Genomic DNA, 66,670 nt, shown 5'->3' with positions numbered 1-66,670 from the left:
AGAGAAAAATATTGATGTGAGAGAGACACATTGATTGGTTGCCTCCTGCACAACCCTAACCAGGGCCGGGAATCAAACCTGCAATGGAGGTACGGGCCCTTGACTGAGAATTGAACCCATGACTCTCCGGTTGGCAGGCCTAAGCTCTAACCGCTGAGCCAAACCTGCCAGGGCCCCATTCCACTTTTGAAGAGATTAATAGTTAGAAAGTTCTTTCTGACCAAAGAAAACTCTGACACCCTGTTATTTCTTGGGCCTAGTTCACCCTCTGAAGCTACATGCAATCCAGACAGTCCTTACACACTTGCAGACAGCCATCATGCTCCCCCTCTGCCCTCAGGCCTTCTCTCTGCCACTGACCCTGTTCTTTCGGCTTTGGAAGTCTGAGTTCCTTAACCGTTCTCCACCCTGGTCCCCTCAGAAACACACCTCTTTGGTCAACACCCAGAATGTAGCCTGACTTATGAATTATGATCCCCCCCGAGCCACTCCAGAAACTGGAGGACAGGTTCCACAGGGTGAGGGAGGAGAGGGAGAAGAGAAAGTAGTTTCTTTTTCTCCAGTGTAACTAAGGAATGGATTGCTCCAGGAAATGACATTATTAATGATGGTTGGGGCCCCAGGCTAGTCCTGAACCAGATGTATCATTGTCAGCTGCATTCTGGGTTAAGTGGCCTTTCTGGACCCATTTAACACCTTTTTTCTGGGAAAAATATGTTTGGGTTTCAAACAACCAGGTTATATATAAACCCTTTAGATAACCAGCTTACAAATTGAGCACTGCTTCCACAGAAGTATTTAGGTAACACCGAGTGGGAGAGTGAAGGGATAAGAACAGAGTGGGCACGCTGAGAAAAGTTTCCAAGAAGTTCTTGTAGCAAAGATGGGGAAAGTGGGAAGGCACACGGACTCTAGAGCCAGACAAACCTGGGTTCAGTTCCCAGGCCTGCCGCTACTGGCGCGAGGCCTGCTGGCTTTACCTAACTTCCCCTCAGATTCCTCTCTAGTAAACGGAGACAATCATTTTTACTCACAGAGTTGGAGGGGGCATTAAGGAGATTGTTTGTATTGCCTTCAGCACAATTAAGTGTTGATGATGGTAAGTATCATCCTGTTTCCCTCAACGTGAGGTGACAGGATCCATGACCGCTGAAGAGCTCTCCTCTGCCTTCCCGCAGAGGCATTCCAAAGGATGGGGGTGGAAAGGGGACTCTGAGTGTTCCCAAAGACAAGTGCTCAGCACACATTGTTTCTGTAGAGGTGTGTGTCTGTGTGGGTCCTGTGTGGCTCTGGTGACTGTGTTAATGTGACAATATATGCAAACATTCTGCCTGTCAGTGTGATTCAGGAGATTCCCCTCCCTCCCACAGGCTTCATTTCTCAGCTTTTTGCGGTCCAGGCCTTATCGCCTCGCTGTCTGCCCTCTGGCCTCTTCCCTTTGTTTACCAACTTGGCTGGCTTTCTCCTCTGGGAACAAAAGAGGTGTTCAGTTCTGGGCAGTGCCTGGCTCCAGCTACCCCACCCCCACTCCCTTTTCCTTTCCAGGAGTGGTGCCCCTCCCCCTCCTGTCTCAAGCAGACCTCTTGGTTCTGTGATGCCCCTTCCCACAGTTCCAGGGAGAAAGGAGACTGAGATCCTTGGTTGGCACCCCTTTTTTCTCACCCTCCAGCTCCCATTCCTGTCCCCAGTGAGGCCCCTGAAGCTTCACTTGTCTAGGCTGGAGGCAGCTCCTCTCCCCATTGTCTGGCTGGGATTTGGAAGCTCTGGTTTCCATAGCAACCCCTGGGCATTTAATTAAGGGAGGAGGCCTTCATCTCTTCTGGTCAGGCAGTTCCAAATCTCTACCGAAAAGGATACCCTGAGGGGGTGAGGGAAAAGCACTGTCCTCTAACGTAGCACAATTCTGGCTTCTCCACAGAGCCTATTAGAGTTTGCCCAGCCCTCTTCCACCTGCCACCCCTACCCCCACCTCACACCAGAACAGGTTGGGAAGACCTCTCTAATCAACTAGGGCAAATCCAGGCTCCCAGGATAGCAGCCGTTTTGAGGGGCAGGCAATTGCTATAAGCCACCCTAATATACATGGTTGCCTTGTTCACTGGACTGTCTACCAGGTTGGAGACAGGGTGGGAGATCATTCAACACTGGCCCTACTAATCCAATTGCTTTACCATGGAATGAGGTTAGGGGCTCTTTGAAACCCCTGAAATTAAATATAAAAAGTTGTATACAGCCCTGGCTGATTTTGCTCAGTGGTTACAGCATCAGCCCGAGTACCAAAGGGTCTCGGGTTCGATTATCAGTCAAGGGCATATACCTGGGTTGCAGGTTCAATCATGACCCTCAGTTGGGTCATTTGGGAGGCAAACAATCCATGTCTCTCTCACATTGATGTTTTTTTCTCTCTCCCTCCCTCCCTTCCACTCTATCTAAAAAAATATCAATGGAGTCCAGCCGGTGTGGCTCAGTGGCTGAGCATCAAGCGTTGAGCATCGACCCATGAACCGAAAGGTCACTGGTTCGATTCCTGGTCAGGCACATGCCCAGGTTGTGGGCCTGATCCCCAGTGGGGAGAGTGCAGGAGGTGGCCAATCTATGTTCTCTCTCATCGATGTCTCTATCTTTCCCTCCCTCTCGTTTCCTCTCTGTGTAAAATCAATAAAGGAAAAAAATCAGTGGACAAATAAACTCGAGTAAGGATTAATTTTTAAAAATTAAAAAAAATTTTTTTCCTTTATTGATTTTAGAGAGAGAGGAAGGGAGAGGGAGAGAGAGATAGAAACATCTATGAGAGAGAACATTGATTGGCTGCCTCCTGTATGCCCCCCACTGGGGATTTGGCCCACAACCTGGGCATGTGCTCTGACCAGGTATTGAACCAGCGACCTCTTGGTGCTCAACCACTGAGCCACACCGGCTGGGCAAAAAAAATATTTTTAATGTATATAAATTCATTCTAAGTTTTTCCTGGGTACTGGGTACATAGCTTTTATCAGATCCACAAAAAGGATCTATGATCTCACCCTGGCTGGTTTGGCTCAGCAGTTAGAGCATCGGCCTGTGGTCCAGAGAGACCCGGGTTCGGTTCCCGCTAAGGGCATGTACCTCGGTTGCAGTTTGTCCCCGGCCCTGGTTGGTCATGCGGGTGGCAGCCACTTGATGTGTCCTTTCACGTCGATGTTTCTCTCTCTCTCTTCCTCTCTGTCCCTCCCACTCTGTCTGAACAAAAAATGGAAAAATGTCCTCAGGTGAGGATTAAAAAAAAAAGGATCTATGACCTCAAAAAGGTCCCTAGCTCTGCCATTTACCAGCTGTGAGACCTCAGGCAAATTCCTTAGTCTCTGTGCCTCTGAGTCCTCACTTATAAATTGAGGATAATACTTCACAAGATTGCTGGTATCTTAGTAAGGGGTTGTTGTTATTATTTCTATGAGAGAAGGCTAAATGGAGGACCCCACAACTTATCCATTCCTCACCCACACCCCTAAGGCCACAGGCCTGCCTCTCAGAGGGAGGCATTCACTTCCTCCCCCATCTCATTCCCTCCTTGCTGCACCCCAGGCTGCTGGAAAGTGCTCCAGACTCTGATCGGAAGCTGGCACCTTCCAAGAGCCCCGTCACGGGGTGGAATTTCCAAGCTCCGGTCACTGAGTTATCCCAGTTCCTGAAATTCCTGCCTCGGATTTCTCAGCTGTTGCCATGACCACTTTTCCCCGTTTCTGGTGAAGTTAGTTTGTGTGTGTGCGTGTTTCCTTTTCACTGTATTTTTAGACTTTGGAAAAAATAAACACAGTTCACACACTAGCACCTTCCTGATCTTTCAGTTTTTCACGGCATGGGGGTGGGGCCATCTCTTTCTCCTGACCTGCCCCCCACATCCTTACTTCTGTTGAAAATTCCCGGACTTACCCCGCCCATCTCTCATCCCACTGCCTCTCCCACCCCCTCAGCACTGATAAATGAAGATTGTAACACAATTCTGAACTATATGTGTCTCTGGGTCTTTTATCCTTTCTATATTTTTATCTTGTTTCTCTCCTGGAAACATCCCCCACTGTGGCATTTTTTTCCTCCTTTTAGAAGAGGCAACTCTATTTTCTGTTCTTGGCTTGTCCCACTGTGATAGCACCCCATTGCAAGGGGGAGCTGGGGAGCCCGACGACCCCCACCTACTATGTTCAGGCTTCCTCATCAATAAGATGGTATTTAGCTAACAGAGCTGTGAGAAGCGAGAGTGAAATCGTGCAAGGAGAGCACTGAACACAGCGCCCTGCAGGTGGTGGAGGCCTCAGGACTGCAGACACTCTGGAACCGAGGTGCGTTCTCAGCCCTCTGTGCACAGCTTTGTTCCCAGCCCAGCCAGGGCCAGGGAGCTGGACTCGGTGCCCTCGGTGTCAGAAGATAGGTGATAAAGGCAGGTGGCGAAGGTGAAATGGGGGAAGGGCTGAGAATTAGATTTGTGAGGGCAAAGAAAGGGATTTGGGTTATTTAATCTGGAGAAAACCAGAAGAGGGAAGGAGAGACTAAATAAATACCAGAATTTAGGGCTCTCCGTGGCAATTCTGCTTTCTCTCCCTCAGGGAAGAGGAAGTGCTGGGGTTGGAGAGACTGAGGCTGGCCGTTGGAAGACTGACCCAGCTGTGGATGAAACCCTGGCTCAGGAAATCCAAAGTCCTTGCTGAGGAAACAGGCTCGCAGAGGCTGTGGCTTGTCTAAGGCCACAGGTCAGTAAGCGAGGGGCCCTGGGCCCATATCTCAGCCTGCTGAATGCGGAGCCAAGGTTTTCAAGAGGCAAACTATGCTGTATCTGGAGGCCAGGAGCCCCATGGGGTCAGCCGCTCCATGGGGTCAGATGGGATGGCAGCCCCAGTGGAGACTCCTGGTTTGCTTAAGATTCCCAGCCTCCAGGAAATGCCAGGAAGAGCATGAGGTAATGCAGTTAATGCCATCCCCATTTGAGACATAAGAAAGCTCAATGAGAGGTTGAATAATTTTCCCAAGGTTATGCAACTAATAATTGGTAGGGCCAAGATCAGACTGGCCGTGTGGCTCCAGTCTGTACTCTCCACCTGTGCTGCTTCTAAAAGTGTCAGGCTTTGAATTTGGTCCAGCCAACTCCTGAGCCAGAATGCTAATGTGTTCTTACCCACTCTTCCACCCTCAGAGCACCGAGCAGCGAGTGAGCTGAAGCGAGCAGAACACAGCTCACAGGAGCCACACCACCAAGGCTGTTCCCCTTACGTCTGGCTGGCTCCAGTTCTGCTCTTCCATTATTTGCTCTGTGCCTGGGTTTATACTATTGGCCTTCACCAGACTGGGAGCAAGGCCCTTCCTCAACATTTGTCCTCAGTCTATACACAGCATTGCAGGTAAACAGGTGACTGTCTGACCCCCTCTGTTCCTCTCACTGCGAGACTCTGGTTGCTTGGAGTGTCCTGAAAACCTGGAGTGTAGGTAGAGCTGGAAGGGCTCTCAGAGAACGAGTCTGACTTGAGTTCTGTAGATGAGAATGCTGGGGCCCAAAGAGAGGACGAATCTTGATTAGGGTCATTCCTTCAGCCTATTGACACAGCACCTGCTGTGCTCCAGGCACTGTTCTAGGCACTGGGTATAAGGCAGGGCACAATCCCCATGAGGGCCTGCTCCACCAAGTTCACCTTGTCAGAGTGGAGGAGGACAATCAGCAAAGAAGTAGGTAAACAAAAAGCACAACCCAGAAGAATATCATAGTGGCAAATGCCAGAGAACATGAAAGAGAATGATCAGGTGGCTACTTTACTCTAGGTGACCTCTCAGAGCAGGTGATATTTATCCTGAGATCTAAGGGATGAAAAGGCTCCAGTTGGAAAATCAAGGAGAAGGGCATTCCTGGCAGAGGGAGAGCAGTGAAAAGGCCCTGAATATAATTAGAGGACTTGTATCTAGTAAAGGTAAATGTTTTTGGAAACTTTAATTTCAGTATAAATATATGTGTGTGTACATACTATATATATGTATGTCTATGTATATATATGTGTATATGTATGTAAAGTGTGAGTGTGGCCTGGCCGCTGTGGCTCAATGGATTGAGCATTGTCCCATGGACCGAACCCACTGATTTCCAGTCAGGGCTGTCAGGGCACATGCCTGGTTTGGGGGCTCCATCCTCAGTAGGGGGCGTGCAGGAGGCAGCCAATCAGTGTTTCTCTTTCACATCCATGTTTCTATCTCTCTCTCTCTAAAAAAATAAAAAATATTAAAAAAAACAGTGTGAGCCTGGCCGGTGTGGCTGAGTGGTTGAGCGTTGACCCATGCACCAAAAGCTTGCCAGTTCGATTCCTGGTCAGGGCATATGCCCAGGTTGTGGGCCAAATCCCCAGTTGAGGGGCATGCAGGAAGCGGCCAATCAATGTTCTCTCTCATCAACATTTCTATCTCTCTCTCCGACCCCCTTCCTTTCTCTCTAAAGATCAATAAAGAAAAAAATAAATAAAACAAAGTGTGAGTGTGTATGTGTTTTGGGTTGTGATATAACGTGTATTTCTGACTATAAATTGAGGACAGAAAAGTTTGAAAGTCTTCATTGGAGGAATTCAGTTCAATATGACTGAAGCACAGTGGGAAAGAGGAAGAACATAGGAGATGAAGTCAGCCAGGGGCCAATGGCATGTCATGTTTGGCTCTATCAGCCTGGATAACCAGTTGGATTTTATTCAAATGGACCTGACTCCATAGGAAGACTTAAGCAAAGGCTGGACATAATCTACGTAGTTTCTTGTGTTTTTTTTTTTTCCCCTAAATATATTTTATTGATTTTTTAGAGATAGAGGAAGGGAGAGAGAAATAGAAACATCGATATGAGAGAGAAACATCGATCAGCTGCCTCCTGCATGCCCCCACTGGGGATCAAGCCGGCAACCCCGGCATATGACCTGACCAGGAATGAAACTGGGACCGCTCAGTCCATGAGACAATGCTCAATCCACTGAGCCACACCAGCCCGGAGTCTTTGTTTTTAATCTAGCCATTAAAGACAGAGAAACTAAATCTCCTTACAATCATTTCCCGACCATAACAGGCTTGCCTTACATTTGCTGGCAAGAAATTTAGGGGCAGGAAGGGGAGAATTATATGTATATCTTGATCTCTGCCAGATCAAGAAGGACCTCCTGGAGGGGCCCAGGAGAGTGGAAGCACGAAGATCCCCAGGGAGGCTGTAAGGAACAGTGAGCAGAAGGACCACGGAGAGTGGAGAGGAGGAGGGTGTGGGAAGACGAGGAAGTGTCTGGACTTGGGAAACTGGAGAGGGAATAGGTCTAGCTCAGTGTCCATATCATTTCCCAGCTGACTTCCATGTCCCGGAGGTCCTTTCCTCCCTTAGAATCCCCCCTAGCTTGAGGACTCCCTACCACTCACCCAGCAAGTGGCCACCTTGGTCTTGACCAAACCCTGGTGGTAAAAAGGCCGAGGCCTAGATGCTGTGGTCTCTCCAGTCTCTGTACTCCCAGGACCTGTTCCACCTGTGGCTGCTGCTAAACTCCCTTTGGCTACATTCTGCTCCTCTGTTCCCCCCACTCCCACCCCCAACTCATCCCAAACCAGACAGAACACAGGCTTCTTCAGGACCACTCTCTTTGCTACTGCCTCCCACTGTTCCCCTCCTGCCATCCTCAGCCATCTCCATACTTTCTTCCTAATTCTTAGTCTAGCTTGGGTAGCTTTTTGGGGAGCTGGGGGTCTTTTCTCCTTCTATAAACACCTTTACTCACACACATACATAGGCATTCACTGGTCCTCTTCCCAGGCCTCCATCTCTTGCTTCCATGCCATCCCATTCCCCTAGTCTAGAACATTCCCTATGTCCTGGCCCACCTCTCAGCATCCTATTCTTGTTTTGCATCACAGCTCAGTGCTACTTCCTCCAGGAAGTTTTCCTGGAAAATTCTCCTTTTTTGCTTTTGTTTCTCCTTCCAATTTCTCAGCAGACTCATGTAACAACACCCAGCTCCCAGGATGAGGAGCAGAAGAAAAGCACAAAAAAGAGAAAAGCCAGGAACCCGCCCGGCACTCAGAGCTATGCTTTGGTTCTCTCCTGTGGAACATAAACAATTTCACAGAATACCACCACTCTATGACCATGATGATGATAGATCAAGAACAAGACCTCTCTGAAGTTACATCCAAACTCAGACAAAAATGTGAACATTGTCCAAGCCACAAAAATAACCAAACATCCTCCTCTCCTAGCTAATATGAGTGGCTGCTACTTCTTTACAGTTTTCATCCTGCTTCATTCCTCTCACTTTCTAGATAAAATTTATTAAGGTGCACAGTTGCAGAACTCTCCAAATCCTAAGTCCTTGTAACACCCCACTGGATGCCCCACAGGTCTGCCATGGCATGGGTTCTCCTTGCTGAAATGAGTCTATAAACCCAATTCTGTTCAATTACAAGTATCTGCAGGTGGTTTTTGCGGGAGCACATTGACAATTGTAAGCAACACATAGGTATACTTGTATGTATTTTTTTAAACTTGTTAAAAAACAAAAGTCAACTGAGTAATTTTGAAGAATAATTGGCTTTATTAAGTGATTCATGAATCAGGCAGCACCCATCCAGCAACCAGAAGGCACTAGGAGGAGAGTTGTACAAAATAGGTTTTATAGGAAGAAGGGTTGGGGAAGGCACCTATTAACAAAAGAAAAGAGGGATCATATTTGGGCTGGAACAGCTTTTTCTCTGTGGGGGTGGGCTGGAGAGAATGGGAAGGATTTGTATCATGCAGATTGCCCCTTTTTTCTATGGGGGAGGGAATGGAGAGGGTCCCCATGCAGATTGCTTCATTAGTGTTGACCAGAGAAGTCCAGACTGGTTGATAAAGATACCATTTCTGGGATAAGTTGAGGCTTATTAGATCAGGTATTAAATCTAGGTTTGGTATCATGTGTTTTTCCACAGGAGTAACACCACTTTGGGCCTGTGGCTTTCTCTTAAACAAACTACTAATGCCTTTGTTTTGGAATTTAAGCACATTTTATACTATTTTAGCATCCGATTTCATCTCCTAATTATGTTCTCAGGCAAATTGCACCTCCCCACCCCCGCCCCACATCTGTTTCAGTTGATTGGATTGATTTCTCAGTCCTTGGGTGTGCTTAGTCTTTTCCTGTATCAATACTCTCCCCTAACCAATCTTGTGTCAGGAGAAACCACCCTCTTCTATAAGTCCAGGAGAAACCACCCTCTTCTATAAGTCTTCCACAATCACCTAACCAGATCTGACCCCTCCCTCCTCAGCATTCCTACTGCACTTGGTTTTTTTTTTTTTTTATCCTCACCCGAGGACATTTTTCCATTTTTTGTTCAGATAGAGTGGGAGGAAGAGAGAGAGAGAAACATAGATGTGAAAGGGACACATCAAATGGTTGCCACCCACACGACCCAACCAGGGCCAGGGACACACTGCAACCAAGGTACATGCCCTTAGTGGGAACCGAACCTGGGTCTCTCTGGACTGCAGACCGACACTCTAACCGCTGAGCAAAACCGGCCAGGGCTGCTCTTGGTTTTTTTTTTTATCCTCACCCGAGGATATTTTCCATTTTTTGTACAGATAGAGTGGGAGGAAGAGAGAGGAAGGAGAGAGAGAGAGAAACATCGACGTGAAGGGACACATCGAGTGGCTGCCACCCGCACGACCAACCAGGGCCGGGGACAAACTGCAACCGAAGTACGTGCCCTTAGCGGGAACCGAATCCGGGTCTCTCCGGACCGCAGGCCGACGCTCTAACCGCTGAGCCAAACTGGCCAGGGCTGCTCTTGGTTTCAATTACTCACAAGGCTCTTGCTTTGTCTTCTTTCATAGTGTAAACTCCCTGAAGACAAAGACTGCATCTTAAAAACTTGGTTAGTACTCTAGTAGCTGCTCCATCTAAAAATGCCCAGTTAAAAGTGTCAGTGTTCCCAAGTGCCAAGGGCCACAGATCCCAGAGATCATGAGAAGCGTATGGTTTAGGACCGAAGAGTGGAACACATGAGTCATATTAAAGGACAGGGAGAATGGGCCTGGCCCCTTCAGACTCCTGGGGGACACAGGTGGCAGGGTGCCTGGAAGCTCTTTGTAAGGATCACTAGAGCACAGAAAGTACTGGGCTTGTGTACCCCCTGGTAAGAGTCAGAGTGAATTTGAATTTGCTATCCACCCTGAACACCTTTGTGTGCTATGTCACTGTCCCAGATTAGGGATTTATCAGAGTAATCAGAGTCAAAAAAGATAGGGCAGCCCTGAGCTTTGAACATGTGGTTCTCTCTCTCCCTGTATTGTTTTTTTTTATAATCCCCCTCCCATTTTTAAACTGTATTCCCTGAGTTTGTTCCAGGAGGGGGCGGGGTTGAGTGAGCCCCCCTCCAAGTCCCTCAATCTGATTCAACCAGAGCAATTTTGTTTTACATCTTTGTGTGTGTGCTTTGAGAGTCTGCATAAGATTTAATTTGTAAAGGAGTTGAGTGCATGTAAACAACACCATGGAAATGCAATCAGCAAAATCCAGACTATGGAATACACCATAGAACAAACAACCTTGTTTGTTCAACAAATAAATTGCAAGAAAAAAGGAAGGGATTTGTGGAACGCATGAAATAGAAGAAACTTAAGAGCCTTATCAACCAAATTAAATGTGTGGACCTTGTTTAGATTCTGATTCAAATAAACTGATGTGCCCAGCCGGTGTGGCTCAGTGGTTGATGTACCCATGCACCAGGAGGTTGCCAGTTCGATTCCTGGTCAGGGCACATGCCCAGGTTGTGGGCCAAATCCCCAGTGAGGGGCATGCAGGAAGCGGCCAGTCGATGTTCTCTCTCATTGATGTTTCCATCTCTCTTTTCCTCTCCCTTCTTCTTTCTCTAAAATCAATAAAGAAAAACAAAACAGCCCTGGCCGGTTTGGCTCAGCGGTTAGAGCGTCGGCCTGTGGTCCGGAGAGACCCGGGTTCGGTTCCCGCTAGGGGCACGTACCTTGGTTGCAGTTTGTCCCCAGCCCTGGTTGGGTCGTGCGGGTGACAGCCACTCGATGTGTCGCTTTCATGTCGATGTTTCTCTCTCTCTCTCTCCCTCTTCCTCTATCTGAACAAAATATCGAAAAATGTCCTCGGGTGAGGATAAAAAAAAAAAAAAGAAAAACAAAACAGCCCTGGCCGGTTTGGCTAAGTGGTTAGAGTGTTAGCCTGCAGACCAGAGAGTCCCAGGTTTGGCTCCTGCTAAGGGCATGTACCTCGGTTGCAGTCTGCCTCAGTTGGGGTCCTAAGGGTAGCAACCACTCAATGTGTCTCTCACATCAATGTTTCTCTCTCTCTCCCTCTTCCTCTATCTGAACAAAATATCGAAAAATGTCCTCGGGTGAGGATAAAAAAAAAAAAAAAGAAAAACAAAACAGCCCTGGCCGGTTTGGCTAAGTGGTTAGAGTGTTAGCCTGCAGACCAGAGAGTCCCAGGTTTGGCTCCTGCTAAGGGCATGTACCTCGGTTGCAGTCTGCCTCAGTTGGGGTCCTAAGGGTAGCAACCACTCAATGTGTCTCTCACATCAATGTTTCTCTCTCTCTTCCCCCCTCTTTCCCTCTAGCTCTGTCTAAAGATAAAATGCAAAAATGTCCTCAGGTGAGGATAAACTAAAAGAGAAAAACAAAAACAAAACAAAAACCTAATAAACCGACGTATGACACAATTATGAAAATTTTTTGTGTGTGTGGTACGTGCCCCTAGTGGGAACCAAACCCAGGACTCTCTGGTCCGCAGGCCGCCTCAACCGCTGAGCCAAACTGACCAGGGCCAATTATGGAAATCTTAACACTGACTGGATATTCAATGACATTGAGTTATTTATTTTTAGTTGCGATGATGGTATTATGGTTATGTTGACAGAGTCCTTTTCTTTTAGAAATGAGTACTGAAATATTTATGGATTAAATGATATGATGTCTAAAATTTGTTTTAAAATTATCCAATTCAGAATGTGTAGTAGGGAGATGTGGATTGGAATAGAGATGCAGAAAGATTATGTTGATAATTGTTGAAGTTGGGTAATTGTTGAAGTTGGGTAATGGATACATAGGGGTTCGTTGTGTTACTCCTTCCACTTTTTATTTTATTTTCTATTAAAATTTTTTTTTATTATTAATTTCTAGAGAGAGAGGAAGGGAGAAGGAGAGAGAGACAGAAACATCGATGAGAGAGAATATCGATTGGCTGCCTCCTACATGCCCCCCACTGGGGATCGGGCCCACAACCTGGGCATGTGCCTTGACTGGGAATCAAACCTGCGACCTCCTGGTGCATGGGTCGATGCTCAACCACTGAGTCACACCAGCCAGGCTATTCTTTCTACCTATTAAACTGCTTGCACATTTCCACACACACACAAAAAGCTTTCTAAAAAAAAAAAAAAAAGTTAAAGGAGACTGTATAAAGAAGATTTAGAATTATAACCTTATTTTTCAAAGTAACAGCTTTACCAGGATATAATTCACATACCATACAATTCACCAATTTAAACTGTACAAGCCAGTGGGTTTTTTTTTTTGTTTTTTTTAGTATATTCACATAATTTTGCAACCATCACCATAATCAAATTTAGAAGATTTTCATCACCCCACAAAGAAGTCCTATAACCATTAACAGTCACTCTCCATCCCCTTCAACCACTATAGCCCTAGGCAACCCCTAATCTATTTTCTGTTTCCTTGGATTTGCCTACTCTAGACATTTCATACAAATAGAATCCCATAATATGTGACATTTGTGACTGGCTTCCTTTACTTTAGGATAAGGTTCTCAAGTATAATTTGGTTTATTTATTTTATTATTTATGTATTTATTTATGTATTTATTTATTTATTTTTGGTACATGCCCCTAGCAGGAACCCAACCCGGGCCTCTCTGGTCCACAGGCTGATGCTCCAACTGCTGAGCCAAACCGGCCAGGGCCAATTTATTCTATTATTGATTTGAGAGAGAGAGAGAGATTTGTTGTTCTACTTATTTATACATTCATTGGTTGATTCTTGCATGTGCCCTGATTGGGGATTGAATCTACAACCTGGTATATCAGGACGACACTCTAACCAACTGAACTATCTATCCAGGAAAAGTATAACCTTGTTTTAAACTCTTCTGGTCTTGATAGGAAAGAGCCATCTGGCTATAGATTTTGTTTTCTTTATTGATTTTAGGGAGAGAGGAAATGAGAGAGAGAGACAGAAACATCGATGAGAGAGAACATCAATTGGTCGCCTCCTGCATGTCTCCCACTGGGGTTTTTTCCCACATCCTGGGCATGTGCCCTGGCCAGGAGTTGAACCAGCAACCTCTTGGTGCATGGGTCGATGTTCAACTATGGAGCCACATTGGCTGGGCTATAGATTTTTAAACAAAGACACTTGAAAGAGGTTTAAACAGACTTGGAGGAGGGAGTCTAACTGTTAAAAAAAAGAAAGGCTAAAAACCCCTTCTCTAGTCCAAATGCCTTCCATTACATTTAAGAAAATGGGCCCAGAGAAGGAAGTGATTTACCCAAATATACACAGCATAAAGACAGAGCTGGGTCCAACATCTAGACCTGCTGACCTTTGGCTCCATCCTCTTTTCATGTTGTCACACTGCCTTCGGACCTAACACAAACTCGTACCATTTTTCCCACCACAACTCATAAACATGTAACTCACAGAATATGTCAGAGACACATCCTGAGAATCAGCCATGACGGGGGCTGCTCTGCCTCACAGCTCAGGTGTCAGCTGCCCTCCGCTGAAATGCAGCCACCCAGGGAAGAGCCAGTGATAGCACCAGCTCCCAGAATTTCCATCTCAGAGAAGCTTAGGAATGGCAAGCTTGTTAGAAGCCAGAAGAATCTGTTTGCATAATAGGAACAGTTTTCATTTATGTTGAATGTTTTTTGGAGTGGCTGATGGAAGGCGTGTGTGTCTAGAGGAGACTAGTAAAGAATGTGGGGGAATGGGAGCTAAAGTCTTTGAAGCTGCCATTAGAGGGAAACCATTTAAGGGTTGCCAGGATGTATGGGAACCCCACTGGTGCCAGAGAACTGAGTCTAGAGGAGACTGAGGGTGAGAAACTGGAGGAAAAGGTCAGGCTGAAGGAAAGGACTCCTGGTTGAGGCGATCTATGATCTTACAGCTGTTCCTGGAACTCTCCCAAACCATATTTATGGGCAGCTCGGAGAGGCTGTCAGGCTGCTGAAAAAGGGCAACAAGAGGACAAATTCTATAGATGGAATATTATCTGAGCCCAGGGGAAGGTAGGAAGGAGAAACTTCGGAGAGCCTGAAGAGGATGGCAGCACCTGGATATAACTCTGTTTCTACCTTGGAGGCTCCCTTAGTTGATTCCTGATTCCAGGCAGGGGGGCCTGCCGAGAAGGGTAGAGGACAATGCAGGCCTTGGTCTCAGAGCTCTCAGGCAAACATGGACTGTGGACTTGGATGCCACAGGATTTGACAGGAGACACACTGACTAGGCTACATTCTCAAAATATCGGCCATTCTTCTGCCTATGGTGGGCACTGGAAATCTTACCTTTAGAGATCTGTCCCTTTGGGTATGGGGAAGGCTTTTAAATATCCTTTAGCCCTGGTGGGTTTGGCTCAGCAGTTAGAACATCGGCCCATAGACCAAAGAAGGGTCACAAATTTGATTTCTGGTCAAGGGCACATACTAGGATTGCAGATTCCATCCCTAGCACAATCCTCATTAGAGTCATGCAGGAGTCAGTCAACTGATGTGTCTCTCTCACACTGATGTTTCTCTCTCCCTCCCTACCTCCCTCCCTTCCACTCTATCTGAAAACATCAATGGAAAAATATCCTTGGGTGAGGATTTTGTAAAAATAAAAAATCCTTTAGCCTGGCCAATGTGACTCAGTGATTGAGCATCAACCCATGCACCAAGAGGTTGCTAGTTCGATTCCTGGTCAGGGCCCATGCCCAGATTGTGGGCCCAATCCCCAGTGGGGGACATGCAGAATGTGGCAAATCGATGTTCTCTCTCATCGATGTTTCTATCTCTCTCCCTCTCCCTTCCTCTCTCTAAAATTAATAAAGAAAAAATATTTTAGCCCTGGCCAGTTTGGCTCAGCGGTTAGAGCGTCGGCCTGCGGTCCAGAGAGACCCAGGTTCAGTTCCCGTTCAGGGCGCGTACCTCGGTTGCAGTTTGTCCCTGGCCCTGGTTGGTCGTGCAGGTGGCAGCCACTCGATGTGTCCATTTCACGTCGATGTTTTTTTCTCTCTCTCTTCCTCTCTCTCCCTCCTACTCTGTCTGAACAAAATTGGAAAAATGTCCTCAGGTGAGGATAAAAATAAATAAATAAATATTTTTAAAAATCCTTTATAACAGGGAAAATATTCCTGGGTAGGTCAGCAATGATGGTGAATTAAGAGTAAACTCAGATGGCCCTAGTCGGTTTGGTTCAGTGGTTAGAGCTTCAGCCCATGGACCAGAGAGTCACAGGTTCGATTCCGGTCAAGGGCATATACTTTGGTTGCGGCCCAGGATGGAGTCGTGTGGGAGGCAACCAGTTGATGTGTCTTTCTCACATTGATATTTCTCTCTCTCTCCCTCCCATTCTATATGAAAAGCAATGAAAAAATATCTTCGGGTGAGGATTTAAAAAAAAAAAAAAGAGTAAGCTCAGATGAAACAAGACCTAGGGCAGGTGCTGGGCTTGCCAAGGTGAAGGGACCAAGGATGAACTCTGGAGTGCTTTCACTTTTGCTTACCGTCAATCTCGCTTTAATCCCTGATTCCCAGAAGTCCTTATTTGAGCTGTCTTGGCTCATGAATAAGCAGTGAGTTCTTTGAGCTGTGTCTACTATAGTCCTATCTAGTAGAGTGATGCCTTAAGTTGCAAGGGCTCTGAGGGTCAGGTTATGTAGGCAGTTATATAGCTCATCTCAACCTTAGGCTATCCTCCAGTTTTCTAATCCCCAAATCCCAGACCCAGTCTGGACTTTAATCAGGTGACACATGCAGTGTGTTGGTATCAGTAGATGTCACCTGGAACTGGACTTGTGCCTGATTCATCCAGAGAGCTGAACCCAGGCAGCAGAACAAACACCCCTAAGCAGCTCCTGCCAGGCATGGGGTGAGAGGTTATTTGGCCAAACAGACAGCGACTTTGTTTGCTTTGTTCTGTTTTTTTTTCTCCCAACCCCATTTGCCAGACTCTCTCATTCCTTTCTCTCTGGGTCAGGGGCTGTGTGGGTTTTTTCCAGATGATGCAAGAAGGTTTATTTATTTATTTTTGGTGAAGGTAATTCTTGAGGAAGAGACTCGGGAATTGAAAGGGGAAGCTAAGAGTGGGAACTGGTTTGGATAGGGATTAGAGGGAACAAAGAGGGTCAGAGATCTCTGCTCCCACCCCCACCCCAGGGGAGCCACCTGTTTATAGTTTAGGCAGGTCCTGTTCTTCTGAGACAGCTCCAGCTTGACCTCATTTTCTGCGATCACGGCTAGTTTATTGTTTTTGACACTAACTGATGGACACTCAAGACCATTAAATTTGGCTTCAAGTCCCTTCTGTCCTCCCTAATACAAATGCAAAACGTGGGAATCCCCTTTCAGAGGAAGGTGCAGCTTTAAGAGAAAGGGCAGGGAGGAAGAGGGCACTGACTCAGATCCTTCTACCATTGGCTGCTGGAGGGGATCCCTCCTCAGGGATTGGCCCTGACAGAGTCCGCCTCCTCTTGTGATTGGTTCATCCAGGTAGATATAAAGGGGCTGTGCCGGCCTCTTGTTCAGTAGGAGCGAGGCAGGGAATTCGTCTTGCTTCGCTTTCTGAGTCGCACCTGGCGCAGCCCTCTTTTCTCTGAACCGGAGTCCAAGTCCCGCGGAGGCTGCAGCCATGAAGGAAAGACGGGCTCCCCAGCCGGTCGTGGCCAGATGTAAGCTCGTTCTGGTGGGGGACGTGCAGTGTGGGAAGACAGCGATGTTACAGGTGTTAGCGAAAGACTGCTATCCGGAGGTGAGCTGCCTGCCCATCCCCTGGCCAGCTTTTCTGCTTGCCTGCCTCCCTGCCCGAGGGCAGATTCCTACCTGCCCAGGGGAGCTGTCTCTCTTTTCCCCACCTCACCTCACCCCACCCTCAGCCGCTTTCTGGCTGGAGGACCGCCCTGCCTTAGCTTCCCCCTGAGACCTGTTCCACTTCTGCCGCCCCGCTGGCTCCTCCTCACCTCTTTACCCATAGGCCCCGATCAAATCCCCTCCTACCTGCCTTCATCCTGGAGTCTGCTCTCTGGAGAGGGGACCGGGGACATTCGAGAATCTGGGGTTTCTTGACGCAATACCTGCTCGCCCCTTCACCCCAACCTCAAAGGTTCTGTGAGCATGGCTCCAGGTAGTCTCCTGTTGCCCCTTTCTGCTGTTCTGGTCCAGGGGCTTGTGAGAAGATAAAGTGCTAGAATTGGCTTGTGACTCTGAAATTGGGAGACAGACAAATTTGGGAATGAGAGGAATGTGTGTGAGTGTGTGTGTCCCTGACCATCTAAAATATGGGGGGCTTGTCCCTGGCTGAAAGTCATTCCCATTTCTTAATGTAGAGGAGTGTCTGTGCTTCTACACAGCCCTGCTTCCTGTCCCAAATGGTCCCTTCTGCCCCAGGTATCTCCTCTAGCCACTTTAGTACCTCACTAGGATGAGTGGCTTCTTGTGTAGCCAGTACTAGCCAGAGGTCAGGGGGGCCCAGGGTGTGAACCGTTCCTCTCTTTTCACAGACATATGTGCCCACCGTGTTTGAGAATTACACAGCCTGCTTGGAGACAGAGGAACAGAGAGTGGAGCTTAGTCTCTGGGACACCTCAGGTAAGACTGCTGGCCCCAAATGTCCCCTTCCTACCTCCACTGGACTGCTGCAGCTGCTGTTTTTTAAAAATTGTTTTCCTTCTTGATGGGAAGAAGGAGTATGGTGCTTGCCAGGAAACTGAAAGAAGGGGACCTGAAGATTCCTTGGTTGGGTGTAGGGGCAGGGGCCTGGTCAACTCAGTTGGCTGGTCCAGGGGTACAGAATAGAAGAACCTCAGAAGTCACTCATTCCTTCAGAGGGCTGGATGGTGAGGTGAATGAATCCCCGACTACTTCTTGGGGGCAGTCAGACAGGGCTTCTCATTTTCACTCCCTGCCACCACACACACAGCCTTTACCACCCCAGAGCAAAGCCAACTAAGGCTGGAGGCAGGGCTGCTGGAGGCAGTTGTGGCTGAGGAAGGGAAACTGTCCTGCTTTTGGGAAAATACTGCTCCTGACTCAGTTTTCTCTCCTTCATTCCATCTCCTTCATTCCATTGAGGGCCACTGCTGTCTGCCTGCCGCAGCTCAGCTCCACTCGTCATACCGCTGCGGCTCAGGGCTGAAGTGATGCATCATCTGTGCTTTGGAGGGTGGGGAGATGGTTTAATATGGGGCAGAGTCACATTGTAGATAGTGGCGGGAGGGAGAGTGTTGGCTGTGACCATTTTCCCTGCACTGGGCTGATGTAGAAGTGCCTTGTCTTTCTGGAATGTAGGAAGCAATATTTTTCCAGTCTCTCAACCCTAAACCCTCAGTGCGAGGCTATCCGTTGCATTGATTCTGACCCCTTCCCATTATCTCTTTACCCTAGTCCTTTTTAAATAGACTGGGTTCAAAGTCGTAATTGAGGACTAAAAGCCAGGAATAGGAGAAAGAAAATAAAATTCGCTCCTTTCCAAAAATGCATATGCAGGCTGAGTTTAAAGAGGAACTATATAAATCACTAGGGGTTTCCTGTTACATACAATAAATATGCTGTCCTGTTCCTCCAACAAGCTGTTGTTCCCAGGGTCCAATTTTGAGGTCTAAAAAGATTTGGGATAGGGGATGGGATGGGTAAAGAGAAAATGAGACTTCCTTTTGCTTTCCCCACCTCCCCAAAACAAAACAAAGCAAAACAAAAATTCCTCAACCTGCTATGCTTTCTCCGCTGCAGTTCCAGGGGTTGGGAGGCAGGGTGCTGATTATTCTGGACTGTGCTGTGCTGGCTGGATCCGACTGAAACGCAGTTGGCTGCATGATGTATGCTTTTGCATCTGCTGTACCATGCCCACCTTTCAATCTTCCCAGAATCTTACTGCAGCTCATCTCTTTCCACTACCACCGCCCCAAAGCACCACCCTACCATCATCACTACTTCCTGCTGTTTCCCCCCTCCTCCCACAGTCAGAATGCAGCCTTTGAATTCCAATCCAGATAATGGCAAATCAGCAAGGTGGTCTCTGTTTCCTATGTTGCGTACCCACCCCACCTCTACCCCCCAGTTTCCAAAAGAATGCAAGCTATCAGTCATCCTCAAACTCCTTTTCAAATTAGATACCCATAAGGAAGGAGGAAGTGGCAGCCGAGTGTGGGATGGGGCTTCCTAACATTGGGGTCAGGGTGGAACCTGTTCCCATTATTCACTTGCTGGTCTTAGGGGAGGGGGATTGCTTGGAGCCAGAATGGAGGCCTCCTTCCCTCCCCCTTCCCAGTGCTGCAGTGCTCCCTTTGCTCAGTGCTGCGGTGATAAGACCCCACCTCAGAGACGGAATGGGGGCAGATTGCTGAAGGGGCAGGCAGCTGTCCCAACTCCCCTTTACTCCCTCTCTTTTTTTTTTAGACAACCAACCCCCTCCCCACTTGGATTCCCCCCAGTTTCCATGGCGATTGTGGTGCAGGGAGAGGGGCTGCTTGCTATTCTGAGCACGGATTGTCTGGGTTCCAAATCTGCTACTGTTCCTTCCTGGGGTAAAGGGGGGCAGGCTCAGCTCCTAGCATTCTCCAATATTAGACCACCAGGGTCTGCATTGCCTACTGCCCTCCCAGTGAAGGACCCTTACTCTAAATCCCCAGCTATTGGTGCTGCTGTCTTTGAGACTGTCTTCCTAAGATCTGGTGGGATAGGGGCTTAGGTTTCTTTTTGTCCTTTTTAGTGTAAGCTGATTTGGGTAGAGGAAGAGCAGGGCACTGAATCCCTCTCAGCCTCTTAGAGTTCTGACCCCATGGCAAACAAGCAAAGCAGCCAGTTATATAATAGGCAGGTTTGTTTCTTTATTGGGGAGAACCTTGGAGCAGAAGAAGGGGACAGAAGTTGGGCAGCAGGCAGACTCTAGAAATGAGGAGACCCTAAACAAGCCCTGGTCTCTGCAGGGACGGGAGTACCCTCCTCTGGGACTCAGAGAACTGGCAGATCTTAAATTAAGCCCACAGTAGGAGACCCAGACAGGGTCAAATTGTGCTCCACCCCCCCTTAAATTTTGCCCCCTTTCCCTTTCCCAGGGCTAAGGAAGATGATATTCTTGCACTGCCTTCTGGCAGGTGGTCAGGTCCCAAGCTTCCACGCTGCAGCAGGTTCTCCTGGGAAATGGGTGGGGCCAACTAACCTAAGGGACCAAAAATGGTCTTCCCAAGGCTCTTTGGGTTTAGGCCTGTAGGGGAGGGGAAATGCCATGGCTCATCATCAGCTCCTTCTCCCCTATAACAGGATCTCCCTACTATGACAATGTCCGTCCACTCTGCTACAGCGACTCGGACGCAGTATTACTATGCTTTGATATTAGCCGTCCGGAGACAGTGGATAGTGCACTCAAGAAGGTAAGTCTGAATAAACTACAATCTCTAGCTCAGCTGGAAAACAAAAAGGAGTCTTGGAGATCTTGTCATCTAATGCCCTCTTGTGTAACAGAAAGAAATGGAGGCCAGGGAAGGGAGATGTTTGCCCAATGCCACACCATTAGTTACAGCTCTGGGACTAGAACCCAGATCTCCTGCCCCTGCCCTATAATGCTCTACCAGAGACCCAGCAAAGGAGGGTGGTGTTGAAGACTCAGGAAGCAAAGGGTTGAAGTTCAGAGAATCTTTTGGTGATATGGTTTGAGGGTCAGGGATGGTATCTTTTGGAGGCAGCTTCTGTGGACCTTGATCCCAGGCCCAGTGGGACTGCACAAGCTAAGCAGGCCTGAGCAGAACTACTGGTAGGAAATGTCCAGGTCTGCGTGGCAAGATTTGACCATACTGAGGAGTCCCAGGAAACCTTGTAGAACTAGCCTAGTTTCTGAGAAGGCTCTGGGACTATCTCTTTCTCATGGGAAGAGATTGGTTGGCTTCCTTCTGGCTTTCTGGACTTGTGGAGCCCTTTGACTGGATTGAGGGGGCAGATCCAGGTTTGTATACTTGGCAGAGAGTGGGAAGAGATTGACCCCTGTGCTTTCTCCGATAACTGGGCTGTTGGATGAGGGGACAGGCTCTTGCGTCAGCATTCCTGTGGCCCCAAAGTCCTCACGGGCAGGAAGATGTTATAGTTAGTGCAGTGGTGATGCTGTGACTCAGAGGGATGGTTGGGCTGGTGATAAACTGTATGGTGTGTATGATGTTGCCAACTGGGCTTCTCTGGGTATCAGCCACTGACTGTTCTTCCTCCTTTCTTCTCCCCAACCTTGCGTGGCTTTTCAGTGGAGGACAGAAATCCTAGATTATTGTCCCAGCACTCGTGTTTTGCTTATTGGCTGTAAGACAGACCTGCGAACAGACCTGAGCACCCTGATGGAGCTGTCCCACCAGAAGCAGGCACCCATCTCATACGAGCAGGTGTGTGTATATGCGCGCACACACATTGTGTGTTGGGGGTGGGCTGGAGAAGGCTATAGGCAAAGGATTGGACATGGGAGCCTTGCTCAAACTCTCTCGCTATAGCAAGAGAGAACTGGTATTCTGGGGAGCCATCTATAATCAGCAACTAGTCACCTGGGTAGAGGTGGTACTCATTTACCCAGATTTATGCTATAAGTTGGAGTGTGAGCCATTCCTATGTGTTTCTCAGATTGTTTTTGGTGTACCATCTGCATTAGATTCACTAGAGGTGCTTATTAAAATTCCTGACCCCATATCTGTAGAATCACTCTAAGAGAATTATAGGGGAATTGCATTTTAAATAAAATCCTTGGTAATTTCTTATGCACATGGGAGTAAAGGTTCATTTCTTTTCTTTTTTTTTTTTTAATAATCCTCACCCAAGGATATTTTTCCATTTATCTTCAGATAAAGTGGGAGGGCAGCGGGGGGGGGGGGCAGAAACATCTGTGTGAGAAAGACACATCGATTGGTTGCCTCTCACATGACCCCAACCACGGCCAGGGACTGAATTGCAACTGAGGTACATGCCCTTGACTGGAATCGAACCCATGACTCTGGTCCATGGGCCGACGTTCTAACAGCTAAGCCAAACTGGCCAGGGCAGGTTCATTTCTTTTAAACCAGTGTTTCACATTAGACTCATCTGGGAGCTCTTAAAAATACTAATGCCTAGGCCCTACCCCCACAAATTCTGATTTACTTGTTTTGGTATCAGTGTGGTTTTAAAAGTGTCCCAGGTGATTCTAAGATGCTGAAGACTTCGCCTTCAGAAAATAATTAGCAGAGAGTGGTGGTGGGAGACTGGCAGCTGGGACCCATCTGGAGTAGCCCCGGGGAGTACCGCTAACCACAGGAGACAGTATTTCAGAGCCATTTTGGACCACTGCATAGGTGACCTCGCTCCCTCTCCCCCTACAGGGCTGTGCAATAGCCAAGCAGCTGGGTGCAGAAATCTACCTGGAAGGCTCGGCTTTCACCTCAGAAAAGAGTATACACAGCATCTTCCGGATGGCATCCACGGTGTGTCTGAACAAGCCCAGCCCGATGCCCCCGAAGAGCCCCGTCCGAAGCCTCTCCAAGCGACTGCTTCACCTACCCAGTCGTTCTGAACTCATCTCTTCTACCTTCAAGAAGGAAAAGGCCAAAAGCTGCTCCATTATGTGAAGTGGGGGTTGGAGAGGGGAGACAACCTCCCACTTCCTCCCTTGGGTTGCAGAGGCATGGGGAGAGGGAGGATGAGACAATTTAGGACACTGGACAACAAGTTTTTCAGACTGCCACGGTGAGGGCTTGGAAGGAGACAAGAATGGGATGAGGAAAGAGCCAGGCCCAGCTTGAGGACCTGACACTGAGAAAGAACCATCACACCCAAGCCAGGCACTAGGAGGTGGAGGGGCAGCTGCCCCAGTGCCCCCCACTCCAGAGGAAGGAAAAGTTTGGGGGTGTGGGGGCATGCTGGCCTCATGGCCTCAGGGACCTACAGGAGCCTCACCTTCAGCATCATGCCTCTTCCACCCAGCGTTTCCATGCAGCCCCAGGGGATGGGAGGGGTCCCCGAGCCCTTCCCTTCCCCTCTGAGGAGGCCACAGAGGAGTGGAAAGTGGGGAAGCCATGAGGCAGCTCCCTTGGGAGCTGAGCCCAGGTGCTTCATAACTGAAATCAGAAGGACAGGAGCTGGTCAGAGCCAACAAGAGGGAAACCTCATCTTTGCATAGCCCATGCCTCATGGAGAGGTGACATCATACATTCACATGCTTCTCACCTAAGTCCCTAGGGTCCAAGGGAGAAGCCCTGGAACCCCTTCTCTTGCAGTGTGGGGGTGGTGGTGCTGCAGGGGGCAGGGCTGGGTGGGAGTCACCAGACTTTCTGTCCTTAGGGCAGTATAGCTGGCATTTGTTTTATAGACTCTTGTCTTTGGAATGGGGGGAGGGGGGAGTGTTTCAATCTGTTATATGTTCTGTGTTTAAAGAAGAAAACCTATTTATTAATGAAAAATATAACACATCTAAAGAAGTTGGCTCTGTTTCCTTAGTTTCTTTCTGTTTCCTTTGGTGATTGATATTGAGGAAAAAGCTGCCCCGGGGCCCTTTCTGTGGGCTGCAAAGTGACTGCCTCCACCATTCCCAGGCACCTCCAGCCCTCCCTCTACTCCCACACCCACCTCACCTCCCAACCCCACCCAAATCCGATTAAGCCAATGAAGATCTAAGCCTGAGAGCAGGGTTTCTCAACCTTGGAACTAGACATTTTAGACTAGATAATGTTTTGCGGTGGGAGCTGCTGTCCTGTGCATTGGAGGTTTAGCATCTCTGGCCTCAACTTGCTAGATGTCAGTAGCACACCCCTCCCGCAGTTGTCACAACCAAAAATGTTTCCAGATGTTGCTAAATGTCCTGTGGGGCAAAATCACTCCTGGTTGAGAACATTGCCCCAGAGAGTCTAGAGGAGAGAGAGAGACAGGTTTGGTGAAATTAGAGGATCCAAGCGGCTGAGATCCCAACCCCTGCAGGTAGACTGAAATCAAGTTTGGGAGGGTCATGGAGTTCTAGTCTCTGAGTTCAAAGAAAGATGATGTCTTCTGTTTTCTTTATTTATTCCTCCATTTATCTTCAGACAGAGTAGGAGGGAGAGAGAAAGAGAATCAAACCCGAGACTCTGGTCCGCAGGCTAACGCTCCAACTGCGGAGCCAAACCGGCCAGGGTTCTTCTGCTTTCTTGACCTTCCAGTTCCATTGCCTGTTGAAGGCAGCTCAGGGATCTTACCTTCCCTTCTCTTCAGTGACTTGTGGTTCTTTTTTTCCAAGTTTCACAGTGTGCTAGAAATAGTGAGCTACTGGGTATTGAGTACTTACTGTGTACTCAGGGACTGTGCTGATAGCTTTACCAACATTATCACATGTAACCTCATAAATTATAATACCTAGCATTTATTAAGTGTTTACTGTGGGTCAGAGATGCTTATAATTTAAAAAAAAACTTTTCTTTATTGATATTAAGGAGAGAGAAAGATAGAAACATTGTGAGAGAGAACACTGATGAGAGAGAACATCAATTGGCCGCCTCCTGCATGCCTCACTGGGGATATGGCTAACAAATTGAACCGGTGACCTCTTGGTGCATAGGTCGACACAATCACTGAGCCATACCAGCTGTGCGCTTGGGCACTTATGAGTTTTTTTTTTAATCCTCACCCGAGTACATTTTTCCTTTTTTTGTTCAGACAGGTGGGAGGGAGAGAGGAAGAGAGAGAGAGAGAAACATCGACATGAAAGGGACACCTCGAATAGTTGCTACCCGCATGACCCAACCAGGGCTGGGGACAAACTGCAACCAAGGTACATGCCCTTAGCGGAAACCGAACCCGGGTCTCTCTGGACCACAGGCCAACGCTCTAACCGCTGGGCCAAACTGGCCAGGGCACTTATGAGTTTTTAATATATTATTTATTCCTATTGAGTACTACGTACTTTATTTTACAGACAAGGAAACTGAGGTTCAGAGAGATTAGTTAATGTGCCCAAGGACACATAGCCAGAAAATGGTAGAACCTGGATGCAAATCCAGGCAATCTGGTTCAAGAACAAGCACTTTTCACTGCTCTGCTATCCTACTCCGTGAGGAAAGTCATGTTATTATCCCTATTTTATAAATGAGGAAATAGAAAAGCCAGAGATGCCATATAACTTGCATGAGGTCATACTACTTATACGTAGTGGAGTCAAGATTCCAACTGAGTCTCAGCGTTAACTATAAATCCCATGGGCCCATTACTGCTAGCCATGTTGTATCTAAAAGGGAGACTCTTACCTGTGGTCCTCACTAGAATATAGTCCCTCTGTCTCCATTTCCAAAGACACATGTTTATGAAAGAACTAGCAGGTTAAGACAAATATCTATTAAGCTCAGTGTTTTATTTTTTATTTATTTATTTATTTTTATTATTTTTTTTAATCCTCATCCGAGGACATTTTTCCATTTTTTTTTTGTACAGAGTGGGAGGGAGAGAGAGGAAGAGAGAGAGATGGAAACATCGATGTGAAAGGGACACATCGAGTGGCCGCCACCCGCACGACCAACCAGGGCCGGGGACAAACTGCAACCGAGGTACATGCCCTTAGCGGGAACCGAACCTGGGTCTCTCTTGACCGCAGGCGGACGCTCTAACCGCTGAGCCAAACCGGCCAGGGCAAGCTCAGTGTTTTACATGTGTCATTCCTAAGAGGTGTGCACAAGTACTAGGGGAAGTCTGCCGCTATGAACTTGGACAAGCATCATCACTATTCTGGGTTTCAATTTACCCATCTTTAAAGATGATGACAAGCCCTGGCTGGTTTTGCTCAGCGGTTAGAGCGTCAGCCTGCGGACCAGAGATTCCTGAGTTTGGTTCCCGCTAAGCGCGTGTACCTCAGTTGCAGTTTGTCCCTGGCCCTGGTTCTCTCCATCCCCCTCTGCCTCCCACTCTATATGAAGATAAATGCAAAAATGTGCTCGGGTGAGGATAAAAAAATAAATAAGAAAGAAAGATGATGACGAATGGTAATCTGGATATCGGGAAAGAACATGGACTCTGAAGTTGAATCCTGACTCCATTCTTTAAACTATGTGGCCTTTGAAGGCATAATTAATTTTTCTGGGCCACAACCTTATCAGTAAAATGAAGGTAATACCAATCCCATACTGTTATTAGAACTCAGTAAATAAGTAATGTTAAGTTAAATGTCCATCACAGAATTGAACACTTAGAAGATTTTCAGTAAATAATAACTGCAGCTCTTAAAAGATTCATCTCCTCTACAGCTTTGATCTGATGGTTAGTTGGGATTCCATTCTGTGAGTGGAGAGCCCTCCAGTGTTCACTGGGTGAGTTACACATAATAGATAGAGTATGTTAAGAGTTTTTTTTTTTTATTGATTTTAGAGAAAGGAAGGGAGAGGGAGAGAGAGAGGGAAACATTGATGAGAGAGAACATTGATTGGCCACCTTCTGCGTGCCCCCCACTGGGGATCGGGTCCACATTCTGGGCATGTGCCCTGACCAGGAATTGAACCAGTGTCCTCTTGGTGCATTGGTTGATGCTCAACCACTGAGTCATACAGGCCAGGCCTTTTTTTTTTTATTAAATTATCACAGGATATTTTTCCATGGACTTGTAGATAGAGTGAGAGGGGGAAGGGAGGGAGAGATAAAGAAAGAGAGGGAGAGAGAGAGATGAGAGGGATACATTGTTTGGTTGCCTTACTGCAACCCAGGTATGTGCCCTTGACTGGGAATCAAACCGAAGAGTCCATGGGCTGATGCTCTAACCGCTGAGCCAAACCGGCCAGGCCTAGATAGACTACTTTCCCTTCAGTTCTGTCTCTGGATTAGAAGTAGCAGGTCAGAGGCTGCAGAAGGGCATACATTGGGCCACTGTGGGTGATAATCAGGGCTTTAGGATCATTTGGGTCCATCCTGAGGCCCTGCTTCAAGAGACTGAACATATATTCAGAGAGAAAAGCTAGCCCTACAGCCACATGGAATTGAAACAAAAAAAGGTGCCTGGCCGGGTTGCTCAGTTGGTTGGAGCATTGTCGTGTACACCAAAAGGCTGCAGGTTCAATATCCTCTGGGAAGGATTTTTAAAATAAGCTGATGATGGGAAAATGGGAAGGAAGGAGGCATTAGATACTTCCTGCTATCTATTTAAACCCATTCTAGAAGTTACAAGGTTTTTGTTTAGGGGTAGGGGGGAAACTATGAATGATAAGACCAAAGAAAAACATAACTGGCCAGATTTCGAAGGGCATGAAAATGAGCATGCCAGGGTCCTATCTGGAGTGCTGAGAAACCAGGTGCCACTACCCAGGCGATATCATCCTTCCTGGAGGCCTTATTTTGAATTGTCACAATAACTGGGAGCGTTATTATTGTGGGTTGCTAAAATGTCCTCCTAAACCTGGGACAGTCCCGCACAATGAACAAATCCACCTTCATTGTGAGATACTCAGCTACACTTGTAACCTAACTTTTAGTTTGTCCACCTGTAAAATGGGACTGATATTCTGTCTCACAGATTTTTTTGTAAAAATGCTTTTCCATAAAGAGATGTAAGACACAAGCCATGATAGTGGTTAACTGCAGTTTATAGGAAGACCAGCACATTCCAAGAAGTCGCAGGGAAAGGACCTTTTGCGGGAATCCTACCCACGGAAAACTTCCTATGGCTCGCTCAAATATTTGAAGAACTACATTACCCAGCAGAACCCGCGCCCCGGGGTTTGCGCTGGCGCCGTGCATTCTGGGATTGGTAGTTTCACGGTCTCACTGTGGCCAGCGCAGCCCAATGTCAGGAACTCGCCTTCCCAGCTTGCTGCGCGGTCGGGCGGGTTTGCATCTTGGCGACCCGGAAAAGGGAAAGATGGCGACTACTCGGTGACGGTGAGGCCGCGTTGAGCGGTTCAGAGTCAGACTGGTGAGTCCCGGGCGATGCAGGAGGTTCCCACAAGCTTGCAAAGAGGGCGAGAGTGGAGGCACGGAGGTGGCCCCTATCTTCGGGACCAGGCGGGAAGAACGCCTCGGGGAAGGAGCACGAGCCCGGAAAGCACTAGCCGGCGAGAGCGAAGGGGTGCGGGCCCCAGCGGGTAGTGTTGGCTTCTGGGAGCACAGGCCAGGTCCCATGGCACAGCATCTGTGATGCCCCCAGTCTGACCTTATTCTTTCTTGTTTTGAGTAGCCTTTGCTCCAGCCAAACTAGAACCCTGGCTTTTCTCCCAGAACCAGTCATGCTTTCCCGCCTCTGCGCCTTCAGTATTATTATTTTTTTTGCCGGGAAAGACTTACTTTCTGCATCCTCAATTACACATCTTTAAATTCCACCTATACTTAAATGCTCAAGAGCCACTTTGCAGATCTTACAGGTGAAAGGAAACTTCTTTGGACTCTTGTAATAAATACTTCATCTGAGCCTTCATCTTGGTATGTGTCTTATACCCAGTATTGTTCTGTAAACTTCCTGATTTTCTTTTGTAACTAGCACAGCACCTAGCATGGTGTCTTGCATATAGTAGATGTTTGACATAAACTTCAAAAAACGAACGTGCCCTTGCCCTACAAAAACTGAGGAACTCAAAGATCTGGGGATTTGCAAGGAAGGCTGCTAAAAGTAATGGCTAGGGTGTGCTTATAAGTAGAACTTGAAATAAAGTCGCCTATGTTTACTGCCTTCTCACTTCTCACTCTCTTATAACTGCAGTCAGGCTTCTACTGCAGTGCCATTGAAACAGCTCTTGTCAAGATTACCTACCAACCATCTTCATTTTTCCAAATGTAAGGGTCATTACTCCTCTATCTCTTAGCCTTACTTCACTTGACACAGTTAACCACTTGCTCCTTGAAATGCATTTTGGCTTCTGTGATTTCCAGATCACGGACATCACTTTTTTCCTTCTTTCTTTTACTTAACATCCCCTCACCCCCCCACCCCCGGCCCCTTCTTATTGGCTTTAGCTTCTTTCCAGCTTTTCCTCTGGCTTCTCCTGTGCTTTACCTCCAAATGTTATAGTGTTCCAGAGCTCAGCCATGCATTCACTTATTGTTTGCTTTCTTCTTTAACCATATTGCCTACTTAAGTAGTATCACCTAGTGTCCCATGGCTTTAAAAGCCACCTGTGTATAGATGACTCAAATTTTTGTCTCCAGGGTCTCTCTTCTGACTTCCAGAATTGCATTTTCAACTGCCTTCCTGTAATCTCCATTTGGTTTTCTTACTGACATGGCCAAAGTGAAATGTTTGATTTCCTCCTAAATTCCCCCCCCCCCAGGCTTTTCCAGTCACTAATGGCACCACAAACCATTAGATTGTTCAAATCATAATTTTAGGAACTATCATTGTGTCCCCGCTCTCTTTATTTGTTTTAAAAATATGTTTTAAATATAATTTTTTAAAGAGAAAGACAGAAACATTGATGTGAGAGAGAAACATGGTTAGGCTGCCTCCTGCACACCCTGTACTGGGGATCAAGCCTGCAACCCGGGCATGTGCCCTGACCGGGAATTGAACCAGGACCTCTCAGTCCATGGGATGTTGTTCAGTCCACTGAGTTACACTGGCTGGGCTCTTTCTCCCTTTATTAGTAGCTTGTGTCAGCTCTGCCTCCAAAGTATACCCTGAAGCTGTCTACTTTTCATCTCCATTGCCACTTTCCTAGAACAAGCCACTGTCATCTCTTGCCTAGACTATTATAATAGCATTCTCAGTAGTTCTGTTTCCACTTTTTTGTTGTTGTTAATCCTTACCCGAGGATATTTTTTCCATTGATTTTTTTTTTTAAGAGTGAGTAAAGGAAGGGAGGGAGGGATAGAAAAACATCAGTGTGAGAGAGACACATTGATTGGTTACCTCCTGCACACACCCCAACGGGGACCAGGGATTGAACCTGCAACCCAGGCATGTGCCTGGGAATGGAACCTGTGATCCTTCGGTGGGAGGGCTGGTGCTCTACTAAACTACTGAGCAATGCCAGCCAGGGCCTGTTTCCACGCTTTCCTCCCTACTATATAGTTTCTTGCAAGTCACCAAAGTAATTATTTAAAACATGTAAAAGTAGATCACATGACTTTCTGTTTAATACTCTTCTAAGGTTCCCATTGCAATTAGATTAAAATCCAAGTTCCTTTACCCTGGTCTGAAACAGATTTCCACGATTGACTCCTATCTACCTCCCTGAACTCCTTTTGATTCAGAATTCTCTGGTCACTGTCACTCAGCCATATAGGTCTGCTTTTTGTTTGTTTGTTTGTTTGTTTGTTTTATCCTCACCCGAGGATATTTTTTCCATTTTTTGTACAGATAGAATGGGAGGGAGAGAGAGGAAGGGAGAGAGAGTGAGAAACATCGACGTGAAGGGACACATCGAGTGGCTGCCACCCACACGACCAACCAGGGCCGGGGACAAACTGCAACCGAAGTACGTGCCCTTAGCGGGAACCGAACCCGGGTCTCTCCGGACCACAGGCCGACGCTCTAACCGCTGAGCCAAACTGGCCAGGGCTGTTTGTTTTTTTTAATTAAAAAAAAAATCCTCACCCAAAGATTTTTTCCCACTTATCTCCAGATAGAGTTGTGGGCGTGGAGGGGAGAGAAACATTGATGAGAGAGAGACACACTGATTGGATGTCTCCTACATGATCCCCACCAGGGCCAGGGACCAAATTGCAACCGAGGTACATGCCCTTGACCGAAATTGAACCCGTGACTCTTTGGTCCACAGGCTGACGTTCTAACCGCTGAGCCACATCATCCAGGGCACAAGTCTGTTTTTTTTTTTATCCTCACCCGAGGACATTTTTTCATTTTTTGTTCAGATAGGGTGGGAGGAAGAGAGAGAGAGAGAAACATCAATGTGAAAGGGACACATCAAGTGGCTGCCACCCGCACGACCAACCAGGGCCGGGGACAAACTGCAACCGAGGTGCATGCCCTTAGTGGAAACTGAACCCGGGTCTCTCTGGACCCTGGGCCGACACTCTAATCGCTGAGCCAAACTGGCCAGGGCTTTCCTGTACTTTCTTGTCTTTTGTTCACATCCGTCGTCATTATATGACTCTTTTATCTCTTCATTAGTTCTCATTACTATTTAAAATTATCTTATCAGCCCTGGCTGGTTTGGCTCAGGGGTTAGAGCATCGGCCCACGGTCCAGAGAGTCCCGGGTTCAGTTCCCACTAAGGGCACGTATCTCGGTTACAGTTTGTCCCCGGCCCTGGTTGGGTCTTTCACGTCGATGTTTCTCTCTCTCTCTCTCTCTCTCTCTCTCTCTCTCTCTCTCCCCCCCTCCTGCTCTATCTGAACAAAAAATGGAAAAATGTCCTTGTGTGAGGATAAAAATTAAAATAAATAAATAAAATTATTTAAAAAAATTATCTTACTAAATTGTTGTCTGTTTCAGTGGAATTTAAGTGTTAGGAGTTTTGAGGCTTTGTTTTGTTTACAGATATATTTCTAGTACACAGAACAGTTTCTGGCACCTACCAAGTATTCAGTGAATATTTGTTGAAAGAATTAATGGTGTGTAGGATGCTTCATAGAGAAAATATCCTTTCTTCTGGAGTGTTTTCTTAGGGCTATAAGTGGAAGAGACATCAGTATAATTTGCATGTGGTAATACATGAGGTACTGATACAGAACATTCAGTCATTTCTCAGGCAATTGTGAGATAAAATGAGTTGTTTCTTTACCTTTTGAGGATGCTACTTGTTTATTTTTATTTCCTTTACAAGTTCTCCCTCCTTAAAGATATGTGGCAGGAGATGACATAAGAAAGGGGCGTTGTAAACTAAGCTTAGGGAACTGATACTCAGGCTGAACCATTTGGGGATAAAATAAGTTCTGAGAAATTTATCCCAAGTGTTAGGGGTGGTGATGATGGTTGTAGTGGTGGTGGTGATGACGATGATGATGATGATGGAGTAAAGGCAGATTCAGACTTGTCATTTTAGCAAATGAAGCTGAAGTAGATTTTGTAGTCTGAAAGACAGTTGACAGTGTTCAATGTTTCCCAGGCAAGAGGGAACAGGACTAATTCCTGCACAAATCTTTCATGGGACTGGGTAATGATCAAGACTGAAAATCTGAGTAGGGAATGTTTGTCGAAATGTCCATGACCTGTAGTTTTTGGTATCAACCTTTCATTCTTCTGAAATAATTATAGATTCATAGGAAGTTGCAAAAAAAAAAAAAAAAAAAATTCACGGAGGTCCTTTGTACCCTTCACCAAGATAGAAGTACCTTTCTGTTTCTCTATTTAAATTTAGTTTTTCCTTGGAGTGCTGATTATAATGCCAAATCTCAAAGTTAAACTTTTCCTCCCCTCTTTTGAGCTTTCTTTATCTTTTTTTTTTTTTTTGTACAGATAGAGTGGGAGGGAGAGAGAGGAAGGGAGAGAGAGAGAGAAACATCGACGTGAAGGGACACATCGAGTGGCTGCCACCCGCACGACCAACCAGGGCCGGGGACAAACTGCACCGAAGTACGCGCCCTTAGCGGGAACTGAACCCGGGTCTCTCCGGACCGCAGGCCGACGCTCTAACCGCTGAGCCAAACTGGCCAGGGCTTGAGCTTTCTTTAAAAAAATTTTTTTTCTTTATTGATTTTAGAGAGACAGGAAGGGCGAAGGAGATAGAAACATCAATGAGAGACAACATTGGTTGGCCACCTCCTGCATGCCCCTCACTGGGGATTGGGTCCACAACCTAGGCACGTGCCCTGACTGAGAATTGAACCAGCAAACTCTTGGTGCATGAGTTGACACTCAACCACTGAGCCACACCAGCTGGGCTTGAGCTTTCTTTATGAGCTCAAGAGAATTTACCTCTCTCAGATATTTGTGTGTTGACTGATCCTGGTGGGTTGGGAGACCTAATCGACTCCTAAGATAAACAATATAAGATGTTTCTAGAGATACTACTACACTATTCATTAACATCTCTTTTAATATTTTTGCAGTCTAAATTTAAAAATAAGGTATATTTATTATATACTTTTAGAACTGAATATAAATAGCCCAGCCGGTGTGGTTCAGTGGTTGAGCGTCAACCCATGCACCAAGAGGTCGCAGGTTCGATTTCTGGTCAGGGCACATGCCCAGGTAGTGGACTCAATCCCCAGTGTGGGGCATGCAGGAGGTGGCCACTTGATGTTCTCTCTCATCGATGTTTCTCTCTCTCTCCCCCTCTCCCTTCCTCCCTCTAAAATCAATAAAGAAAAAAAAAAAAAAAAGAAATGAATATAAACAAAAATCATCACCGAAAGGCATTAATAGTATAATGAATACAGATGGGCCTCTGGGGACAGACTGCCTGGAACTCTGCCGCTTACCACCTGTGTGTCCCTTCGGCAAGTTACTTTATATATCTGAGCTTCAGTTTCCTCATCTATAAAGTAGGCATACCAATATATCTACGTCATAGGGTTGTTTTGAGATTAAGTACATTATCTATAAACAGTTTGGAGCAGTACCTTCTACATAACAAGTACTCCTCTTACTCATGACAGATGGCAGGAGAGCTGGCTGACAAGAAGGACCGCGATGCATCACCTTCCAAGGAGGAAAGGAAGCGATCTCGGTCACCTGACAGAGAGCGGGATAGAGACCGGGACCGGAAATCTTCCCCATCTAAAGATAGGAAGCGGCATCGTTCAAGGGATAGGCGTCGAGGAGGCAGTCGGTCTCGTTCCCGTTCCCGATCCAAGTCTACAGAAAGGTAAAGTAACTTTGTATGTCTGTTACATGAAAAGGGAGAGTACATTTAAAACTTCTTCATTCTTGGTTCCTCTGATACCTCTAGGATTAGGACATTTGTGTCTCACACATTTCTCTACTCCTAGAGATGCATTAACTCAAAAGGTTAAGAGGGTGCTTGTAAGATGAAGGTCCAGAGATAGTTCATCTGTTCACATAGTCCATGATCTATTGTTGGCATTAATACTTAGCAGTACAACTCTGAGCTGTAAGATCTTCTTATAACTCCTCATAACTTCCCCAAGAAACACATTTCTCAATTTGTAAAGTTTTACTTTGGGGAGAAAAGATCATGGGAACCTTCTTAGGACTTTAGTGAAACAAGATACTCTGGAAGTATCACATGATTTCTTAAATTTGTTGTCTTCAGAGAACGACGGCACAGAGAACGAGATAAGGAGCGGGATCGGAATAAGAAGGACCGAGATCGGGATAAGGATGGGCACAGACGGGACAAGGACCGGAAACGATCCAGGTACCTGAGGGAACGAGAGGAGGCTTTAGGGGAATGCTTTCATTTCTTTCTCTCTGCATCTGAGCTGGCTCAGCTTTGTAGGAAGGTACATTTTTCTGAGTGGATCCTATTGGTAGTTACTGAAGAACTGTCTTTTTTAGAAGGCATGTGCCCTTAGAATGTAAAACCATTCATGAAGTCACAACCCTTTGAGGGTCAGTTTGTTCTGAGAATTTAGAAATTAGTTTGAAAGGTTACCAGCTTACAAAACAATTGCTTTAGTGCCACTGAACCATTCAGTTTTTTTAAAAAATGTTTTTATTGATTTTTTTGGGGGGGGAGAAGGGGACAGAGAAAGAGAGAGAGAAACATCGATGTGAGAGGGAAACATCTATCAGCTAACTCCCACACCACCCCCTACTGGGGATTGAGCCTGAAACTCGGGCATGTGCCCTGACCGGGAATTGAACCGGGGCCTCTCAGTTTATGGGACAATACTCAATCCACTGAGCCAAACCAGCCAGGCTGAACCATTCAGTTTTATACCAAGAGTATATAGCATACATTTGTTGGGAAAGCTTAATGCCCCAGTATCTTGATATTTTTCTTCTGGAAATTCTCTATGCAGAGTTTTATTTGGCCCTGAATGTGTAGTTAGAATTCAGGGCAAAGGACTGAATTCTTATAACAAACACAGTGGAATTGTTGAGATCTCTTATAGATTAAGCTTATAGCAGATGTGTTACTGTAGGAAGGAGAATGAGGAGGGAACATACTTATAAGTATCTGGGAAGGGTATATATGGTGGCCATGCAGACTAAATTCACTGTGTATCGTAAAAGGATTTTTTTCCTTCAATGTGCAATTGCTACTTGGAGGAAATATTTTTGACGTCAGTAGTGAAGACCCACTTGCCAGAAGAAATTACAGAAAAGAAGATTCAGGTAAATTGGGGTCAAGACATGGCCATCATTAGGTTTCAGAGCAGGCAGAGTGACCATGCCTGCAAAGGGAGCTTTTGAACCTGATGGGTGACTTTGGGGCAGTCTTGCTGAGTCGAGGGAAAACTTCCATCTTCTATTTGGGGTCAGCCTGAACTTTATTTAGGGGCTAGGGTAAGACAGCAATATGGACCTTTTCTGTTCCTTTTTCTTACAGTTTATCTCCTGGACGGGGAAAAGATTTTAAATCTCGGAAAGACAGAGACTCTAAGAAGGATGAAGAGGATGAACATGGTGATAAGAAGCCTAAGGCAAGAAAGAGGAAGGGTTTTCTCATCTTCCTCTTGAATTCAAGCCCAATTTTGTGATCTTCAAAGGGAGAGAGCCTTGTCCAGCTGGCATGGCTCAGTGGTTGAGCATTGACCCATGCACCAAGAGGTCACCGGTTTGATTCCCAGTCAGGGCTCCTGCCCAGGTTTTGGGCCCGATCCCCAGTGGGGGGCATGTAGGAGGCGGCCAGTCGATGTTCTCATTGATGTTTCTATCTCTCTTCCTCTCCCTTAAATCAATAGGAAAAAAATTTTATAAAAAAGAAGAGAGACTTTATGGTGAAGTTCTGTGTTTTATCTTCAGGCCCAGCCATTATCTCTGGAGGAACTTCTGGCCAAGAAAAAGGCTGAGGAAGAAGCTGAGGCTAAGGTAAGAACTTGAGGTTCTGGCCCGGTTGTTTTGGCTTAGTTGGTTGAGCATCATTTCATGCATCAGGAAGTAGTTGGTTCGATTCCCAGTCAGGGTCCATGTCCAGTTTTCGGGCTGGATCCCCACTAGGGGGTGTGCAGGAGGCAGCTGATCCATGTTTCTTTCTCATTGATGTTTCTATCTCTTCCTCTCTCTAAAATCATTAAAACCATTAAAAAAAAAGTTGCCCTGGCCGTTTGGCTCGGCAGTTAGAGCGTTGGGCTGCGGTCCAGAGAGACCCGGTTCGGTTCCCGCTAAGGGCATGTACCTCAGTTGCAGTTTGTCCCCAGCCCTGGTTGGGTTGTGCGGGTGGTGACCACTTGATGTGTCCCTTTCGTGTCGATGTTTCTCTCTCTCTTCCTCTGTCTCCTTCCCACTCCCTCCGAACAAAAAACAAAGAAATGTCCTCTGGTGAGGATAAAAAATTAAAAAAAAAAAACACTTGAGGGTCTATATTAGTTGGCTAGGCTGCCATAAGAAAACACCACAGATTGGGTGACTTAAACAACAAAAGTTTATTTGCTCATCATTCTGGAGGCTAATTGTCTGAGATCAAGGTGGCAGTAGGGCTGTATCTTCTGAAGCCTCTCTCCTTGTTTTGTAGATGGGTGTCTTCTCTGTCTTCACATGGTATTCCCTCTACATATGTGTGCCTGTTGTATCTTTCTGTGTCCACATTTTTTCTTATAGGTACACCAGTCAGATTGGATTAGGGCCTACCCTAAGAGCCGCATTTTACCTCAAATGCCTCTTTAAAGGCCCTCTCCCTAAATAGTCACATTTTGTGGTACTGGGGGGCAGGGCTTGCATCTTGAGGGGGACACAGTTCAGCCCATAACAGGCATGTTGGTGTTTTCCTTAACAGGTTTAATGCCTAAGCAGATATTTTTGGGCTCCCTGCCATCTCCCATCAGTGGTGTTCCGGATCCTTTGTTTATAGTTCCAATCTATTTTGTAGCCCAAGTTCCTGTCCAAAGCAGAACGAGAGGCTGAAGCCTTGAAACGACGGCAGCAGGAGGTGGAAGAGCGGCAGAGGATGCTTGAGGAAGAGAGGAAGAAAAGGAAACAGTTTCAAGACTTGGGCAGGAAAATGTTAGGTTCGTTTTCCTACCCCCTGTAGCCCCTGGATGGGGTAGGAAAGGGTGGGATGGGGTTACAATGTCACTCAGGAGAACTAGAAACCTCTTTGTTCTAGAGTTTGAAAGAGGAAAGGAGGGGGAAAGTTTATGAGAAAAGTATCTTTCTGTTATATCTCCATTTCCCTTGTCTCATAAATCCCCCTTTTTTCTCATTTGGTGTTCATTGTATGGATCCCTCCATGTTCTCTTTTTTCTCCCACTGAGCTCTTTTGCAGCTTTGCTTTCTTTGGTCTGCAGAAGACCCTCAGGAACGGGAACGTCGGGAACGCAGGGAGAGGATGGAGCGGGAGACCAATGGAAATGAGGATGAGGAAGGGCGGCAGAAGATCCGGGAGGAGAAGGATAAGAGCAAGGAACTGCATGCCATTAAGGTACAGGCCTTGGCGCTGTCTTCACTTCTCCCCATACACAAAAATGAACTTTAATTATTTAGCTATTCTAATCTCTACATGTGAGCTTTGGGCTTCCAGCTTGATAGGCTCTGTGTTCTGTCCATGGGCAGGAGCGTTACCTGGGTGGCATTAAGAAGCGGCGCCGAACGAGGCATCTCAATGACCGCAAATTTGTCTTTGAGTGGGATGCATCTGAGGACACATCCATCGACTACAACCCACTGTGAGTGGCTTCAGGCCTAAACTGGGTCTTTTTTTTTTTTTTTAATTACAGTTGACATTTAACATTAGTTTCAAGTACACAGCATGATGGTTAGACATTTATATAACTTTCTAAGTGATCCCACCACCCTCCCTTTATTTAGTATCCACCTGACACTATCATAGTTATTACAATAGTATTGACTATATTTCCTATGCTGTACTTGACATCACATGACTATTCTGTAACTACAGATAAATTTGTACTTAATTCCTTCACCTTTTTATCATCCTCCCAAACCCTCTCCCTCCTGGTTATCAGTTTGTTCTCTGTATCTATGAGTCTTTTTGTTTTGTTTGCCCATTTATTTTGATTTTTTATATTCCACGTATAAGTAAAATCATATGGTTTTTCTCCTTCTCTGTGTGACTTATTTCACTTAACACAATACTCTCTAGGTCCGTCAATGTTTTGCAAATGGTAAGGTTTTATTCTTTTTAATCCTCACCCAAGGATATTTTCTATTTACTTTCAGAGAGAGTGGGAGGGAGATAGAGGGAGAGAAAGGGAGAGAGAGAGAGAGAAACATTGATGTGAGAGGGACACATCTGCTGGTTGCCTCCCGCACAACCTTGACCAGGACTGGGGACAAACCGCAACCAAGGTACATGCCCTTGGCCAGAATCAAACCCGAGACTCATTGGTCCGTGGGTCGACACTCGACCACTGGGCCAAACCAGCCAGGGCAGTTTTTATTTATTTATTTATTTCATGGCCGAATAATATTTCATTGTATATATGTACCACATTTTTTTTATCCGTCATTTATTGATGGACATTTAGGTTGCTTCAATATATTGGCTGTTGTAAATAATGCTGCAATGAATATAGGAGTTGTGGAGTCACACAAGGATATAGCCCAGTTTCCCTCCCAGTCAGTTGAATGGTATCCACCTGGCCAGCGGCCACAAGGAGCAGAGTAGCACATAACTGATTTTCCCATGTCCTTGACAGCCAGCACGTTTTGCTTTGTCTTTAGCCTGCAAACAAGCTGTTTCCAGCATGGGACCCTCCCTTTCCCCACTGCTAGATAAGCCCCTGCCCAACTCTGGCCAATAGTAACTCACCCGACCCACCACCATGAGTTCTTCCCCATTGTGTAAATAATAAAGGCTATGTCCTTCCCCTCTAGTCCCCCACGTGGTTTTTTCAGACTATCAAAGAACAGCTTGGCACTCCCTGGTTTGGAGCTCCTATGGTACAGGGGTGCATATATCTTTTCCAGTTAGTGTTTTGGATATCTTTGGATAAATACTCAGAAGTAGAATTGCTGGGTCATATGGTAAATTTAATTTTAAAAAATTAAAAAAATTTAATGTTTTCAGGAAACTCTATACTGTTTTCCATAGCGGCTGCACAAATGTGCAATCCCACCAACAGTGCATGAGGGTTCTGTTTTGTCTACCTCTTCCCCAACACTTGTTATTTTTTATCATAGCCATTCTGACACATGTGAAGTGATATCTCATTGTGGTTTTGATGTGCATTTCCTTGATGATTAGTGATGTTGAGCATCTTTTCATATAGACATCTTTTCATATGTCTATTGGCCATCTCTATGTCTTCTTTGGAAAAATGTCTATTCAGGTCCCCAGCTCATTTTTTACTCAGATCGTTTGTCTCTTTGGTGTTAAGTTGTATGAGTTCTTTATATATTTTGGATATTAAACTCTTATCAGATGTATTATTGGCGAATATCTTCTCCTATTCAGTGGGTTGTCTAAACTAGATCTTTTTTTTCCTATTTTTTATCCTCACCTGAGGACATTTTTGCATTTATCTTCAGATAGGGTGGGAGAGAGAGAGGGAGGAAGAGAGAGAGAGAGAGAAACAGTTTCCCCATCCCAACCTATCTTCTATCTCTGTAGTCATCGGTTCTCTCTAGGAATTGCCTATTTTATTATTTTTCAAATAGAGTGGGAGGCAGAGAGAGGGAAAGAGAGAGAGAAACATCGACGTGAGAGAGACATATTGACTGGCTGCCACCCACACGACCCCTACTTTAAACGATCTAGTTTAGCCCTGGCCAGTTTGGCACAGTGGTTGGAGTGTCAGCCCACGGACCGAAGAGTCCCGGGTTCGGTTCCTGCTAAGGGCACGTATCTTGGTTGCGATTTGCCCCCGGCCCCGGTTGGGGTCGTGTGGGTGGCAGCCAGTCGATATGTCTCTCTCACATCGATGTTTCTCTCTCTCTTTCCCTCTCTCTGCCTCCCACTCTATTTGAAAAAAAATAAAATAGGCAATTCCTAGAGAGAACCGATGACTACAGAGATAGAAGATAGGTTGGGATGGGGAAATTGGTAAACTGGTAGTCAGCCAACCCTCTGGGTGAGGAAAGATCCTGGCTAGGAAAGGGAACTGGTACATATTGGTAGTCTGTCCTTCCTTCCTGCTGCTGTAACAGCTCCATTTTTTCTTCCTCTGTCTCAATCCCAGGTACAAAGAACGGCACCAGGTGCAGTTGTTGGGGCGAGGCTTCATTGCAGGCATTGACCTAAAGCAGCAGAAACGAGAACAGTCACGTTTCTATGGAGACCTAATGGAGAAGAGGCGGACACTGGAAGAAAAGGAGCAGGAAGAGTGAGTGGTCAGGGCTGAGGTGGTTGGGTACAGCTCAGAGTGTACAGAAGGCAGTTGGGGAATACTGATCCCACTTATTCCTCATGATCCTGCTCCAGGGCAAGACTCCGCAAACTTCGTAAGAAGGAAGCCAAGCAGCGCTGGGATGATCGTCATTGGTCCCAGAAGAAGTTAGATGAGATGACCGACAGGGACTGGCGGATCTTTCGTGAGGACTACAGCATTACCACCAAAGGTGGCAAGATCCCTAATCCCATCCGATCCTGGAAAGACTCTTCTTTGCCCCCACACATCTTGGAGGTCATTGATAAGTGTGGCTACAAGGTAAGGAGGGACAGATTGGTCTAGAAGACCTGACGTGTTCTTATGTTGTAGGGGTATAAACTTTATTCTTTGACTATTCAGTGCCTTCTTTGCCAGTGGGTACCCAGGTGATGTTGTCTGTTACTTTCTGGTGGAAGTATTGGCCTTTGGTGATTGTGTTTCTTCTCACGTCCCCATTCCTGTGAGCCATGCTTGGTGTCCTCCCCTTGAGCTAGCATATGTGCCCACTCTATCAATGGTAACCCAGGTAGCATAATTCTGCCTATACCCATTCCTCTGTGGTTCACTGTAGGAACCAACACCTATCCAGCGTCAGGCAATTCCCATTGGGCTACAGAATCGTGACATCATTGGTGTGGCTGAGACTGGCAGCGGCAAGACAGCAGCCTTCCTCATTCCATTACTGGTCTGGATCACTACTCTTCCCAAAATTGACAGGTGGGGTCATCTGTCACCAGTTGGAATGGGTTTGACTGGGTAGGAATGGGGAAAGTAGCAAATGAGTGGTTTTCTTTTTTTTTTATTTGTTTTTATTATAGATGTTTCTCATTTTTAACCCCCATTGACACCCTCCTCCCCTTCCCCTTCCCCATCCTGTTTTGTTGTCTATGTTCATTGGTCATGCATACATGCAGGTAAATTCTGTGGCTTATCTCTTTCCCCTCAACCCCCCCTCCTCTGAGGCTTGTCAGTCTGTACCCCACCTCTAATTTTCTTCAGCAGTTTGTTTAGTTCATTATATTCCACAAATAAGTGAGATCATGAGATATTTGTCTTTCTCTGCATGGCTTGTTTTATACTCTCCAGGTGCTTCCACACCATCTCAAAGGATAAGAGATCTTTCTTTCTTACAGCTGCGTAGTATTCTATTGTGTACATGTACCACAGCTTTTTTATCCACTCATCTACTGATGGACACTTGGGTTGTTTCCAGATCTTAGCTACTGTAAATAGTGCTGCTATGAACATAGGGGTACATATATTCTTTCTGATTGGTGTTTCAGGTTTCTTAGGGTATATTCCTAAAAGTGGGATCACTGGGTCAAATGGCAGTTCAATTTTTAACTTTTTGAGGTAACACCATAGTGTTTTCCACAGTGGCTGCACCAGTCTGCATTCCCACCAGCAGTGTACTAGAGTCCCCTTTTCTCCACACCCTCGCTAATATTTGTTGTTTGATGACTTGTTGATGGTGGCCATTCTGACAGGTGTGAGGTGATACCTTATAGTTGTTTTTTTTTTTTTTTTATCCTCACCCGAGGACATTTTTCGATATTTTGTTCAGATAGAGTAAGAGGGAGAGAGAGAGAGAGAAACATCGATGTGAAAGCGACACATCGAGTGGTTGCCACCCACACGACCCAACCAGGGCTGGGGACAAACTGCAACCAAGGTACGTGCCCTTAGCGGGAACCGAACCCGGGTCTCTCCAGACCACAGGCCGATGCTCTAACCGCTGAGCCAAACCGGCCAGGGCACCTTATAGTTGTTTTAATGTGAGTGGCTTTCTTTTTAAGTCTATAGTCAGAAGTGGCCCCTTCTTTAGTCTGGGTCAGATATTAGGGAATAACTAGATTATGATGTCAAAGAAATGTATTTTTGGCTGACAAGGATCACTCCTTGGAGGACTTGGCTATCCTGGAGTCTCTAATTTTTTTTTTTTTTTTTTTTGGTACGTGCCCCTAGCGGGAACCGAACTTGGGACTCTCTGGTCCACAGGCCAATGCTCCAACCGCTGAGCCAAACCGGCCAGGGCCTGGAGTCTCTAGTTTTTAAGAGAGATCATTGCACCCCTTTCCCACCACCCTCTCCATTCCCATAGCTGCCCTTAAGTGTGACTTTGTTTTGTTCCTTTTTGTGGCTGGATGGGAATCAAAGCTCATGAAACTGTGGAATGCCCCATTTACCACAGAATCGAAGAGTCAGACCAGGGCCCTTATGCTATCATCCTGGCCCCTACCCGTGAGCTGGCTCAGCAGATTGAGGAAGAGACCATCAAGTTTGGGAAGCCACTAGGCATCCGCACTGTGGCTGTCATTGGCGGCATCTCCAGAGAAGACCAGGGCTTCAGGCTGCGCATGGGTTGTGAGGTTTGTTCACCTGGCCAGCAGCCAGCCTGCCCTTTGGGCTGTGCTGTTTTGGGGTTCTTTTAAATTTCTGCCATAGATGTTCAGTCAAATGAAAAAGAGGGCCAGTTTATATAGATGTGCTACTATTATTGAGAACTTACACAGCAGGGATTGTGCTGTGTACGTCATTAATTCTCACAACCATGTGAGAATACTTGGGGAAACTCCATTTTACAGATGAGGCTGAGGCTTATATTAAAGTCATACACAGTTGGTAATGGGCAGAGCTGAGATTCATATCCAAATCCTGTGCTCTTAATCACTCTACCAGAACAAGTCATTGACTTTATGTGGTGCTGCCTTTTCAGGATAGGGAAAGAGAGCTTTTTATAAGAAGTCTGATATAGGAATTGAGTTTTCTGCAGACTTCTTAGTGTAATTATTTTATATAATCCCCTCCATGGTATCCCTTAATCTCTCTCCCATCTAAGAAAGTTCCTTCTGATTTGACTTCTCTTATTCAGAGACTCCATTCATTCCTGAAAAAAATCCATGACAGCAACAAGTGATTTTGTGCCAGTTCTCAGGAACCTTTACTGCCAAACATAACTAGAGGTTGGGGGTCCAAGTTTCTTAGCATTGGGGTTCTGTTGAAGTGGGTGGATAGTTCACAGAAGAGAGAAGGAGGAGGTACCTGCTGGGGCTACATATGATTCCACTGTACTCCCTAGATTGTGATCGCTACCCCAGGACGTCTGATTGATGTGCTGGAAAACCGATACCTGGTGCTGAGCCGCTGTACCTACGTGGTTCTAGATGAGGCAGATAGGATGATTGACATGGGCTTTGAGCCAGACGTCCAGAAGATCCTGGAGCACATGCCTGTCACCAACCAAAAGCCGGACACAGATGAGGCTGAGGACCCTGAGAAGATGTTGGCCAACTTTGAGTCAGGAAAACATAAGTACCGCCAAGTAAGCCTGCTTCCCTGGGCTAGGAAGATTTGGGCAAGTTAGCAAACCTGCTCTAGGGCCCCTCTTGCATTAGGTGGGCCCAGAGTACAAGTTTCCATAATGGTAGGCTTGCCTGGCTGCAGTCTTGTGACAGTCATAACATTGTGGCCATTTAGCTTAGCTCTGGAAAACAGTCATGATACTGCCCATCGAAGATGCCTATCATCATGAGATGACACATGCAGGTGCTAAGGGAAGAAGTGGGAAAGCAAAGGACACTATTTCCTAAGGTGGCGGCTGTGAAAGTTTATACTGTGGCTCATTTTAGATTCTGCAGCCTGGGCTGTGCTGCTTGTGTTGATGATAGGATATGTGGTTGTGTCTTTCTGGGCCCAAGGCTGAACCTCCTGTTTTCCTAGACCGTCATGTTCACGGCCACCATGCCCCCAGCTGTGGAGCGACTGGCCCGGAGCTATCTTCGGCGACCTGCTGTGGTGTACATTGGCTCTGCAGGCAAACCCCATGAACGTGTGGAACAGAAGGTCTTCCTCATGTCAGAGTCAGAGAAGAGGTACGGGGCCAGCTGAGCCAGGGGAAATGGGATGGAGGTGTTTTTTTTTGTTTTGTTTTGTTTTTTTAATTTATTTTTGTTACAGATGTTCAGATGTTTCTCCTTTTCCCCCCCACTGACTTCCCCTCCCCACCCAGGAGAAGGGTCCCCCCTCCCCATGAGTGGTGGCTGGAGGGCAGTTATTCTGCCTTGTTGAAGAGCTTCTGTCTTATTAGGGTGACATGGGCATTGAGGAGTCTGGAATTGATGTTTGTAGATAAGGGTTGGGCATTTCACTTGGAGTGGGAGGTAGTATGCATCTCATTTGTTTCCTCTTCTCCCCAGGAAAAAGCTGTTGGCGATCTTGGAGCAAGGCTTTGATCCACCCATCATCATTTTTGTCAACCAGAAGAAGGGCTGTGATGTTTTGGCCAAATCCCTGGAGAAGATGGGGGTGTGTCTGGCAGGGGAGGGCAAAGTCCGGTTTGTTTGGCACTGCTTTAAATTGTCACCTGTTTTTTGTTTTTATTTTTGTTAATCATCACCTGAAGATATTTTTTCCATTGATTTTTAAAAAGTGGAAGGGAGGGAGGGAGGGGGAGAGAGAGAGAAACATCAATTGGTTGCCTTCCACATGTGCCTAGACCAGCTCCAGGGATGGAACCTGCAGCCTAGGTACACGTCCTTGACCGAGAATTAAACCCACAACCCTTTGGTGTATTGCCCAGTGCTCTAATCACTGAGAAATACTGGCCAGGGCTGACCTGCTTTTGAACTTCTCCAGTATTGAACAAGTCAAGGCCAGAAGGAAAAGGGAGGTTTGATGGACATTAGGAGGACTGGGTCAGTTGCTCTGACTCTGTCCATTCCAGCAGTGCCAGCTAGAGCTCCCTTGGGTCTTCCTCCAAGCGGGCTGGCGCCAGGGAGAGGTCTTGAGACGTATACTGGCAGGACCTGAGGACATGGAATAGAATGGGTCAAAGTTCCTTGTGTTTATGTATGTTTGGGAGAGTGAAGTGTGGTCAGGATGGAGATGAAGATCAGTGTTCTTTACTTCTGATACTAGTGTTGGAGGGCAAGGGTGGGTTCTCTCCACTCAATATTTAAACTTCTTTTAACCTCTTGGTTCCTGCTTACCACCCTTCTCCCTCTTAACTTCTGTGCCTTTCCATGATTACACTGCAATTTCTTCACCTCCCTGTTCTCCCAATAGTACAATGCTTGTACGCTGCATGGTGGAAAATGCCAGGAACAGCGAGAATTTCCACCTTGGTTCCTGGTTTCCATCTCTCAACCTCATCCTCTCTACTTCTCATCTCTCTGGCTCCACATCTCACCCCTGATTTTACCTTTGATCTTGCCCTGGCTCTATCCGCCACACCACATCTGGTCTCCCACCCTTTGTTTTTTAAATATTTTTTTCTTTATTGATTTTAGAGAGGGAGAGCGAGATAAAAACATCAATGAGAGAGAACATTGATTGGCTGCCTCTTGCATGTCCCCTACTGGGGATTGGGCGCACAACCTGGGCATATGCCCTGACTGGGAATCGAACCAGCGACCTCTTGGTGCATCGGTCAACGCTCAACTAGCAAGCCACATCGGCCAGGCTCTCCCACCCTTTCTTGAGCTCACCTGTACTCTCCTTACTTTGTTTGCACTCATCCTTGCTCCTGCCTCCTTCCCCTTCTCCTGCCTCCTTCCCCTTCTATCCTGTTCTCTGAAACCCTCTCTCTCTGTTCCTTCTCCCTCTTAACTTCTGTGCCTTTCCATGATTACACTGCAATTTCTTCACCTCCCTGTTCTCCCAACAGTACAATGCTTGTACGCTGCATGGTGGAAAAGGCCAGGAACAGCGAGAATTTGCATTATCTAACCTCAAGGCTGGAGCCAAGGACATTTTGGTGGCTACAGATGTGGCGGGTCGTGGTATCGACATCCAAGATGTGTCTATGGTGGTCAACTATGATATGGCCAAAAACATTGAAGGTAAGTGTGAGAAAAGTATCTGTAGTCTGGGTAAAGGGAGACTCCTTGTCTCTTTCCACTTGAGTCGGGGTGCTTTCCTGAGGAAGCTGCTGCAGCCATCTCTCACAGCTCTGAGTCTAGAATGGCTTGTCCCAGTGGGAAGAGCTCCTGCTCTTTTTCTGATATTTAAGATATTTTATTGATTTTTAGAGAGAAAGGAAGTCAGAGGAGAGAGAGAAACATTGATGTGAGAACGAAACATCAGTAGGTTGCTTCCTGCCTGCCCCCCTCCCCGGGAATCAAGCCTACAATCTGGGCGTGTGCCCTGACCGAAGATCGAACTGGCAGCCTTTTAGTGCACAGGACAATGCTCAACCAACTCAGCCACATCTGCCAGGGCGAGCTCTTACTCTTTGTCTCATGTAGGTGTGTTGTCCCAGTACCTGGGATAGCATTCTGTGTCCAGGGTATGGGAAAGAATGGAACTGGACCCCTCAGTCTTAGTGTGGTATCACACTAAGTAGTGCTCGTGGGAGGGCAATGTGGGCACTGCAGGTAGTTTGAGCTCAGTTACTGCCTGTGGAGGTGTGGGGAGGATGATGCTTTTAGAAGTAGAGGCTTCAGACACTGCTCACCAGGGCATCTGGCCTGGTGCCCTGAATGACATTCCTCCCCCACCACTTTCCCAGATTATATCCACCGCATTGGCCGTACGGGACGAGCAGGCAAGAGTGGTGTGGCCATTACCTTCCTCACCAAAGAGGACTCTGCTGTGTTCTATGAGCTGAAGCAAGCCATCCTGGAAAGCCCTGTGTCCTCCTGCCCCCCAGAGCTAGCCAACCACCCAGATGCCCAGCACAAACCAGGCACCATCCTCACCAAGAAGCGCCGGGAAGAGACCATCTTTGCCTGACACAGCACTCTTCCCAGTCTAAGGGTAGGCTCCGAAGCCTGTTCTTTAGGATCCTTACATCTTTCTTTCCAGGTCCTCACTCTTAGGGGGCTTAGGAAACAATCAGACTCCTTGGCCTAGACCCTCAGGTTTGAAGGCCCAGTGTGAGCCTGCAAAAGGAGGGAAGCTGCTGAGGAGGCAGGGAGAACACATCGCCACAGATTTTGGCCCAGCTCTGCCCCTCTGACGGACTCTGGGATTGCATTGGGTCATCAGTTCTTGCCAGTTTTGGGGGCAGCCAGTTGGCGTTGCCTCCCAAGCTGAACAGAACGCTGGCTGCTGGGATGGGCGCTTTTGGCACCCATTTGCCTGCATCAGCTGTAGCACCTTTGTTGCTCTAGATAACCAAGGGAGTCCGGCACTGTGAGAGTTATGGATCTCGAACTCTTGTCATTTTGATAGCATTTGCCCTTTTTGATTATAAAATAATAGAGCTATGCACAGCCCCTGTGCCAAGGGGTGCTGTGCACTCTAGGCATCCCTCATCCAGGGACGTTTTTTAGATGTGGGACAGGGTGAGTCAGCTATGTCCATCTTTAAGTCGCTGAGTGAAATTTCTGTTTTCTATTCTCTGAAAAGATGTGTTTGTATGTTCTGAGAATAAATACATGAACATTAAATCTGTGTCTAGTTCTAGCTAACTTCATCTCCCAGGTGCTTCCTGATACCACAGACCACAGACTGGGGAGAGGAAAGAAAATCACATCCGGAGCTGAGCCTAGAATCTCAGCTGATAGTTTCAATCTATAGGAGGCACTGCGGGAGGTGGAAGAGCAATGAGAGCAGTATCGAATCTTACCTCCCTTTCTCTAGCCTCACAAGAATGTGTAGCTCTGGCCTGGACACCGTCTAGAGAGCTTTGCACAGGGTGAGAAAGGAAAGCAGTTGTGAAACTGGCCGGTGAGGCACAATTAGGACCACTCGTTCCCTGATGTTGTGTGCCTGACACTCCATCTTCAGTCCCTTTGCTCGGGGCTCCCCAGTTGGTGAGCCCACTGCTCATGGGAGGGGCTGGAGATGGGCACCAGGAGCATCAGGGAGGGAGTGATGAGCTGGGCCCGGCTGTTAGATTGTAGGGAGAGAGCTGCAGGGCCTGTGTCCTCTCCCAGTACCACTTTACTCCCATGCTCTTCCTTATCCCTAAAATTGTTGGGCAAATACATGGAGTTCAAGTTGCAACTACCTGAGCTTGAGGCAGGTGATTAAGCCTCTTTGCCACCTCCCAGGACAAGTCCTTTCTGTGCTGCTGCATGTTTCCTTCCATACACACGGGCATGAGGGGGTGGCTATGGTTGTACCTGGGAATAGAGTTTCTTCCCCAGCTCTCCTTTTCCCCTTCCCACTCAGTGGGTCCTCTGTGAGAGAAAGGAGGCCAGGATACTTCTTTTCCTCCTTCAGACTTGGGCCACACAGGGAGGAACCAGCCACCTGGGCCAGCAGACAGAACAAGAGCCTGAGGGACTGTGCATGGTGTTTGTTTATTAGTGATGACAGTGAGGTGGGGCAGGGTCTTGTGGAGCATGCTCTGTAGGTCACACACTAGAGCCATAAGGGTAGCCAGGTAGACAGAGCCTCTGAGGGCTGTCCGCTGTGTTCTGTCTCTCCCCACCTGACCCTAACATAACAAGCAGCAGCTGTGAATGAGGGAATAAAGTTGGGCCCATGTGCCCCGGGAACATGTGCCGAGGGCCAAGAACAGAAATGACAGGATGCAAGAGCAAAAGGATGAAGGGGGCAAGGAGGCCCCCAAAACTTCCATACGGTCTCTGCTATACACTCCCCCCTTCCCAAACCTCCAATTCAGGTTGGCTGCCGTCCACCATTTGGCCTGACCATGCTCCTGGTCCCTGGTCCTGTCAGATGTTAGGAAAATTCCTGGCAGGGTGAGGAGAGCCCTTCCTTTCCAGAGCTTCAGCTGTGAGGCCTTGGCCCTCGCCTAGCCAGCCTGCTGCTCCAGCCTTGTATGTGGATGCCTCACCCAGCTGACGAATGGGAGTGCCACCCTGTTGGGCTTTGATTGTCTCTTTTCTAGTGTGTGGCAGTGAGGTGAGTGGAGGTGCTCGGACCCCAAAGCACAAAACCTGAGTCCTTTGACTGTTAGGACTTGTGTCTGTCTGCTCAGGGGCCATTTTTCTTCCTCATGCCCTGTTGCCCACACCCCAACCTCTTGTTACTTTGAGGGGGCATCCCTTCCCTGAGTCTGGTGGGAAGGTCCCTTCTAAGGGGATCCTGGCCTGAGGGCACTGCCCAGTGGGACAGCTTCTTGTGCAGGAAGAGAGGAAGGTGCCAGGGGTGCAGCACACACGCTAGTACCTGGAATGGGAACCTAGGGGGTCACTGCCCAGGAGGTAAGGGGGCCCCCTGCTTTTCCCAGAACCTTGGGACCACAGGCAGCCCTGGGGCTGGGCAGGGGGTTGTGGGGCTGAGCCTAGTGCCAGCCTAATGCCAGTCTAATGCCAATCTGACTGGAGTGGGTACCCCAGCCAGCTGTGCCTGTGCCTGCCAGGGTAGGGCAGCAGGAGGTGGTCAGTAGCTATCCTTGGGCCAGGGCCGGTTGCGCTGCCAGTTCCGGTCATTGTGATTGTGCTCTGAGTCCTGGGCGAGGAGTCGGTCTTGGGGGTCATGCCCATTAGCACTAGGCAGCCCAGAGGTGTGTTGGCGGTGAGGCTGGTACAGGTCCTGGTAGGCGTCTGTATAGTCCTCCTCCAGGTGGCGGGAGCTGCGCTGTGAGGATCCTGTCCAGGCTTGGCGGGAGCTCTCGCTGGCCTCATCTGAGGGCATCAAGCTGTCCCGCTCAAGGGGTGAGTGCTCCTCACCACGCTCCCCCAGCAGCTGCTGGTTCTGGGGGTAACAGCAGCTCTAAGTAAGGCAGTACAGGCCTCGCCTCGGCCTCCCTCCCACCTCTACTAGGATGGGGCATTCTTGTCCCTCAACCCTCACTCAGTTCCTGGGTAGAGAAAATAGTGCAAGGAAGGGAAGCATACTGGCATATTCTTCCTCTTCAGATACAGAAAACTGGAGCCTTTGACTCCTGCAAAATTCAGACTTGGCCTTCAAGACAGACCAGATAAAGGTTTGAGAGTGTGTTTCTTTTGAGCCCTAGAAAAGTAACCTCTGATTTCACCCATTATATTGATTTATTCCTTCTCTCATCAGGAAGTTCCTTCGCTTATCTGCCCTAGCTGTGTACAGCAGAGCTGAGTTATCTGATCCTTTGGCCTTCAAACTGGAGGCCAAGGACATGCCTCTGGGTGGGGAGGGGGCATTGCTTTGGTGGGCTTAGCCTAAGCATCAGTGCCCACTGGAAATGATTACCTGAAGTCCAGGGATGGCACTGGGAGGACCCAGAAGTCCGGGGCTGGGGGATGGGTGGTGGGTGGCCCGCCAGTAAACCTCCAGGTACTCAGCGAGGTGCTCACAGGCATCCTCCAGCTGGTTTTCATCCAGAATCACATCAAATGACTCCTAGGGAGGGAAGGGAAGGGGAGAATGTTGGCTTTCTCTAAGCAGCAGTCCCCCACACATCTCCATCACGCCCCTAGCTCTGGGAAAGCAAGAGTGGGCACAGAAGTAGCTGCCCCAGGCACTCACTGGTGGGCACTGAACCAGCTTATCATATGCCATCATCTGTACAGTCAGGTGCTTCATCTGTGATTTCCCACGGGAGCGGATGAGACGCTGGAGTACCTGAGGGGAAAGGGCAGAGTGAGGCCTGGAGTCCCGGGGCCCTGGGTAGCGCTGGGCCTGGAAAGATCTGGGCATGTCCCGCACTTGTGATCCGGCACCAGGAAAGGGAACTCAGGAGCCCTGGGTCAGGGGCCAAGCTGAGTTATGCATTCTCCCACCTCTGCTGCTGACTTACCTTTGGTGAGGATACTTTGACAAACACGATGATGGGGGCCAATGAGGTCTTGGCCAGCTGTGCTGGGTGGTTGATGGTGTCAGCATCCAGCACTACCAGCTGCAGGGATTTGGCCAGCTCAAAAATGCGCTCGATCTCACTCTGTACTTCAGCTATGAAGGGAGCAAGCGAGCCAGTGTTCACTATCAGCACCACCCACTTCCAGTGGGGATTGGGGGCTCCCCAGTGGTGGAAGGGAAGGGAATGGAGGGAGGGGGTGCTCATCAAGGCCTGGGCAGGCAGAGGAATAGGGAACTGAGGAGACTGGATGTGTTCTTGCAATCTTGGGGCAGGCAGAGGAGTCGGGGAAGAGAAGGGTAGGAGGAGGGGTCTCAGTAAGTCCGGAGTGATCAGGAAACAGGAACTGGGGACTCCTCACCAATGCTGGAGCGGGCAGAGGAACGCTCAATGATGGTCCTCTTGCCAGGATTATTGAGCACAGATCGCTTTGCCAGTGAGAGGTCAGCTGTGACTCGGGTGATGGAGATCCTGGGATGGCGGCAGAGAATCACAGTTCACTTCTAAATTTCAAGCTCTAGGCCGCACCTTACTCAGGACCTCCTAACTCCTAACTTTCCCTTTAAAGACAACCTTGCTACAGACATCTGTTACGAGGTAATGATCTCCCTGGTTCTCATGCCACCCCAGGCCAGAGCAGCTCACCTGCCATCAAACCTATGTTTGAGGAAGTCGAAGAGAGCCTTCTGCATCATGTCTGTGACCTGGGTGGGACAGGTGGGGGGAAAGGAATGGAACTGACTGAGGGCTCTCTTGGAGAGGGGCAGCACCCCCAGGCATGGCCCTGGAGCCCACCCCTTGGGGGAGGTGTGGGGAGAACACCCCCTCCCACTGTCCCTGGGGCCTTCCACTGGTTGGCTTGGTAGAGGTGATTCTTTGGGGTCAAGGACTTCCTCTCACCTCATAACCTTTCAGAGAGGGTCCCACCAGCACCACAGGCCGCATGGAGGGCACCACATCATATGGGGGGACATGCTCTGCCTGCAGAATTGACTTGAGGTCAAGCAAAGCCACAGCCCAGTGGCCTGACTGGTGTGGGCAGCTTCAGAAGTCCTGGGCTCCCTCCCCTCTGTCCTGCTGCCCTTCCACAGTGACTGCCCAGAAGTCTGTTCCCACAGCCATGAGCCATGAGCCCCCAAGCCCAGGTCCCTTCCTTGACTCACCTGCTTTTGCTTCTGCTTGGCTTTTTGGAAAAGGAAATAAAAGATTAAAGTTGGTGAAGGGGGAAAAAGCCCTGGGGGCATGTACTCCCTTCCCCAGGGGAGACACTGGGCTTCTCCCAGCTCTTCTGACCCCTCCACCAACCCGTTCCCACACAGTTCACCTGGGGAGAATCTCCCTGCCCCCTGTGTCTTAGTGACCCACCTACCCAAGACAGGTGGGCTGGGGGGAGGCTACCTAGAGATGGAGGAGGGGAGCGTCGGTTGCCAATGTCACTCAGGCTGGAGGGGTTCCCAGATCTCCTGAGAGCAGAAAGGGAGGTCAGTAAGCACCTTTGTGTATGTATGTTCTACACATTATTTAATAGTTGTATACACTGTCTTATAGTTTAGCTAGTGGGTGGGGGGTGACGTGCATTTGTGTATGCATGACTGTATATTTGTGCAGTGTAAATCTGTGTAGCCGGGTATGAATGTGTTTTTGGGGGGATGGGCTATGCATGCCTGTATAGTAAAGTGAACTGCGATAAAGTACCCATGTTAGGGTCCGACTGGTGTGGCTCAGTGGTTGAGCGTCGACCCATGCACCAAGAGGTCACTGGTTCAATTCCTGGTCAGGACACATGCCCAGGTTGTGGGCCTGATCCCCAGTGGGGGGCATGTAGGATGTTCTCTCTCATCAATGTTTCTATCTCCCTCTCCCTTCCTCTCTCTAAAATCAATAAAGAAAAAAAACTGAAACTACCCATGTTAGGGGAGCATATTTATTGAGTCACAGCCCTGCTCTTACCTGGCCTTCTGCTCCTGCTTGAGCCGGATGCTCTCCAGGCGCTGGGGGCTTGGGATGAAGGCGATGTCCCCGCCCTCTTTCACTAGCCGCCCGATCCACCAATCATTGCTGTACTTCTGGGTGTGGGTGGAGCAGGAAGGGGAGGTGAGGGAGGTGGCCCAGGCCTTAGTCCCGGCTCTCCAGGGTGAAAGCCAGGGAGGCACGGGGGAGGGGGCAGGAGGTGGTGCCAGAGGGAGGGGCAGCCAGGTTTGAGCCACCCCCAAGGTTTCAGCGTGAGGCAACGCAGCTGTCAAGGGCAGCTAACCTAACTGCTCACTTGACGCACATGGAGACTGAAGCCCAAGTGAGGTCTCAGAGGGATGGAGACCCTGAGGATTGGGTTTTGGATATGAGGGGTTTACGGGTGTGTGTGAAGGATAAGAGCTGAGGAGTTTGGGGACTGTTTATAGACTGAGGACTAAACTAAGAGGCATGGGAACTGGGGCAAGAGGAGGGAAATTAAATGGCTTCTATTTGGAGGGGTGGATGGTCACCTCTTTAATGTGCAGAAAATCTTTGGCCTCAAAGTTGACTCCAGAGCCCTGGACTGGGCACTCCTCATCCAGTACACCACAGTAGCTGACATTGGTCCTCACAGCAAATGCCACAGGTTTGTGCTGGAGAATTTGGCCATCAGTGCCAATGAGGGGAGCCTCAGAGCACCCCTTCCAGTTTCACTGCCCCATCAGCAGAGGGCGGAGGCCTTATCGTCCTCCCATCACACACACAGCCTTTCACACTCAGGTACATCCTGCCCACTGACATCTAGGGAGCTAGGATGGAGCACAAGCTTCCACCCAGCCCAGCCTGTTCGCCCCCAGCCCATATGCCAGAGGATACCTTGGCCCTCTCCAGCTGCTGCTGAGCCTGGCTCTCCACTTCTCTCCTGGCACTCTCCCGGTCCTCCTCCAGGGAGACGTCTGAGTCCAGAGATGGGCGGCTGGTATAGGAGTCAGCTGAACCCTGGCATGGGGAAGAGGCCAAGATCCCTGGGCTCAGGTGGAAAGAGCATATAGAGGCACCCTCAGAACCCCTTAGCAGTGCCTCCACAAAGCCCAGCCTCTCCATATCCACAGGGGTGGCCTGCTCCCAACAGTCCCTCCAATTTCCCCGAGAAGGGCCCAAGTGCTTCTGGGGCTGTAGGAATGCCACCCAATCCATGTGTGCTAAGATCCGGGCCCTCCCCCAAGCCTATTAATACTGCAGCTTCGAATAGAGCCTTCACTTCCCTCCTTCCTCCCTTTTCTCTCCTCTACCACATCCTCCTCTGAGGCAGAGGGAAAAAGATGTACTGAAGATGATATATTGAAGATGATTCTGAATCCAGGAGACCCAGCTCCTTTGTTCACATCAGCTTGCAAAGCAGTCTAGACATTACTCCTTTAAATACCCGCCAGAGCCCTGGCCGGTTTGGCTCAGCGGTTAGAGCATTGGCCTGCGGTCCAGAGAGACCTCTAAGGGCACGTATCTCGGTTGCAATTTGTCCCCAGCCCTGGTTGGGTCGTGTGGGTGGCAACCACTTGATGTGTACCTTTCACGTCGATATTTCTTTTTTTATTTTATTTTATTTTATTTTTATTATTATTATTTTTTTTTATCCTCACCCGAGGATATTTTTCCATTTATTTTGTACAGATAGAGTGGGAGGGAGAGAGAGGAAGGGAGAGAGAGAGAGAAACATCGACGTGAAGGGACACATCGAGTGGCTGCCACCCGCACAACCAACCAGGGCCGGGGACAAACTGCAACCGAAGTACGTGCCCTTAGCGGGAACCGAACCTGGGTCTCTCCGGACCGCAGGCCGACGCTCTAACCGCTGAGCCAAACTGGCCAGGGCTCACGTCGATATTTCTCTCTCTCCCTCCCTCCCACTCTATCTGAACAAAAAATGAAAAAAATGTCCTCGGGTGAGGATAAAAAAAAAACAACCCGGCAGATGCGCAGTCAGCTGGGAACGGTCAAGAGATGCTTGTTGGCATGGCACTAGCTCCAAGTGTCAGGATATAGCTATCTACCCCTAGAGCTCATCACCCCCAGTTTCTACCCTTCCAGGGTGAAGACAACATAGAGCTGCCAACTCCTGAAGTTTCTTCCTCTTTACTCTCCCCAGCCCCACTTTCCTCTCACATATGCTGGGGCAACTGGCCAGGTGTTGGCAGTAAACAAGACAGACTGAAGGCAACACAAAGCTATCTCCTGGAGTCTGTGAGGCTGGCCACGCCCACCACCTGGCATATGTCTTCCCACCCCACCCCCAAAGGGATATCAGCCCTGGAGGAAGGCCATGCTTGTGCCAGGCAACCCAGCAGAGGAGCTGGACCCTGGGTGTGTAGGGAGGGGGTCTTTGGTAACCTGAGCCAGGAGTGTCTGAGTCCTGCCCACAGTAAGGGTCTTTGGGCAATGAGGGTGCATTTGGAAGCTGCAGAGCTCACCTTCAAGGCTGTGAGGAAGATGCACAAATGAGCAAGGGAAGCTGGACCTTAGGACAGAAGTCAGGGTGTCTGGGTCCCCCCTCAGTGTAGGGTAAAGGAAATCTTTTGTTTTCTGCCCCAGTTTCCCCTCTTTATGATCAGAGACCTGAAGTGGTGCTTCCATCACTTCTGAGGTGCAGATGGCAGATAAGGTAAGAGCCTAGATAAGGTGTCCATGTGGGAGACAGAGAGAGAGAGAGAGAGTGTGTGTGTGTGTACACGGAAGGGGTTTTAGGATATTCTCAGACCGAGGAACATTCAAGACCATGGTGCATGACTACCTGACTACCTACAGAATGTAGCAGAGGCCAGACTCTCAGTGGGGAAGACAAACTGCATTCCACCAGGCCTGAGGGCCTAAGCTAAAGTCAATGTTGTGGTTAGACTGAAGGCATGAAGACAGCACAGGGGGAAAAAGTCTTTCATTTTACAGAGTAGAGTCTGCCTGCTGTTTCCCATCTTTCTTGAGAACAAAATAAGGCTAGCTTAGCAGTAGGATAAAGAGCAGCTAAGCCTCAGGAAGAACCTTTACACTGCCAGTAGAGTCAGGGACCTCTTCCCAGGGGTCTTAGATACAGAATATACCCCTGTGGAAGATGGCTGAGTGAAGGGAATAGGGCCCAACAGGCCGGAAGTTTGGGGGGGCAGGAGGCAGGATGACCACTCCCTTTGATAAGCACCCTTCAGATGCCTCCTAGATGCCCAGACCTGTGCCACAGGAGGAGTCTAGGCTTTACTCTCTGCTCTCCAGGCTCTTGGCCTAATTTAGTCATTTTAATATCCCTGCCTGGAACATCTGGATTACTGGTCTCTTGCCCTCAGATGAGAATGATAGAATCTCTTCCTAAATGTTTAATGAGTTGGGCTCAGAATGGAACCCCCTCTCCATTACTCTCAAGTTCTCAGAGCTCACCTCTCTCTCATGCTCTGGTATCACTTGGGGGAAGCCAGGATGTCCTTGCTAAACCTAATCTGGGGTCTTGCCTTCCCTACCCCATTATACCCAAACAGCTAGATGCTCAGTACAGAGCTGCCAGGAGTTGGCACAGAGCCCTAGTGGTGCCCTCCTTGCCTGGTGAGTGTGTGGGCAGGCTGCAGCTCCACTCTTGCCTGGCACAGGGGAAGGAAAGGAGGGAGATGAGCCGGTGGATTTATTTAGAGCCTGATCTCCCTCCTACTGCTTCAGAGGGGGCCTCAGAGAGAGCAAGGAGCCAGGCAAGAGAAAGGAAAGTGGGGGAGGGTGATCCAGGGACCACAGAGGGGTGGGGTGAGTGATGGGTTAGCAGATTGCCCCCAACACCATCCACATGTCAGTCTTTATCTTGAAGCAGTTCTTGCCTTCTCACCAGGGATAGGAGAACCTTCTAGGGCCGTTCAGCCCTGCAGGAAGATTCTTTTTCAAGCTCACCTTGGCGCCCTGAGCCTTGCCAGCTGTCCTTTCATCAGAGCCTTGAAAATCATACACTCTTGCTGCTGTGTAATTAGCCCCAGAGGACCAACGGGGAATTGGGCCCAGCAGGAGCCCAGTCCCAGAAAAGGACTGATAGCTGCCTATTCTGAGCCCTAGAATTCATTTATCCTGGGCTTGGCAGTAAGAGATGGGAGAAGATTCCAACACTCCACTTTCAACCCTGGAGTGCTCTACCTTTCACACCTATCAGAACCCCTTTCAACTATTTAGGGGTCCTCTCCTAAGGAAGACTTGTTGCAGGATATTCGAGAGACAAGACTGAGAAGCTGCTTCCGTCTTGCCCCCTCTTTTCGGGCACTCTCCCTGCTCTCTGAGCTCCGGGAATCACTGCCTAATGAGCTGATTTGTCTCAGTGGGTCAGGAGATAAAAGCAAAGAGGAGAATTAAATATTTATCGGTTGCCTGGTTCTTTGAGCAAAGAGCTTCCTCTCCATCCCCAGGCCCTCAGCTCCTCTAGCTTCACCTCCAGGTCCTCCATGCTGAGCAGGAGCTCATGATGCCTGCTGCTCTAAGGACACCTCAGCAGGAGGCGTGGACTGGATGGGTATCAGTCAGCTGGCCCACCCATGTGCTGGATGCCATCTCCAGCCTGGGAGAGAAGCTAGGCAAGCTGGAGGCAGGGTGAGCAGATAAGGCAAGCTCAGGCTGGACAGAAGGGAATAATGGAGATCTTCAAGTTTTGTCTTCTGTCTTAAGAGGCTGGTACCTGATTCTCTGGTGTTCTCCCAGACTCCTTAAATTTGTCCTTCACTTGCCACGCAGGAGGTCTGGATTGTCCCCCTGAGACCCAAGAGACCCTGTTTCTCCTGTGGCGGTTTTGTTCAGACCCCACAAACCCTCTTGTGGGAATTCCAGACACTGTGTGTACCCTTTCTAAAGCTCCTGTGCCCTCAGCTTCCAGCCCTTCCTCCCTCTACCCTTCTGTCCTGGGCTTTAAAGACACCTGCTCGAGCCTTCCCTCACACTACCCCCTCCCTGCACACAACCGTTGTCTCTGGGTCTAGGTAGGACTGGGGGACTGGGGAGCCCTTGGCATGAAAATCCATCTTCCCACTTTCCTGGAGTGCCCCCCTACACTCCCTGCCCGCCACTGAGGCGCCTTTTCAAAGTACAGAACTGGGAGAAGGGTCCAAGGGAGAGGCGGTGTCACCCCAACCTCCCCACCCCCACCCTCACCGCGGGCACTCACCGCCTCCGAGTCCTCAAACCCGGGCACGTAGGAGTCGTCATACATGGGGGAGTCCGGGTGGGGGAAGGCGAGCGGCGCCGGGGGCGGGAGCGGCCCAGAGGCAGGGGCGAGGACAGCGGGCCGCGCCCGAGAGATGCCACTGAGCCCCGCAGCCCTGCGGACCGCGGCGCAGAGCGAGAGCACGAAGGAGGGAGCGAGCCGCGAGGACCAGCTGCTCCGAGCTCAAATCGCCGCTCCCCCTACCCCACCCCCCCAAACCCTGCCGGTACCACCCCGAGCGCGGCTGAGGAATCTGGCGCCGGCTCCTAAAACAATAGTTCCCGCCCACCTGGCCCCCCTCCCCGGGCGCTGGCGGGGGCGCCGGCCTCCCGGGGAGCCCGAGACCCCGCCGGGAGAGGCTAGCGGACCGGAGCTGGGTGGAAGGTGGGTCCCCCAGCACCTCTGGGGCCGAGGGGCGGCGGGGAGGAAGGGGTGGAGAGACTGCAGGCGGGCGGATCCTGGCTGGGAGGAGGCGGGGCGAGGAGCGATGCGGGGACAGAGACGCTCGGCAACCCAGGAAATACTCCGCCGGGAAACAAAGGGCTGGAGCGGGGGAGGGGAGGAGGCGCGGAGAGCCGGAGGGAGACCGGACCCGAGCCGGGAAAGCGGGCGCAGGTTACCGGGAGGCAGGAGAGAGAGAAAGGAAAGATAGAGGCAGAGGGAAGAAGGGGGAGACAGGAAAATGGGGAGACAGAAGAGGCGGGGCGGGGGCGGGGGCGGACTGCAGGCTGAGGAGGGGCCCCAGGTGAGCGGGCGGCGCGTCTGGGCCCTGGCGGTCCCAGAGACTCCAAAAGCGAATCCCTCCATGGTACTGAGGAGGAATGGGTTTGGCAAATCCAAGCCAATGCCAAGAAAGTAGCCCCTGCCCCACCAGGTGCTTGGCCCCCTCAGTGCTGGGACCCTGCAACAAAGGGCAGTTTCGCCTAACCCGCACTTAGGGCAGGTTTTGAGTCCGGCAGTCCCACACCTGTTGCGCAGGCAGATTTTATCCTAGTCTGGCCAAGATGGGGGTTCCCTTCCTTACTTCCTTGCCAAGGGCTGTGCCAGGCATTGCCAAGGTATCCGTGGGAACTGGGACAGGGCGGGGCTGTTTTACGTGAGCTTAAAGCGATGGAAAAGAAACAAGAGTGGAGGTAGGGGGATTAGTGTGACTGGGATAGAAGGTGGGATCCTGGCCACACTGGGGTTAGTGGGGGGGGGCAGAACTCCCCAGATTAACTAGTTTAAGGTCAGATTCCCTCTTCAGCAAAAGGATGGGGGTGGGGTGGCTTGTGTCCTGGTTGGAGCCACAAGTACCACTCTGCACCAGTCTCCTTCAAAGGAGCTCTGAGACTTGAGGTTAGAAACCAAACAGCAGCCTTTGTTTTGAGCAAACCTACCCAAAGATCCAGCCATTTAAGTTCCCTCCTTTTTTTCCCCATCTCCTGAGCAAAACTATTCTTTTGAATTTTGATTGCCTACCAGTCTCCCCACCCCTACTGCCCAGAGGGTGATGTGAGAGGGACAGAGGGTTACACCTGGAGGGCCTGAGCTCAGTCTTTCTCCATTTCCACTTTCTCACCCTAGGAGGTTGAGTCAATAATCTGGTGGTCCCTTTACCTTCCAGGGCCACAGGGAATTAGAAAACCAAAACTCTGAAAGGGTTTGATGAGATCTATGGGAGAAAGCACTGTGCATGGAAGGGAAAGACCACCCAAACCAACTGGCTCCCCACTTATGTAACTTGCTCACGTTCCTTTGGCAAGAAAAAGAGGGAAGGGGCCTCCTCTTAAGATCATTGTTTAGTCTACCTTTAGCCTGTCCAGCCCTGCCCAGCCTCTTCCTCCTGCTGGATTCGGCAAACACTTTTGTTGGATCTCCTATGGCTGAGGGGACTGGTCACTACTGGAGGAGGCAGTCCACTTTCACAGTTCCCTCTCCTGAGTCCAGCACCATTGCTAGGTTGTTTATACATTGAATTCTTTGGAATTGGAAGTTCCCAGACACACTGTCTTCTCACTTTTGTGCCCTCTCCTAGTTCCTCAGTATTCCTAGATCCTCCTCTTTTATTCTCTGCCTTTTCAATCCCTTCTGTTCTTCCAGAGGGCAGAAGGGAGGATGAGGTGTGAAAGAATATGACTCTCAAGATGCTCCTGGGAGATAACTCTAATAAAGAACATCTGCTTCTCTCCCAATCCCTGAATCTGTTCCCCAGACCTCTCCTTTTGGGATCCTCCCCACCAGGGGGTCCTGGGGACTGTACTTAACAGCTGATCTGCCATCAACCTCATTCCTTCCTTACACACTTTTTTGTCTTCATCCCCTTCTGGGACAGTGGTGTCTAAGTGTGCTTCTGAAGCATGAGCTGTCATGCCAACCACCCCCAGGAGATAGATTCAAGTTCCTCATACCTGGGCCCATCCCCTGGGTCTTGTAGGAACTTCAGAGGCTCTCTCTCTTATTTCTGAGTCGATCCTCAATGCCCACCCCCCATTTCTCAACTCACTCACACCTGCCTATTCCAGTTCTTGTACCAACCTGGTGACTGCCTGTCCTGTAATAAGACATGTGCCTGGCATTGTCCATGTCGTCCCAACCCCTTTTCTTTTTATGATTGAACATAAGGGGAGAGAGCTGAGGTTTTTTTTTTTTTTTTTTAAGGATTTGAGGAGAGGCTTCCTTCTGCCCATCTCTTTCCAAGGAGAGAGCCGTTAGTCTGGCAGCTGGCATACACCCAAGGCATGGAAGCAGGAGACAGTGGGGAAAGATCAAATAACCAGGTTTGGGAGTTGGAATTCTTGTAAGTGCACCAGGAAGCTGGGCAGATCCCAATCCCTGAGCATTGAATGGGGAAACTGAGGCAGGCGCTAGGACCTCAGGGAAATCCGCCTCAGCAGCTTTAAAGAGCTGGACCAAGCCAAAACCCCTAGCATTCTAGCTGCCCCCCCCCCCCGGAGGGTACAGGGGAGTTTGGCTGAGCCCTCCTCTTTTCTAGCCCCTTTTCTGGTTCCCAGGCAGTAATCCCTTACCATCCCTGTTCAAGTCCTTAGAAGCTATCAGCTCCGGCCGCTCCCTCCTTTCTTACTGCCTCTTCCACCCTTAGCCTCGCCTCTGGTCTCCCTCCCCATCACTGCAGTCTTCCCCAAATTTGAGCCCACTTCGTAGCTTGGAGTGAGGCTCTCCTTCCACCCGCTGGAGAAGGGCCCCCGAGGTTACCTCATTCAGCAGGAAGGTTGCACTGGAGTCAGAAAAAGACATAGACCGGGCCAGCAGCCTCTCTCCCTCCCCCGGGCCAGGGGCTCCGAGGCGGGAGCAGGACCCGGCCGCGGCTCTGCATACGGGCTCCCCGCCTGCACGCCTGGCCTCGCCCTTCGCCCGCCTGGCTCCGCCGCCTGCTCCCTTTCCTCCTGGTTCCTCCCCCTTTCCTCCTCCCTCCCTCCTTCTCCCTTTCTCGCCTTCTCTTGTCACTCTCGCCCTCTCCCGTCGCCTTTCAGTTCTGCTCTCTCCATTTCCATCTCTCCCTCCTCTTTACGGTCCCTGGTCTCTTTATCAGGGTGTCTCCCACTGCCTTTCCATCCACATAGCTCATCTCCCTTCTCGCCCCCCTCCTCCTCCATTTCTTCGTGTACCCCTTCCCCAAAAAGGGACTCTGGAGCTTCCACCGCCACAGGCAGAAGGGCAGGAGTAGCTCAAAGGCTGCCTGACTCCGGAGCTTCGAGCGGAAGGTTCTGCTCCCTGTGGCCCCATCTCCGTGCGCCCGCGCCCAGCCTCCAGCGTCCGAGGAAGGAAAGCGCCGCGGTCCCAGCAGCGGCTCGACCGACCTCAGCAGAGGAACGGATCGAAGAGGATCACTCGTGTACTGCTCGCTAGTCCCTGCCTCAAGGCTCTCCCTCTGGGTTCCAGGGGAGCTACGTCCACCCCCCTGTTCCAGATCCGGACCCTGTGGCTAGCCTTGGCCGGTTTGGCTCAGCGGTTAGAGCATTGGCCCGCGAACCAGACAGACCCTGTGGCTTCTGTGGGGTCCAGTTGGAGATAGCCTAGTCGGGAATGTGCCGGGCGTCTGGGGAGTCTCTGTTACCCCTCTCTCCTGGATGCTGGCGTCTGGGGACTCAGCCCGCGAAGGCGAAAAGCAGAGGCGAGGCGGCTCCTCCCTGACCTGCTGCAGCGCCCCCTGGACTCACTCGCCCGGGGGTCCTGTCTGTCGGTCGGCAGGGGTTGGGCCCTGCCAGCAGGAGGCGCTGCCCTGATTGGAGCAGAGGGGCCAAAGCTATGAGACAGACCCCCACCAAACCCAGGACGAACCCCTCTCTCTCTCCTCTTTCCAGTAACTGCGGTCCCACCCCCAGACCTCTAGTATGGGACTCCAGTCTGCACTCTATTCCCACCCGAAGTATCCTTTTAGATACTTGGCTTCTCTGGAGCCCTAAACCTCTCCTACCTCCATCCTGGTCTCCTAGGGCGACTCCACTGAGCCCGGCAGCGACCCGGCAGGGCCTGGGCAGCAGGGAGTACAGAGTCGCGGGACTGCTCCTCGGGTCAGTACCCTTCCTGCCCCCTTCGTTGGGCACGTCAAAGAGGACAGGCCCAAGTCCTGGCGGGGGAAGGGGGGAACAGGGGTGTAGCCCCGGCCAGCTCTCTCCCTGCACCCTCTGAGCGGATCTGCCTCTCATTGGTCCCGCCACACCCCCAACACCCCCACTGGACTGTTCTCCATACCAAAGACAGCGGCTTGGGGACCGGGAGGGTGCAGCAGACCCCCTTGTGAAGACAAGGACACACCCTGAAGCTGAATGACTGGGGTCTCCAACTGCCCCTTGGCACCAGCTAGAACTCTTCCCTTTCAGATCGAAAGCGCTCCACTGTACTCATCGTGTTTCTTTTTAACTCCCTTCCCCTGGGGGTTCCCAGAAACCCTCCCCTCAATCCTCCCATCCTCTGGGAATCTTGGAAGATTTCCCTCCCTCTCTGTTTAGCTGACCCTCCGCTTGCCCTCATTCCAGAGGGAGCTAAATTGGGAGAGAATTAATTCTCCTCTGCACTCCCAGCTCCTCCTCAGGCTGGACTTAACCTGGAAAGCGCTTTGGGAGGACATCTCCTCCCCTCTCTCCGTGGTCTAGTCCAGTAGGTCCAAGGATTCTCTTACCACCCACCTACCTACAAGTTACTCCGCTTTAACTATTCAGAAGAGATAAAGAGGTTGTATGTGTGGTTTTAAAATGTGCATAGAGATTTTTATGCTTTGTTTTTGTTTAGCTCTACTGAAGCAGAACCTTTGCCTTTCATTTGGCAATAAGACCTGGAGGCAGATCCCCCCACCCCCACATACACACACACTCCATGCACCCCCCTGCTGACCACAACTAATGGACTAGTTCCTCTGGGCCTTGGGGCAGCTTTAGTTTCCATAGGAGAAAGGGGGGTGGGGTGGGGTGGGGTGTGCTGGCCAAGGCAAGCAATTATCCCTGGCTTTCCCCTTTCTCCCTCCTTCCTTCTCTGCACTCAGAACCTACAGCCTAGAACACAATCTCTCTCTTAATCTTTACTTTAAAATAGAAATATCAATGACTTCTCTCTGAGCCTATTAGAGGGATCTGAGGTGCATAGGGTCAGCTCTGCATCCTTCACTTTTTCTCATTTTCACTCCAGCTGCTGGACCACATACCCCTCTCCCTTCTGCCACAGAGAGAGGGTAAGAACCTCAGAGCTAGAGATGGAGCCCAGTCTCCAGGTCCCCAGAACTGTCCTGTCCCAGCCCCTTCCATGCGAGATAACTAGCAGAATTAACCCTCTTTGGGCACTGTCTGGGATCCACACCCTCTTCCTGCCCACTCTTCTTCCCTTGAGTCCCCATCTCTGGCTCTGACCTCACAGTATCTGGCACCCTACTAAGAGGGGCCTCTAAGAGTCCTGGACTCATTCCTGGGAGCCATGCCTTAGCTTGGCCCCTTCAGCCTCATTGCCAGCATAAAGCCCCCCAGTGCTTCTCAGGCAGCCTTCATCCCTTTTCTCTGGGGTCAGTTCACCCTATTGTCTGACCTCCCAGATCCCCAGGTTGTCAGGCCTTCAGGATAATTGGCAGGGCCTCTGCTAGCCCTTTTGGCTAGTCATTGTGCAGATGCAGCTGCACCTGGGGGTTGCCCTACTGATCTAAAGTTGGGTTTCAATCCTTGCTTACCTCCTCAGCAAGGCATAACCTGCACAGTGGTACTTAGTGGCTTTAGCATTTGGAAACTTGTGACTCACAAGGACAGAGCAAAGATCACCATGTTCATCATTGTGTATTTATTCCACTAAGACCAAAAAAGATCTACCCGTTTCATCTGAGAAAGTTTGCAAGTAGCTTCCACAGGGATTACTCATTGCCAACTTCAGATATTACTCTGAGGAAGTTCCTCCAACATCAAACCTTAGTCTCTCCTGCTGTGATCTCTGTCTTCTTTTTCTGGGCTCCGCCTCTGGGCCCATGGTGATATTTGATGCTTCTAGGCACTTTCAGGCTCCATCCCTGATGCAGCATTTGCTATAAATATGCCTGAAGAGTTTCTTGCTGACAGTGCCCAGTAAGATTGTACCTTCCTTCCCACAGCAGGACTCTCTGGAGGCACTGGGCTCTCAGCTAAGGCTTCAAGACATGACTCTTGCCTGCTCTGGGGCAGGCAGTGTAACTGCTCTGTGGATTGGGGGTTCTCTGGTACCTAGGAAGGAGGAGAGGTGAGAGGGCTGAGGTGCTTGACTCTCATTCTTTTGCTTCCCAGAGTCTGGCTCAGTCTGGCACATAGTAGGTACTTGATATATGTTTATTTTATTCTTAGATTGCAGACCCAGGTCAATGTGATGGATGATTCCAATTGCACAGAATGGATTGGAGTGAGGAATGAGGCTGGTGCAGGGCAGAACTCTAGGGCTGCCCCAGGTGGAGGAAAGGGTATTAGCAGCAGGATCCCTAGAAAGGCAGAGGAAGGGGGGCTGGCCTAGACTTTACTGTCTTCTCTCTTTCACTCTTGTCAAACTCTGAACATTTTAGGACTCTGAATCACACCAAGGGGTCAGTTTCAGTCTTTCCTCCACTCCTGCACGTTTACAAGCCAGGGAAGTTAGGATTGGAAAGAGGTGGGGTAGGAGTGGAGAAGGGGGTGAAGGTGAGGATTTCTGAGATGCTTGACTCAAATAATGGGCCTAAGGGGTGGAGCTCTTTGGGGGAAATTGTTCCCTTAGCAGGGGCAGGTGAAGCATCCCAGAGCTTTCAGAAGTCTGAGGCAAAAGGAACTTGGTCACTCTTTTTTAAATTTTATTTATTGATTTTACTTTTTTTTTTTTAATCCTCACTCGAGGACATTTTTCCATTTTTTTGTTCAGATAGGGTGGGAGGGAGGGAGAGAGAGAGAGAGAAACATCGACGTGAAAGGGACACATCGAGTGGTTGCCACCCGCAGGACACAACCAGAGCCTGGGACAAACTGCAGCCTAGGTACATGCCCTTAGTGGGAACCGAACCCGGGTGTCTCTGGACCGCAGGCCGACGCTCTAACCCCTGAGCCGAACCGGCCAGGGCTATTGATTTTAGACAGAGAGGAAGAGAGAGGGAGAGAGACAGAACGAGAGACATCAATGAGAGACATCGGTTGGCCCCCTCCTGCATGCCCACTACTGGGAATTTGGCACACAACTTAGGCATGTGCCCTTACTGGGAATCAAACCAGGGACCTCTTGGTACAGGAGTTGACGCTCAACCACTGAGCCACACCTGCTGGGTGGAACTTGGTCATTCTTTAGGTTGGGGTTGGGGGGCTGCCAACAAGAGCCTGAGGTTGGCCCTGGAAGGCTCACCTGACCCTGATGTACAGCTAGAGTGAGGGGTTGAAGCTCTGTGTTTTCTGTGTTTGGGTCCTTCCTCTTTATTCCTCTGGCTCACTGTAGTTCCTGGGTTCCCTTATCTGTGACCAAATCCCTGATCTCAGCTCAATCAGAGCCCCTCTCTAACAAAAAGTAGGCGGAGAGGCGCTGGTGCTGGGAGAGTGGAGGCTGGGTACCCTTATACTTGCTCTCCCTCATCCTCTGCCCCACCACTGACTCCCACCACACCCAGCTTAAGTATCTGAGACATCTCCAGCTCAGAATTAGGGCATGGTGTCTTCAACCTCCCTGGCAATGAATTATTGAAGAGAGCATAGTGCTAGCTGCTCAAAGCTGCTGCCTCTTGGGCCACCATTACCTCTTTCTCTGCTTCTCACTGCTCCTTCACCAGCTGCGAGGGAGATGAGGCCTAGGGGCCTGCAAGGGGGTGTTAGGGAGAGTCAGGACCCAGACAGGGAAGCACAGGCCTTGGCAGGAAGCCTCCAAGGGAGGAGGGAAGAGGG

At 49.0% G+C, this 66,670-nt stretch overlaps 3 protein-coding genes across 6 annotated transcripts; 2 read left to right on the top strand and 1 right to left on the bottom strand.

The window, feature by feature from the left end:
- The first annotated feature begins 16,777 nt into the window (after positions 1–16,777).
- On the top strand, positions 16,778–23,669 carry RND1 (Rho family GTPase 1). The gene is made up of 5 exons (XM_036252140.1): positions 16,778–17,002; positions 17,751–17,838; positions 20,509–20,618; positions 21,477–21,611; positions 22,575–23,669. Exons 1-5 carry the CDS (start codon positions 16,883–16,885, stop codon positions 22,818–22,820), a joined length of 699 nt encoding a protein of 232 aa, XP_036108033.1. The 5' UTR covers positions 16,778–16,882; the 3' UTR covers positions 22,821–23,669.
- Positions 23,670–28,014: 4,345 nt separating this feature from the next.
- On the top strand, positions 28,015–47,881 carry DDX23 (DEAD-box helicase 23). Its single transcript, XM_036252255.1, has 17 exons — positions 28,015–28,108; positions 33,688–33,896; positions 34,305–34,409; positions 35,547–35,640; positions 35,963–36,028; positions 37,026–37,164; positions 37,444–37,577; positions 37,709–37,821; positions 40,297–40,440; positions 40,539–40,764; positions 41,057–41,202; positions 42,677–42,854; positions 43,565–43,807; positions 44,206–44,357; positions 44,682–44,790; positions 46,151–46,325; positions 46,994–47,881. The coding sequence occupies exons 2-17, from the start codon at positions 33,688–33,690 to the stop codon at positions 47,215–47,217; spliced, it is 2,457 nt and encodes an 818-aa protein (XP_036108148.1). The 5' UTR covers positions 28,015–28,108; the 3' UTR covers positions 47,218–47,881.
- An 834-nt stretch (positions 47,882–48,715) lies between these two features.
- Positions 48,716–62,854, bottom strand: CACNB3 (calcium voltage-gated channel auxiliary subunit beta 3). 4 transcript variants are annotated; one of them, XM_036252452.1, is made up of 13 exons: positions 62,752–62,854; positions 54,005–54,127; positions 53,659–53,781; positions 53,126–53,241; positions 52,574–52,638; positions 52,339–52,358; positions 52,076–52,156; positions 51,821–51,879; positions 51,537–51,646; positions 51,119–51,270; positions 50,848–50,943; positions 50,572–50,721; positions 48,716–50,097 (listed from the first exon to the last, which is right to left on the bottom strand). In XM_036252452.1, the coding sequence occupies exons 1-13, from the start codon at positions 62,755–62,757 to the stop codon at positions 49,783–49,785; spliced, it is 1,416 nt and encodes a 471-aa protein (XP_036108345.1). In that variant the 5' UTR covers positions 62,758–62,854; the 3' UTR covers positions 48,716–49,782. The 4 variants fall into 4 exon arrangements, with proteins under 4 accessions (XP_036108345.1, XP_036108343.1, XP_036108342.1 ...); XM_036252450.1 differs by lacking the exon at positions 62,752–62,854 and adding an exon at positions 61,530–61,677; XM_036252449.1 differs by lacking the exon at positions 62,752–62,854 and adding an exon at positions 58,296–58,767.
- Positions 62,855–66,670: the final 3,816 nt, after the last annotated feature.

Source organism: Molossus molossus, unplaced genomic scaffold (genome assembly GCF_014108415.1).
Source record: "Molossus molossus isolate mMolMol1 unplaced genomic scaffold, mMolMol1.p scaffold_m16_p_10, whole genome shotgun sequence".
Taxonomy (NCBI): domain Eukaryota; kingdom Metazoa; phylum Chordata; class Mammalia; order Chiroptera; family Molossidae; genus Molossus; species Molossus molossus.
Note: the sequence above shows the minus strand (reverse complement) of the source record. Positions and strands in the feature narration are given on the sequence as shown.

What these genes read in the sequence shown, in the direction of transcription:
- RND1 (XM_036252140.1), top strand. Translation starts at nt 16,883, where the DNA reads ATGAAGGAAAGACGGGCTCCCCAGCCGGTCGTGGCCAGATGTAAGCTC. An exon ending in CGAAAGACTGCTATCCGGAG is followed by an intron (nt 17,003 to 17,750) that starts GTGAGCTGCCTG and finishes CTCTTTTCACAG; the next exon opens with ACATATGTGCCCACCGTGTT. An exon ending in CACCCATCTCATACGAGCAG is followed by an intron (nt 21,612 to 22,574) that starts GTGTGTGTATAT and finishes CTCCCCCTACAG; the next exon opens with GGCTGTGCAATAGCCAAGCA.
- DDX23 (XM_036252255.1), top strand. Translation starts at nt 33,688, where the DNA reads ATGGCAGGAGAGCTGGCTGACAAGAAGGACCGCGATGCATCACCTTCC. An exon ending in AAGGACCGGAAACGATCCAG is followed by an intron (nt 34,410 to 35,546) that starts GTACCTGAGGGA and finishes TTTTTCTTACAG; the next exon opens with TTTATCTCCTGGACGGGGAA. An exon ending in TCCATCGACTACAACCCACT is followed by an intron (nt 37,822 to 40,296) that starts GTGAGTGGCTTC and finishes TCTCAATCCCAG; the next exon opens with GTACAAAGAACGGCACCAGG.
- CACNB3 (XM_036252449.1), bottom strand. Translation starts at nt 58,340, where the DNA reads ATGTATGACGACTCCTACGTGCCCGGGTTTGAGGACTCGGAGGCG. An exon ending in CCTCTCTGAAAGGTTATGAG is followed by an intron (nt 51,880 to 52,075) that starts GTGAGAGGAAGT and finishes TGTCCCACCCAG; the next exon opens with GTCACAGACATGATGCAGAA. An exon ending in CTCTGCCCGCTCCAGCATTG is followed by an intron (nt 51,271 to 51,536) that starts GTGAGGAGTCCC and finishes CTCCCTTCATAG; the next exon opens with CTGAAGTACAGAGTGAGATC.